General features: G+C 39.3%; 1 protein-coding gene across 1 annotated transcript; it reads right to left on the reverse strand.

Annotated features, from left to right (window-relative positions):
• Positions 1 to 3,784: 3,784 nt before the first annotated feature.
• On the reverse strand, positions 3,785 to 42,234 carry UGCG (UDP-glucose ceramide glucosyltransferase). Its single transcript, XM_004004013.5, has 9 exons — positions 41,739 to 42,234; positions 24,068 to 24,209; positions 16,206 to 16,308; positions 15,385 to 15,486; positions 13,750 to 13,862; positions 10,320 to 10,498; positions 7,848 to 7,934; positions 7,167 to 7,356; positions 3,785 to 6,335 (listed from the first exon to the last, which is right to left on the reverse strand). Exons 1-9 carry the CDS (start codon positions 41,834 to 41,836, stop codon positions 6,165 to 6,167), a joined length of 1,185 nt encoding a protein of 394 aa, XP_004004062.1. The 5' UTR covers positions 41,837 to 42,234; the 3' UTR covers positions 3,785 to 6,164.
• Positions 42,235 to 72,089: the final 29,855 nt, after the last annotated feature.

Consider the following 72,089-nt stretch of genomic DNA (forward strand, 5'->3'; position numbering starts at 1 on the left):
TGACCCTTCACATCAGGTGGCCAATGTATTGGAGCTTCAGCTTCAGCATCAGTCCTTCCAGTGAATATTCAGGGTTGATTTCCTTTAGGATGGACTGGTTTGATCTCCTTGCTGTTCTCACATGCTGACACTGCAGGAAGTATGCCTGCTCCTGAACTCACCAGCCTTCATTCCTTTTTGTCCATGACTCCACTGACTATTTTCTTCTTGAAATCTAAGGCACCTGTGATAGTCCTTGCACTACTTTTCCTCTTTGAAAGGAGAGAGGAACTAGCCATCACTGTATGTGTGTGTACATATATATATATATATATATGGAGAAGGCGATGGCACCCCACTCCAGTACTCTTGCCTGGAAAATCCCATGGGCGGAGGAGCCTGGTGGGCTGCAGTCCATGTGGTCACTAAGAGTCAGACACGACTGAGCAGCTTCACTTTCACTTTTCACTTTCATGCATTGGAGAAGGAAATGGCAACCCACTCCAGTGTTCTTGCCTGGAGAATCCCAGGGACGGGGGAGCCTGGTGGGCTGCCGTCTTTGGATCGCACAGAGTCGGGCACGACTGAAGCAACTTCAGTTCAGTTCAGTTCAGTCGCTCAGTCGTGTCCGACTCTTTGCAACCCCATGAATCACAGCACGCCAGGCCTCCCTGTTCATCACCATCTCCCGGAGTTCACTCAGACTCACGTCCATCGAGTCCGTGATGCCATCCAGCCATCTCATCCTCTGTCGTCCCCTTCTCCTCCTGCCCCCAATCCCTCCCAGCATTAGGGTCTTTTCCAATGAGTCAACTCTTCTCATGAGGTGGCCAAAGTACTGGAGTTTCAGCTTTAGCATCATTCCTTCCAAAGAAATCCCAGGGCTGATCTCCTTCAGAATGGACTGGTTGGATCTCCTCGCAGTCCAAGGGACTCTCAAGAGTCTTTTCCAACACCACAGTTCAAACGCATCAATTCTTCGGCGCTCAGCCTTCTTCACAGTCCAACTCTCACATCCATACATGACCACAGGAAAACCATAGCCTTGACTAGGCGGACCTTAGTCGGCAAAGTAATGTCTCTGCTTTTGAATATACTATCTAGGTTGGTCATAACTTTTCTTCCAAGGAGTAAGCGTCTTTTAATTTCATGGCTGCAGTCACCATCTGCAGTGATTTTGGAATATGTGTGTATATATATATATATATATATATATATATATATAAACTACATTCCCATTCCCACATGGTTAAAAAACATAGGGTCAGAAAGATTAAGTGAGCTGCCTCAAACTCCATAGTTCCCAAAAGGCTGTCTGCCACACTGGCAACCTCTCTTCCTGGGTGCTTTTCTCCCACTGAATGTCTAAATAGGCGACCAGGACCCTGTCCTTAGTTCTTGTCCATTGACACTGTCTTTGGTTATTGCTTTCAGTGGTTCTCAGCTATCATCTCTATGGAAATGATCCCAAGTCTCCACTTCCAAACTCACTCCTTGCCCTGCTTTGCAACCCTCTGGAATGTAGCCTATCAGGCTCCTCTGTCCATGCAAATTTTCCCAGTAAGAATACTGGAGTAGGTTGCCATTTCCTACTCTAGGAGATCTTCCTGACCCAGGGATCGACCCCATGTCGCTTGCATTGGCAGGCGGATTCTTTACTGCTGTGCCACCTGGGAAGCCTCCACGCTCCACAGCAGCCCATCAGTGGTCTGTGGAATTCTCTAACCTCCTGCCCGTGTTCCTTCCACTGGCCTGGTGTTGGTCAGTTGTTGGAAGATGACACAAGTTCCAGGGTTGATGACGCAAGTTCCAGGGTTGATGTCAAGGGTAGGGAAACAGCAAAAACAAGGTGAAAATGGGAGCTGTGGAGGCAGCAGGGGAGGGCATAACAGATACTTTCAGTCCTGGTATAAAGAAATGATATCCTTATATTGTTTAATTGCAAGTCCATGGTGTTAGCACAGATGTCTTCATGACTAATAGACTAAACAACGAAGCACATGAAACCACCCAGAGTCTCTGCCAATCTCTCCCAGGACAGGGCAGGGGTTGTGCAAAGTGTTTAGCACATTCTGGTTCTTAGGCAACTAGCTGCTTAAGAAACAAAGTTATATACGGGTTTCTCAGGGGGCACTAGTGGTAAAGAACCCGCCTGCCAATGCAGTAGACGTAAGAGACATGGGTTCCATCCCTGGGTCAGGAAGATTCCCTGGAGGAGAGCATGGCAACCCATGGGATGCCTGGAGAATCCCATGGACAGAGGAGCCTGGCAGGCTACGGTTCACAGGGTCACAAAAAGTTGGACACGACAAGCAATTTAGTACACAGTTACATATTTTTATTTGCTTTTCTAAAAAATGTGGAGTTAATGATTCTAAGCTATCTCACAGAGGTTCGTATTTTTAAGACAAATTACTCAAATGCATTCCCTGCTGTTCTGCACAGATAATTGCTCACCATTTTGTAAACATGAGAGGGAAATGTATAGACAATTTTCATGTACATGAACATAGTTCTGTGGTATGTAGTAATCTCATCTATCAAATGATACATGTAAAGCATTTAAACTAGCTTTATAATTATATTCTTGTTTGGCAGGTTTGAGTTTCGTTCTCTAGAACAACTTAAGAGTTGGAATATGGATGGTTATTGAAGTTACAGATTTTTTAAAAAAATTTTAAGGTTTATACAATGAGTTTTAAAGCTTTGTAGGCAGAACTTTAAACAACAGGATCTAGTAAAGGGACCTGAAAGACGCAGGTAGGGGCCATTCCCAGTTCTGCCAACAACTGTATATCTAACCCCCTGTGATCACAGCTTTCACAGTGGACGTCTCAGCTTTTTACTCTAAAATAAGGGCAAGGGCTCTTCAAAGTTTGCCTAGCTATAAAAACTCTAAGACCTACACACAAATTTTGTTGATCATTTCTGAAACATTAGAAGTCTACTTTACAGACCAAGAAGAATGAGCTTGCTTACTAGGTCAAGGTGCTAGGTGTGGGGCCTCTGGCAGGTCACAGCCAAACCCCTTCTACAGTCTTTCTCCCTTGGGATTGGCTCTCCAGTTAAAAGCATTCTTCTTTGAGGGCTGGTGGTAAAACAGGCCTGGGGATGCCTCCAAGCTTGGGAGGAGCCTGGTCGTGGCTAGTGTGCGGGGTGGCACGTAGTCTATTTCTCTCTGAGGTCTCCAGCAGTGAGGCCACTCCATTCGTTTGCTTGGATCTACCTTTCCTAGCCATTGGGTGGTAAGATCTCAAAGGCTGAGATCAGGTTGTAAGTGCAGGTGAGAAGAGACTAGAGGACCACTGAGTATTTTCTAAATGTTTTAATGGGCCAGGAATTTTCAAATCTGCCTGCACAGAGCAAAGAGCAGTGCTCAGGCTTCACCCAGAATAATTAAAACCAGACTTCAGAGGCAGGGCCTAGGCATCTGTAGTCTTTAAAAAAGATTCTTCAGGTGATTTTAACATTAGGCCAATACAGAAAAGCCTGACTGCCTGATAGCTCAGTTGGTAAAGAATCCACCTGCAACGCAGGAGACCCCAGTTAAAATCCTGGGTTGGGAAGATCCCCTGGAGAAGGGAAAGGCTACCCACTCCGGTATTCTGGCCTGGACATTTCCATGGACTGTACAGTCCATGGGGTCGCAAAGAGTCGGACACTAGTGAGCAACTTTCACTCATTCCCTCTCATCTCATCTGTAGCACAGGTAAATTTTCTTTGAATAATTCTGCTGTGAATGGTAGAACATGTTATTTATAAAAATATAAAAGACATGAAATAAAAATACATTATTGCTAATGTCTTGATTGTATTCAAATTTTTTATTTTTTGAAAAACTTAAGACAGTGATTTTAAATAATAAACATGGTATATTATAGACACTTTTTTTTAGACAGTTTATTAAATTTGGACTCCTACAGTTCTGCTGTGATGCTTTCTTCAACATGTATATAATTTCTTATCATTTTATCATCACTTCAAACTTGCTAATAAACAAACAATCGCTCTGTCTGCTTAAGTGAAACTTCATTGGAAGGAAATACTCCACTATCACATAAAAAACACATATACAGAACAGTCATTTATTTTAATATTTACAAACACAAGAAGTTTGTCCAGCCATTTTGGTTCTGCTGTTACACTGCCCATACTGAGATCAGCAAAAAACTAAGGAATAAGCAAGATTTCATTTCAGCAGTGCAAAAGATGGCATCAACCAAACTTCATTAAACAAAACCAACAAATCACAAACATGGTCAGCAAAATTCAGCTTGTATGACAATGACAAATAAATAGAGTGGGTCACAACTAGACTGGTTTGCACTGTGCAATTTTCCTCAGGGAACAATACTACCCCCCATTTCACATAGAAAGGAATATGCATCAAAGCCTTTGTTCATGAAGAAAATGCCCTTCAAACAAATTCATCATAAGGCAAAAAAAAAAAAAAAAAAAGAATGAAGCAGTTTGGCCCAGAGAAAGCTTGCATATATACACAGTATATACAGGTTTACCGATACACTGCAATTTAAACCATGTATATACTCACTACACAATTAAATGAAACTGGCTCAGTGAAGTGAAAAAGTATTCATATAAATATGTAGTTATTGCTAATAAGTGACACATTATGCTTTGACATGGAAACTGCAGAAACAAAAAGAAGAGTTTGAAGCTGCCATATTGCCAATGTCAGCCCTGCAGCAGGCATTCATACGGACAACATGCCATCCGTTCCTGAAGCAAAAGCAAAAAAATTCCACTACAATAAAAAAAGAGAGAAAAGCTTATGCACTGTCCCTTACATTTTCGCCTTTTTTTTAAAAAAAGAAAAAACAAAAACAAGTCCAGTTCACCACAAGCTAAGCACAACCTGACAAGCAGGTTTAGCGGCATGATGGGGAGAGAATAGTGAAACAGAGCATGCATTTACAACCGGAACTGTTCTAGTCTATTTTGTCATACAAACTGGAATACAAAAATCCAATTTAAATAAGACTAGACTAACAGGAATTTTAAAAAAAAAAAAACACACACAGTAGACTTAGTTTGATACTGATTAATTTTAAGAGTAAAACTCATTCTGTCCCCTCTTAATACTCTACTGCAATTTATTTCTTGGTGGCTAGAATATTTATTTACTTAAAAAAGATATTAAATACCTGTATCATGAAATTACATTCTTTTTAACAATAAGACAGACTGTGTAAGAAAATAGCTCATGTGTGAAATGTGTCTGAAATGCATTTTTCCTCACAACTATCAAAACATTCACTCACACTAAGACAAACCCCCCTCCCCCCAGCCCCTGACAAAAAGTTAAGGAAACATGGGGTGGGTCAGGTGAGGGGCAGGGAAGGAAAGATTCACCAGCACAGTGATTAACAATGGTTCAAGACAGAACCAACAAGAGTTGGTCAAAAAGATGCCTTCGAGACATGGCTACAATTAAAAACCAAACTCAACCACTTTTGGTTCATTGCGGTGAGACCGAAAAAATATTTCTCACAGATTCATATAAATACTAGACTCCAGCTCTCTTGTTATTATTACTTTTAAAGTTTTTTCCGTTTGTTTTTGCAAGGCCTAGCTATCGCAATTTATATTTGCTCTGCAACGACTACAAGAGGTAGGCATGAAGCATGAAAAAGTTTCTCAGTTAGTACCTCGTTGTGGGCGCTCCACTGCATAATACCTTTCACTTTAGACATGAAAAGGGATTACACCTTTTAGTCTCTTACCACCCCAACAAAGCTGCTGCCATCTCATACATGTTCTAAAAGAGTGTACTCACCAGTAAGAAACTTTCTCTACTGAAGGATACTGTCATCGTGTTTGTTGCAGAACATTCATTTATATATAGATTTATTTATATACTTTTAAAAAATAAATGACAACAACAAAAACCGAACCCAGGTTCCTAGAACCAATTCTCTTGATTCTCTACTTCCACAAAATAAAATATAACCATTTGGCCAAGACTACAGATGTGTTTTTTTTTTTTCTTCCTTTTTTTTTTCTTTTCACAGATGCAAGCGCCATGCAAAAATAAATTAAAGAACAGATACCAAAACATTTTACATGTGATAAAACTACTGAAGGTAGATTTTTTAAAAGTACTTATATAAAGATAATTTATAATACTTCTCTTTTTTCCTTTATGTACAGTCACAAAGCTGTAGTTATACATCTAGGATTTCTTCAGCTGTGCCTCCACAGCGCAGTCTGTAGCGACCAGTTCTCCAGCTTATCGTTGGGTCCCATAATGCAGACAAAAAAATGTATATTGTCATGGATTCACGGATGAACCAGGCTACTGCATAGTCAAGCTTTGAAAAACACAGCGTGCCACCCTAGGAAGTAGGAACATAAATAATTCACTGACTGATTACAGACCCGGTTAAAAAGTGAGGTACTTCTGCCTAACTCTGTAAAGACATCACATAAAATCAAGTTTGGGGCTTCCCTGGTGGCTCAGTGGTAAAGAATCTGCCTGCCAATGCAGGGGACGTGGGTTCGATTCCTGATTCCGGGGAGATCCCACATGCTGTGGAGCGATTAAGCCCGTGCGCCACAACTACTGAGCCTGTGCTCCAGAGCCTGGGAACCGCAACTACTGAAGCCTGTAAACCCGTGTTCCACAACAAGAGATGGTAATGCAATGAGAAACCCATGCACCACCCAGCACAGCCAAATGTAAAATAAATACATAGAAACTATGTCTGTATAACCAGCTGAAAGTTGAAAATTAAATTCCATTTTGTGTCCACATTCCACTAAGGAAACTAATGCTTAATTTGATTTTAATCTTCACTGGGGGGCTAAAAAATGGCTTTAGATAATGTAACAGTCATGTTATATTGGTTAAGAAAAATGTTCATTAGGAATAGAAGCAGTATTAACATAAACTGCTATCCTAACATATTTTAAGTTTGAAGACTTGTCAATTGCTTCAACATCATTTTTTTGGGAGTCTTAATGAAAGTGACTGTATAACTAGCTGAAAGTTGAAAGTCAAGTTCCATTTTGTGTCCATATTCCACTAAGGAAACTAATGCTTAATTTGATTTTAATCTTCACTGGGGGGCTAAAAAATGGCTCAGACATATTTTCAACTTTTTCTAAATCAAAACTATTTTAGTCCCACCAAATGATCTCCAACCTTTGCACACCTATCCACATACCTGGACACCCCTGAGTTGAATGTAGTCAAATATAAACCATGCCAGGCAATGACACATGAAAAATACCATAATATCCCATCTGAATACATGGTGGGCTGCCCATCCAATAATTAAACTGGCAACAAAGCATTCTGAAATTGGCTCGCAAATTATTGTAGCAGGAAGCATGTTAATTCGCAGTTTGGTCCACCTTGAAAAAAAAAAAAAAGGATTTTCTTTAAACAACAGCCTGATTACAAGACTAATCAATTTTTCTCAAAATGATCAACATTACATCCCATTAAAGGCCTTTTACATAAGCTTTAAAGAGTATTTAATGAATCACTTTTCTATATTTATTTAGTGTCTCAAAGAAAAATGTCTATAAATTTATTTGCATGGCCTATACTCTGATGAGTTAAGATCATAAAATTCCAGGGGTAAAAATGTTAGAAAATAGAGGTCAGCATAAAAAAACCGCAAAGTCTCAACATCTGTTTTTTGAAAGCTTACAATGGAAACAAAATATACTGAGACATTAACTTTATTTTAATGAAGAAGTTAACTTCTCTTTTCTGGAACAAAACAAAATCTGACTTTTCTTTTTTTTTTTTTTTAAACCAAGTTAAGACCATGTAAAAATACTCCTCATTCCCTTTTTCTTTTAATAAAGTATAAAAAGAAGAAAGCCAGCTGACTTACCTGATCATTCTGGACTGAAATTGAGAAATTGAATATGAGCCAGAGTTTTGCATTGCAACTTGAGTGGACATGGCAAACCTCCAACCTCTGAAAATTAAGACAGTTATAAAATGAGCTATGATCAGGAACACATACATGCAAGGATGACAGGTTATGTACTTATTCACTACTATAAAGGGTAAGCAGCGTTATTTACAGTAGCCAAGATATGGAAGCAACCTGTCAATCAACAGATGAATGGATAAAGAAGATGTTGTCCATACATACAATGGAATATTGCTTAGCCACGAAAAAGAATGAAATCCTGTCATTTACAACAGTGTGGATGGACACAGAGGGTATTATGTTCAGTGAAATAAGTGAGACATAGAAAGATAAATATTCTGTTATCACTTAGATGTGGAATTTAAAAAATAAATGAATGACTAAACAAAAAAGAGACTCACAGAGTTAGAGAACTACTGGTTACCAGTGGGGAGAGGGAAGGAGGGAGGGACAAGATAGTGGAAAAGGATGAAGATATACAGACTACTATGTATAAAATAAATAGGCAACAAGGGTATATTGAATAGAACAGGGAAATACAGTCATAATTTTGCTATAACTTTAAATGGAGTATAATGTATAAAAATACCGAATCACTATGTTGTACACCTAAAACTTTATAATACTGTAAATCAGCTATTCTTTTTTTTTTTCTTTTAAAGTGAGCAACTGCCAGTGTTTAGGGTGAGCCTCGTCCCAGGATAGCACCCTACATAGGGTGTATCATACTTAAACACATTTCAGTCATTACAGAAGCCCATGACAGTACCACTTAAAAACCGGAAGGAACTACAACCCCTCAGTTCACAGCTCAATAAACTTAAAATACAGACATTCTGAAAGTACTAAATGGAGTGGGGCCTGTATTTAACAGTCTCTGAACACTATTAACCAAAAAAAGGAGTAGTGGGGGATATGTATGTGAATATTCAAGAAGAAATATAAACCAAAAGTGGCATTCCATATCTCACGAGAAACAATATGAAACCACGGACCACTAACACCACCAGAAGATAAGTCTGAAAACATACTTCAACTTTTAAGATCACACCTTCAGTAAATTATCACACAAGGAAACAACCCCCTTTAAAAAAGCAAATGAGTGTCATTTTGTGATAGAAAAGTGTGATTAAGGCAATCATGAATCATTAGGTAGCTTCTTAGCAAAGTATCAAATAATCTACTGAAAAATTTCAAAATTTGAAATCTCATTCTTTAAATTTTCACCTACTGGCTTTATGACTGCACTGATACTTTTAATTCTTGTAAAACACATAAACATTTACATTCATAATAATGAAAATTTACAGTCACAGAGAAGCTTCAATTTAACTACTTCAAATCACATACATTTTTTAAGAGTTTAAATGTATTTATTTTATTTTTTAAATTGAAGTACAGTTAATTTACAATTATAGTTTTCAAGTGCACAGCAAAGTGATTCAGTATTTACTGGGTTGGCCAAAAAGTTCATTTGGGGTTTTCCCATAATATCTTACTATATATGTGTGTGCTAAACAGTAGGCCCTTGTCTACTTGTTTTATAAATGATGGTGGTGGTTTAGGTTGAACCAGGTCTTGTTCGATTCTTGTGGTTCCATGGACTGTAGTCCACCAGCTTTCTCTGTCCATGGGATTTCCCAGGCAAGAATATTGGAAGGGGTTGCCATTTCCTTCTCTAGTGGATCTTTCCTACCAGGGATCATACCTGCATTGCAGGCAGATTCTTTACCACTGAGCCACCAGGGAAGTCCCCTATTTTACATACAGTAGTGTATATATGTTAACCCCAAACTCCTAATTTATCTCCTTCTCCTGACCTCCACTATCCCCTTTGGTAAACATTAAGTTTGTTTTCTACATCTGTGAGTTTGATATTTGTCTTTCTCTGTCTGACTTACTTCACTCAATATGATAACCTTTAGGTCCGTCCATGTTGCTGCAAAAGACAGTATTTCATTTTTTTTTATGACTGAGTAACATTCCATTATACATTCAGATCACATCTTCATCCATTCATCTGTCGATAGGCATGTGAGTTGCTTCCATGTCTTGACTATTGCAAATAGTGCTGCTATGAACACTGGGATAAATGTATCTTCAGATTAAGACTTTTCTTCAGAAATATGCCCAGGAGTGAGACTGCAGGATCATATAATAACTCTACTTTTAGTTTTTTAAGTAAATTCCATATTGTTTTTGAAACCAAATTAATTTGAAGAATGTAGAGAAATTAGAACATTTATTTGCTTCATTAGTGTGTACCTGAATAATTAGTAGGAATTACATTCTAAAAGTATTAAACTATTCTGTACTTACTAGCAAAAAATAAAATAGCGCTTAATCCACAGGTTTAACAAACAGAAAAAGCCAACATAAGTTCGGAAATAAAAAATACAACAACCTAATTTAATTTAGTTTTCTTACCGGTCAGCTATTGCTTTGGCCATAAAGTAATCTTCAGCAATATACTGAGCAAAAGCTATAAGCCCTCCTGCTTGATCTAACACATCCTTTCTCATTAAACAAGACATTCCTGTCACACATTTGAAACCAGTGACATTGGCAGAGATATAGGACCTTGGATGAGAGGTTCCAAAATACACCTGCCAAGACAAAACCGGAAACATACGTGTACAATTAGAAGTTTACGTTAGAAGTATGATGTTTATAAATTCCTTTTCCTAATGAACTTAAGAATGATAGGGTGAACAGTCTATTATTCTTACATACACTACCTGAATAAACAGTGGTACAGAATAATGTTTACATATAGCAAGCAGTCAGTAATTTCTAATTTGATTGACTACTCTTGTTATTATCACTTTTACAAAGAAGTAGTATGTACTTCGTGGAGGGAAAAGTATACTTTATTCTCAAATAAATACTGTCTTTCCTAAAACTCCAAGATTTAAAGATTTATTGAAGTAAAACAATTTGGATTTAAATAACAGAGGTGAAAATATCACTTACTGATATACGATATTCATGTTTAATGTATCCTCTTTTCATACTCTTCACATAAATATACACACATCTACACACACAGGTATATGTACATATGTGTATGTGTACATGTATGCACGTGGCTATACACACACAACACTCACAGGTACATCAACCAAAAGAACAATCCTATTTCTTAATTTCTTTTCCTGTATATTTTTGCAGTTAGCTGTTTCCTGCCCAAGTCACAAAGCTCAAATTCCCCATTTTTCAGTGTGTTTTTCATAAACAGGGTGAACACTAATAGTCTCCCATTTTACTGCCCCTTTCATAACGTGCTTTGGAGTCATCAAAAGTGCAAACTGCTAAACTAATGGGAGAATAAAATGGTCATCCAAACTTACCCAACTTCTCAGATATAAAACCTATTTATTATTTATGTCTTAAATATGTTGCCTTTCTAATTAGTCATCTCTGTATCCTAGGGGGATTGGTTCTAGAAGCCCTGGACCAAAAATCCACCAATATAATTTTTGTGTATTATCTATATCTGTCAGATTACTTACCACACCTAATACAATGTAAATACTATGTAAATAGTTGCTGGCTCAAGGCAAATTCACATTTTGCTTTTGCAACTTTTTTTTCAAATACTTTGAGTCTATAGCTGGTTGAAGCCACAGATGTAGAACTCACAGATATGGAGGGCAATAGCACCTCGAAATGGAGAGAAGTGATCTTTCTTAACGGCAGAAATCACATACATGGCATAGAATAAGCTAATAATCACAGACGATTCAGAATGCGATTCTTCCTACCTAACCTATGCCCAGACTGGAATGAAGCCCTAGTATTTGTGGGATAGAACTGAACCAAACTTCTAAAACTAAAAGCACCTATCTTAATTCCTTAAGCAGTTATTGTGAGGTTTTAGGAATGAGGTGGGACTGGGCACTGTAATGAAGGCTCCCATGATTTCTTTATAGACTGGAATAATTCCTCGGGCCTATCTCCATTCACTTTAAGTAATGATGACTTTCAGGGATTAAACCTAAACTGAGGGAGTGAGTATATCTGGGAGATATCTATTATTGACATACATATCAAGTTGGATATTTCCAAAACAAAAGCATAACATGGAGCATAAGAATAAAAAGCATTTAATTTTAAAGTAACTACCTAGAGTTTCTTTACTAAACAAAAATTGTGGTATCCGGGCTTCCCCAGTGGCTCAGTGGTAAGCTCTGCTTGCAGTGCAGGAGATGCCGGAGACTCGGCTGGATCCCTGGGAGGAGGGCATGGTAACCCATCCCAGTATTCTTGCCAGGAAAATCCCATGGACAGAGGAGCCTGGCAGGCTATAGTCCATGGGGTCACAAAAGAATGGGATAGAATGGAAGCAACTAAGCATGCATACATGTATGATTCACACTGCCAAAGGCTGAATGCAAGTTTCTACGCTGTACCCTTTACCCTCAAATGATTGCAATTCAAAAGAATATAAATACAGATATGCTTCAGGTTGGTATATTTGGAGATTGAAACTGTATACCCTTCTGTTATAACATTAAGACAAGTCTTTTCTCCTAATGTTTAACAGTACAGGAATGGTGAAGTATAGGATACACTTACAGAACAAACTATGATTAAGCCAATAAAAATTACATTTATAAAATAATATTAATGATATGGGGAACAGTTTATGAAGTAACTAAAATAAGATACAAATTACTTTTGGTATAATCGCAACTTTGCTTTTTAGAAAGTAAACAGAGGGGGAAAAGTCTTAATGCTAAAATAAACTAATTTTTTAAAATAGAAACTTCCTCTAACTGGTAGGCTTCTGGGAGTGGTTTGTGTTTTGATTTATTCTGCTCATTATACTTCCTCCTAACTTATAGTTTCCTACACGTAAGTCTGTATATTGTTAAGCTGTGGAGTAAAAATGGAAAACACGAGTTGTTCAGATAATTTTAGAAATCTGTTGTAGAAGGAAATCAAGTGGATTTTACAGTGATTCATATGAGCAATTTTCCTTTTTTTTTGTATATACTGAAATACTTCATGAGACTTAAGATGCATAATTTGCAGACTGGATCTTTGAAAGAACTATATAACACATACTTTTATGTAAATCTGTAATCCGGAACTGAACTCAAGAATTGAAAGTAAGGACCACAAGGAAAAAGAATATACTGTGCTAAGCTGGTAATAAGACCACAAGGCATTTCCTGGGCACATCTGTTCCTTGCCAGAGCACAGGAAGTTCAGTTGGGAGGGATTCCGGGGCCCTAAGCATTTCTTCACTAATGAAAACAGCTGCTCTCAACTTGAGGCTGCCAGTACTCAGCAGGTGTGTGTGTGCTAAGTCACTTCCGTCGTGTCCAACTTTTTGTGACCCTATAGACTGTAACCTGCCAGGCTCCTCTGTTCACGGGATTCTCTAAGTAAGAATACTGGAGCGGGCGGCCATGCCCTTCTCCAGGGGATCTTTCCGACCGAGGAATTGAACCTGCATCCCTTACGTCTCCTGCACTGGCAGGTGGGTTCTTTACCACTAGCGCCACCTGGGACGCTCACTCAGCAGGTTAAAGCAGACTTAATACAGTTAACTTCAGGACTTCCCTGGTGGCTCAGAGGTTAAAGTGTCTGCCGGGAATGCAGGAGACCAGGGTTCAATCCCTGGGTCGGGAAGATCCCCTGGAGAAGGAAATGGCTAACCCACTCCAGTACTCTTGCCTGGAGAATCCCATGGAGGGAGGAGCCTGGTAGGTTACAGTCCATGGGGTCACAAAGAGTTGGACACTGAGTGATTTCACTTTCATTTTCAGGCACCTCAGCATAGCCTCAAGCTTCTGGGAGATTAGGGACCTGATTATACAAGCATATTATCTATAAGCATTGTACTTACCTGTTCTAAAGTAGCAGCAAAGCCCTGTCTGTCTGCTACATATGGCAGCCCGTGAACCAGCCCTACTTTTTCTGTCATTTGGTTAACCATGTCCGTGAGTGTGTCTGGAATCACTATGATGCAAAAGAAAAAGGTACAGAGGGAGAGGGGAAAAAAATTTCCTTTTAGTAAAATGCCCATGAATGTAATATATTCTGAGTTACTAAATTCTTAATAAATGTTTTCTTTGAATATAGGTCTAATAAAATGAATCTCAATCACTTTTCCGAGTAGAATAGAAATTTTCAAAAAGGGTAATATATGGTAGGGAATTTATTCTGGACCTTTGCAGGCTGTTAAATACCTAATATGTACCAGAGGTGGGAGGTATCTTGAAAACGTTAGCAGTCCTTGTTTCTGAACCTCCAGACTGGAGTAATGGACAATGTGTCCTAGTGGAAAAGGTACAGGAGCGGAAGTCCAAGGACCTCAGTATTCATTCTGGCTCCTGCATGGCAATCACAGGAAATGAGCCTCCTCTTTCTGAGAGTAGGAGATGTTCTTTCTCTTAAAACTGCTAATTAGAACTGAATGAGAATATACCTGATGGAGGTTTGTACACTGAAAACATAACAAATATGACGGTAAACAATTTAAGACAGCAAATGTGAAAAACAAACCTAATCTCTGACCAAGAACTGTTAGTCCTGTAATGATCTAATTAAGTCGAAGTGCCACATTTACTACTAATTTTCAAATTTTAAGCTGATAAAATTTAAATCATTGTCCCATTTCTAAAGAGAAAAAAAATCTCATATGATTTTACAGGTCTTCATTTTTATTTCCTTCAAGTGTTTAAGACTCAATCTACTGTATAAAAGTGCATTTGGGCCTTATTTATACAAGTCATCTAGTAAGTGCTTCTCAACTGCTGCCCTGCAAGTGACAGGTGGCGTGTTCAGAGACAGTTCTAATCATCACAACCAACAGAGATGTGCTACTGGTAGGGGCCAGGGATGCTGCTAAACATCTGCAGGACGTCTCTGACTACAAAGAAGTACCCAGACCCAAGGTGCTGAGGTTGAGAAAACTGAGGTATTAGAATATAATGGAATCATATGGAACACTGAAATTATAAGTATAAATGTTTTTAAAATCCAAATATACAAATTATAATTTCAATATATAAAAGGTGTCCTGCAAAAATCTGCTAAGTAAAAAGCCATGAATGTGTTCTAAAAATGCATGTAATTCCAGTAAAATATGTATCAATTAACTTCTGTCCCTTTGTATGAGATAGTATATTGCATATGCCACAGACAGATTAAAGTAAAAGATGAGTATCACTTGAATAAGAGAAAACTTAGACCCATGAAAAAGCTGATTATACCACAGTTGTACCACAACTGTTTTTTTTTTAATGTTTGGAATTTTCTCTTCAAAACGAAAGCATTTTCATATGTGTAACATTCTAGTTTAGCATAAAAAAACTTCAAAATTTTAGTAAGTATAACTTGGCATACTCCCATGAAATAATGATAAAATCACTTACTTTATTAGGTAAACTAATATGATTGATAAATGTATTTTCAGGTTGCTCTTGGCATTTTATTATTGAATGAATAATTTTATAAAATAAGTAAGAAAAAACCTTACCTCTTATTCCACTATCACAAATCCATATAAGATCATACTTCGCAACTTCATATCCTGGCATTAAATTATTAATCTTAGGATTAATGCCAACCTTTTTGCCACCTAAAATTTTAAAAGTATAGCAGTGAACAATTCATGCCATATTGAAAATATTCTCTATTATACATATACTTAGTAGAGAGAAGTGAAAAGTACTTGCATATTTAATAATTAAAACAAATATACTTTAACATCATGCTTCTTATTATTCATAACAACATATTTAGAAAAAAGTTATTCATTCTCAAAAAGAAAGCACATCATTTATCTTTGAAAATTCATTCGTTTCAGTTTTCTAATTCAGAGCTTGCGTTAACGGTAATAAACATCTAATAATAATAATTAATAAACATCTAATAGCAAGTATATCTCTAATGAGCGTTTAGAATAAGTCTGTAGGTTTTGGGGAAAATATTCTTTTTGCAATATTATAAGAATGAATTCTACCACTCAATCTCAATTATAATCAATGAGATATAGAAAAGGCCATAGATTGAAATTATTAAAGAAACAAAAATAACAGATTCTCATGTGTGGCTGATGAGTAAAACATAATCTGGGATAATTTTGTTAATCCTGATATGAAAAACAAAATTTGTATTTATAACTTGTCTTCTCTAAAGGATAGAAACACCTTTCACTATATCTAACAAATATGCATAAAGCAAATATGTTAATAACTTCAATGGTGTCTAGGACCCTAATCTATAGTTTAATGCAAAGAAGATTACTGATACTTAATATATTAAAGCAAAAAGGTTATTGTAAAATTTGTTACTTACCTATAAACAATCTAGCATCAACATTTGGATATTTCCCAAGAAGCTTCTTACACACATCAATGGCTGGATCATCATGGTCTTGGACACAGAGGAGTACTTCATACTAGTCAAAGAACATATTTTATGTAAATTAACCTCTTACAAAGATAATCACTTATTATTAGCATTTACTGGTGGATCAAAAAGCATTAAGAAAAACAAGCAATTGTACACACAAAGTTTAGAAGTTAAGAGAGTATTCATAATGGATGCAAACACTTAAGGGATTATCAAGTGTTGCTTTAACTGAGAGCAACTTCTCCAGAAGTGGCCTGTTTGCCAGCCAAAGAGAGAATGAAGAGATTGGCAGGGCCCACAGCTGAAGCATGGCTGGATTCCCAGCTTCTCCATGCCATCATCACTGAAAATCTACCAAATGCTCACAGGGTGGCCAGCAGTGTAAAAGCAACACAGAAAGCCAGAGAAATGAACACACCCTTTGTTGTCTAGAAGCCTTGTCTCTGAACTTACTATTATTTTATCAAAGTGCTAAAAATTACATATCAAAGACCATTATGATACATTTAAAGGGCTTTCCCAAACTCTCTCAAGACAAAGTGAGATTAGATTTTCTGTTGAATAATTATTTTCTGAAAACAGAATCTGACTTGATTAAAAATGCAGGGATTCCCAGGTAGCTCAGTGGTAAAGAATCTACCTGCCAAAGCAAGAGACACAGGGGACACAGGTTCCATCCCTGATTTGGGAAGATCCTCTGGAGGAGGAAACGGTGACCCACTCCAGTATTCTTGCCTGGGAAATCCCCAAAACAGAGGAGGCTGAGGGGGTTGCAGAGTTGGAAGCGACTGAAAGCACACACACGTGCACACACACACACAGAGGTACGCACGCATCCTCCTACGAGCATGCTTAGCCTTTTAACTATGAAAACACCCAGGATTTAATTTTGCTCAGAGCTATGTTTACTCTGACAGTAAATTACGGAAGTCATTCCTTAGCACTTGGCTGGCTGTGTCAAAACCATCCTGGGACAGTTTTTTTCCAAAAAGAGAATACTAGGCCCCATCCTTAAACTTCTGAATCAGAATCTCTGAGGTGATACTGACACATAACCAGGTTTATAAAATCCTGAGCTCTAAGTTACCATTTTTTTGTAAACTACTAAATTTTTTCTAAAGTGTTTGCTTTCATACATAAAGATGTTCCTGTATTAGTGTGCGGGCTATGTATTCTAAGCGGCAACTTTTTTCAAAAGTGGTGATAAATTCACACTGACTCTAAAGCAAATTTTCTACCAAACTCTCTTTCTAAGATAGACTGAACATTTTTAAGCAGAGGAGGAAAGTTAATTATGTCCACGAAAAAAGATAACAAAGTTATATGATCTAAAAAATACAAAGGTGGCTCAGCGGTAAAGAATCCATTTGCAACGCAAGAGATGCAGGTTCAGCCCCTGTGTGGGTAAGATCCCCTGGAGAAGGAAACGGTGACCCACTCCGGTCTTCTTGCCTGGGAAATCCCATGGACAGGGGAGCCTGGTAGGCTACAGTCCATGGGGTCACAAAGAGTCGGACACAACTAAATAACTAAACAAACAGTAGCATACAAGGCAGAAGGTAATCGGAAGGCTTGTTTGCTTTAGTTCCATTGATAAGCATACACAAGTAAAAAGTGTGGAAAAAATGCATACAGTGCCTTGAGTGCAAAAATTAATTACTGTTTGCCTAATATACATTATCTCAGCAAAAAGTGGCGGCATAGAATTTAATAGATGAGCACTTAAGGACCAGGACTAAGGTAAATGAAAGTTTAGCTAACAAGGTAAGATTTTTTTTTTCAAGTGAAAAAAAAAGTTTTCTTAATATTTTAAGTAGAGGGGCAAGCAATGTACGCTTTCCTCATACTTCCTATCTGTAGTTATTACACATTCCATCCAATATCTACCTTCATGATGACTGACCAAAATTACCACCTGAGAGGTACTGAAATAACTAAGCAATTTTACAGCCACTGGTCTCCAGAAATCACATAAACATCTGAGAACAGGATGAGCATCATTCCTGCCACACCGTAAAATTTCTTCAAAGGTTGACTCTAAGTCCCACAATACGTCAGCCACCTTCCCAACAAAAAATTTTTGCTTGAACCTCCAAGAGGCAGTGACCTTAATGATGAAGATTAGAAAGGTTAAGTGGCTTCCCGGATGGCTCAGAAGGTAAAGAATCCACCTGCAATGCAGGAGACAAGAGGAGATTCGAGTTCGATCCCTGGGTCAGGAAGATCCCTCAGAGGAGAAAATGGCCTGGGAAATCCCACGGACAGAGGAGCCTGGAGGGTTACAGTCCAAAAGGTCACAAAGAATTGAACATGACTGACCACACATGCACACACGCAAGTGACTTTTCAAAGAGTGTAAATAACGATTCGCTTTCCTACTACAGTGAGCCTCTCAGTCACACTTGCTGTAAAGAGTTCATTGTTTTTTCAAACACTGCATAGTTTTATGCTTTTAGAGTTTATGCTGTTATACAGGTGTTTTAAGTGAATATAGTGAAAGAAAATGTTTACAAGTAATACAACTCCATAAGATAGTATTAAAAAAGCTACTTTCAGCTATTTCCCCAGCAAAAGAAAACCCTGTAATATAGCACTAGATATCTGCTTGATGGGAAGATAAGGGCTATAGCAGGTTGCAGCACAACTTTTTCAGAAGTATACAGTGTGAGTATAAGTAAGGGAGGTGCGTGTGTCTATCAGCCATTCAGTCAGGTCCAACTCTTTGCTACCCTATGGACTGCAGCCCACTAGGCTCCTCTGTCCTTGAAATTGTCCAGGCAAGAATACTGGAGCGAGTAGCTATTTCCTTCTCCAGGGAATCTTCCCAAATTCAAATGCAAGATTAAGAATTTTTTAAAAATTGATTATACATCTTAAACTTCACTTCAAATGAAAAATAAATACCTCCTTATTAGCCAAAAAAGGCAAATGAAATTCAATTTACATCATCTGAAAAATGTTCAGACTCTTATTAAATAACTTTTGCTTTGTTGTTTCTGATATCGAAACTTAAACCAAATTGGAGGTAGGATTTCAAGTTTTCTCTGAAGTGTTAGACTTTAACCCGGAACCTTCACTTTCAGCTCCGTGTTTGAGCTCTGGGTTTGACACAGCCCAAACATGTAATTTGCTAGGAATCTCTGTATTTGAATAGTTAAATCATGCCAACTATACTGCAACTGGTAAACACAAGATAGTAAGTTGGTTGAAAGTTTTCTTAGCTGACACAAGAATAATTTTTCAGATATGTTTATACTATCAAAAGAACATAAACGCACGGTCAAAAGTAAAGCATTTATTAAAAATATTATACTTTAAAAATATTTTAAGAAAACATTTATTTTATAAATCTGAAAGAAATACAAGGCATAGTAAATTCCACTATAAATGGGCACAGTAATAAATATATAAAATCTAGAAATAATCCCAGAATATTGTAGATGAGGTTAGCCTCATCTTAGTAAGCTTTCTATACAAATAGCTAAACTAAATTTCCCTTTTGCTTTTCAAACAGTGAAATGACTGAAAGGCTAAGTCCAGGAAAGGTATAGACAATCTGTAAACTGCAATTTGGTCCTTTGATATTTAAGAATGAACTATCTGAAACTGCAATAATCATAAATGTTACTCCCATGAATAAATTTAGATGCATAAATGATGCTCAATTTAGATATATAAATTAGTATTAGAAAAGTCTCCTCACTGATTCAGTCCTATAGATATTAGGACTAAAAACTCTGTACTGTAGTAAACCACATAAAATATTCTCTTAAAGTAGAAAAATATTAACACATATTAATCAATTATATTGCATATCAAGTAGGAATATCTTGAACCATTTATAAATAACTACACATGCTTAAAGAAAAATGTTATGATGATATTTAGATTACAGCAGAATATAGTAAGTTCTGTTACAGGATGGACTTAGACCCCAAATGTCTAGAACAGTCTCTGCCACTGAGTAAATAATGAACTATTTGTTAATACATCTGTCCTAGGGTAACTTTTGAGTGAAAGATAGATGCTTCCTTTGAGTGAAGGGAAGATACCTTGTAAGAAAATTGCTCTGAATTCAAAGTTGTGACAAGTTATTATTACAACTTACTTACTTTCAAGAACTATATAGTTTATATAATTTTTCAAATTTATCTGGTAAATTTCTAGTCTTTCAAACTTAATAGTTTTATTACATGTATTATGCTGATCTTTCAATAATTGAACCTATTCTCAATCTTTAAAAAATTTTTATTGTCATCATTAACAATAAAGAATCCAAGTATGGCACCAGACTTTCAAATCTGTAAACCCATGTCCTATTTACAAAAAAGAAAACAAAATCGCAGTTACCATAACCTCAATCTGTTAATAACTCTGATCATTGCCGGGAGCCAGCACGAGGAATCCCGCCCGTGGCAAAGGTCATGAGGTTAAGGGGCCCAACAGGCAAAGGCGAGTCGGGCCTTAAGGGAGCCTCGCTGGATCTGCTCGTGCATCTGCCCCCAAACCAGAGTCTGCCTGCCTTACCGCGTTATGCTTTCACCTACTCTTCCGACATTAACAGGGGCTATCCCCGACCACCTTTCTCTGGAAAATTAACTTAGAGCTCCAGATAATAGTCTCCTGCATATAAAAGGAGTGTCTCAGGTCAAACCTCTCTGCTGGCAGACTAGCCTGTGTGACAGGATTATCCACACTCTTGCTACTAGGTACATGATTGTTTACAACCTCTCAACCATAAACAGCACAGAGAGTTTGGAGTATTTTGAAAGTCTTAGTTAGTATAGGGTTTTTCTAAAGATAAAAATTATGTTGGTGAAGGGTTTCATTGCTGAGTTAATGACTGCCGCCAGGCCTCCATATCTTTAGGCACCTGGGAGTATATTAATCGATGTAATTGGAATGTAGAAAAAGAAATATAGTAGTTTTGATGTTAGCAATACTAGACTTTTGAGTTAATGAATTTTCTCTTTTGTTATAGATCACTGTACTGCTCTTTCTTTGTTATAAATCATTGTGTCCTTCCTGTGTAAGAATGTAACTTTATCACTATTTTAAGACTAAATAGACCTTAAGGGGAAACAAGTTTTCTGATTGATTAACCTTTATCAATAGAAAGAAAGGTGGGGCCATAAAATGTTAATCGGTCTCCAGACCAGAAGACACTGTGAACAAACGTAAGACCCTTGTAAAAACAAAGATATGCTGAGAACACATTTATCTCTATGTACAACTAAAAGTATAAAAATGGACCTGGACAATAAAGAAACAGACCAGTTCCTGGAAAGACTGGTTTCCCCCGTGTGGTCTTTTCTCATTCTCTTCTTTTCTGGCTGAATTCCCATCTGGAGCATGGAGGCTCGCCAAGCCTACTAATTTTGCCTGGGCTTCTAAGATCTGAATGGGGGGGCACTTTGTGTTCCCACTCCTTCAGGAGACCGGGAAGACACCTGTGGCCTACGTAGGTGGTGCAAACTTCTTGTCTCGCACTTTTATTGGTTTTCTGCGTAAACCAAGTTATTCAGCCTCTTTTCTCCACTAATTTTCCTACTACACTATTCTTTCCTAATCTCTCTTTATATTTCTAATTAAATAGTTCTTTCTTAGGACGCTGACTCCGTCCCTGCTTTGAATTCCCTGGATCCACTGGGGCTGGACCCCGGCAGATCATTAATTTTAAAATTCTTCATATGGCCGGAATTTACTAAAGTAAAGCCATCAGGCCACTTGAGATGCAGATTACTGCATCTTCCTGATATGGCTGAACTTCCCTCTAAATGCTTTCTTTTATACTGATGCCAAATAAATAATCGATTTTGTGAAAAATGAGTTTTATTTTTTATTATTATATTTTTCTAAGAAAAATTTTCCCAAGGAATAAATATCAATATAAGGTAGCTTTATAAGATATTTAACGCACAAATATCTTATAGGGCACTTAGTATAATAACAGTCTCACCAAACTTTAAACCTAGAAATTCAGAACAAGTATCAGTAATAAACCTTTTTGCATATGTCTAAAACTAAACAAAATTTTAGAATTTCATGTTTTATATATATTGTGTGTGTGTGTGTGTGCTCAGTGGCTTCAGTCATGTCCGACTCTTTGTGACTCCATGGACAGTAGCCCGCCAGGCTCTTCTGTCCATGGGATTCTCCAGGCAAGAATACTAGACTGGGTGGCCATGCCCTCCTCCAGGGGATCTTCCCCACCCAGGAATCGAACCTGCATTTCTTGCTCTCCTGCATTGTCAGGTGGGTTTTTTTTAATCACTAGCACCACCTGGGAAGCCACATATATATTTCCAAATGGCCTATGAGGTTCCACATCAAATTAAGAGAGAAAAAGAGTTACATCTAGAACAAAAATATTTCTGTACTTTTGGAAAACAATGTTTACATTTGACAAATAGAGAATATTAAAGTCTGCTGGGCTTGGCAGTTATACAAATGTTCATTTCATGACTACATGCCTCCTTGATGACACAAACAACTCATGCTTCACACTCAGATTTGTGCAATTTCAGTGGTTTAATTTGTCACTGGTAGAATATTTGCCACTGTGCTCGGTCTTTTAAAAGCAAATAAAATGCTGTGAGATCAACATTTTCCTTTAGAGTGCAGGTACTCTGCACTTTTGCTCTGTTTTCTAAATGTTCTATTTACACAACTAACAATTCTTTTATAATTAGAAAATAAAATTGTGAACTAAAAAAGAATAAAAACAATCTCTTGCATATAATATTGTGCATTTTTGTAATGTGTCCAAACAAGTTCCTCCTTAACCACATAAATGCCTTAATGACATAATTAAGTGGAAAAGAACTAAGTGACAAAAATCTCAGTGAAAAACTCGAGCTCTGGAGAGCAATACAACTCAATACAATACAATACAACTCCAAATTGTATTTAAAAAAAAATCCTCATTCAGAAGAATAAATTGATTATTGATTCATCCCACATGTTCATAATTAATGGATACATATGTTCCTGGGGTTATTTTAAGAAACTCTTTAAACCCACAGCTAACTTCAGAAACTATTTAAATATCGTATTATCTTGATATTATCAAATATCTTGTATTATCCTACAAGAATGGTGACATAAAAATTTCTTAACTAAGTTTCAAGAGTGGTTGAATACAGAAAGGGGAAAGGGTTGGATGACAGTTAAAAAATTGAAATGTGAGATTAAGTTCCACAAGGATAAATGCATATCCTTTTTCATTTTCACTGCAACTCTCATGAAGTAAGATTTTTACACTCAAACTAACAATGTCTGAGTTCCAGGAGCTTTACTCGGGGATTTCAAATTCATTCAGATCAGGGGGATTCCCTGTGGCTCAGACAGAAAAGAATCTGCCTGCAATGCAGAAGACCCAGGTTTGATCCTTGGGTTGGGAAGGTCTCCTGGAGAAGGGAATAGCAACCCACCCCAGCATTCTTGCCTGGAGAATTCCATGGATAGAGGAGCCTGGTAGGCTACAGCCCATGAGGTCGCAAAGGGTCCGACAAGATTGAGCAACTAACACTTTCACTTTCAATTCAGATCGACATACGGGTAGTTAGAAAAGGAATTAATACCCCTTCCTCAATCCCATTTCTGCCCTGTGACAACTACTACTATTATTACTATTACCACTACTATTAATACTGCTAAAGCATAAATTTGATGAAGCCAACACCATTATAAATTTTTAATAACTTCACCTGATGCCGTGTCAAAATTCCTCTGTGTTTACTATAAGTTAAAAAGAAAAAAAGCTATGGTTCAGTGCATTCCCATGAGTACAACAGTGCACTTACCTTGGGATAATCCAATTCAAAGAATGTTTCCAAGTTGTTGATTAGGTTAGGGTCTACTCCTTTCAGCGGTTTCAGAAGAGACACCCCTGGCAGCTTGCTATATGGCTGTTTGTCTGTTGCCTTCTTGTTGAGGTGTAATCGGCTAAAAAGCAAATGATACATATATTAACATACATTTCTAGAGAATGTCTTAGTGCCAAATCTATATAAAGTATGTATCAAGCTACCAATAAATTACTGAATTCTAAATTTAAAAAAAAATTAATTGGCAGCTTTTTAAAGGGGTCTCTGGAAAGGAAAGAAAGTATCAATAGCACAAGGTTAAGGTTCCAGTGAGGAAAACCTGAAGGAAGCAGAGTGAATGTCCCAATGAAGGCTGGCACTTAAGACTGTTGCTTTTTGCTGTATTCTCAGATGCCAGAACTATGCCAGCCCTGGAGCAAGCATTCAATAAATACTTGGTGAAGGAAAGAATGACAGTGTTATTAGCCCACACATTAACTGCCTTTCCTCCCAAATCACCATCAAGGTGGCCAAAGAACTATAAAAAGAGCAGAAGGAAAATCCCTGTCTTCACCAGAAAAATATGGAAGTGTAACCAGAAAAAGTCGAGAAATTTCTGTAACAGTCCACACAACAACTAATTGAAAGAACTACCAAGCCAGCCTGCATGGCAAACAAGGAAATAGGATACCTAGCAGAACTCCCAATGTTCACAAGCTCAGAATGGCAGTGATGGAATGGAGGGAAGCTGAAGGTAAGGGAAAAATAAAAAACCTTAATGATGAGAGAAATCTCTATTAAGACACTGAAAGATAAACCAGTGCCACAGATACCCAGATAAGCTGGCCAAGGTTCTCAGACCTGCTCCAGCCCAAAGGGTGGTGTAGCACAGCGCTCCTAAGAGGGAAGCTTTACCGATTAGGGAAGAGAGAATGTGTCCCAGTTCAGGTCAGGTGTGTGACAATAAAGAGTGTTTCAGCAGAGTGCTGAAGTTTCTAAAGGAAGCTACTAAAGGTGTCTTCCCTCCTTCTCCTATGCAAGTCTCCAAGCACTCAACAGTAATTAGACACTGGAACAATCACAGGGCCATCTGCAGGGTATTTTAAGACACATTCTTCCACATTTTAACATCTCTGAAATCAACGGCATCTTAAACAATCGCTGGCAGCCAGATGGCAGCCCAGACTTAGCAGCACGGAAACCATCCCTTCTGGAAGATCAAGAAGATGCCCGTATCAATGCATCTTAGGTTAGATGAAATATACTATTCATCTATGGGTGATTTCTGGAAGTTCACTAGTACCAATTGTCTATAGCAGTTAGTCACAGGCTCACTCCCCCAATTAAGGCAGAAGTGTGTTGCAGCAAATATCTCGGGTTTCAGATAAGATCATAATGTATCTCTGTGGAAAGAAAAGCAGGCTACTACCTACAATGGAAAAAAATAAAGCAACACAAAAAATTTTAAAGAGCAGCGTGGTCTTGGTCTCTGATCCACAACCCTGAACGCCAGAAAGTAACGAGAACCATCTACAGCACGCTGCTCTGTGTGGCAGCAGTCCACAAGTTGCTTTATACTGGCTGGTGATGAAATGGAGAGAAAGTATTTAGAAACTTTTCAAGCAGTTTGGCATTGCCATGCCATCCAAGCGTATGATCAGTCATTTATTTTTACTGTAGTTTACCAAAGTGTCAGTCCATGACAGATGGGAAAACTTGAAAAGAACTGATCCTTTGCCACAGACCAGTTTGGCAAATATTGATCTATAGGGTTCAGCCAGAGGGCTGGATGATCTAAAATTTATATAACCACAAATATGATCACTATTCCGTTGCTAACAAAATAGTAGACTAGATGTCTGGAGAAACCCACCCTGTAGAGAATATCTAGATGGCCAGGGGGGGCAAGTTTATATTTAATTGGTTGAAACAGTAATATATCCACATGGTTCAAACCACTAAAAATATTAAGACATTCATATAAAGAAGTCTCCTTGCCATCTCTGTTCCCCATCAGTCTTGTTCCCATCACTACCTCCCCAGCATTATTAGTTTCTTACTTATCTTTTCAGAGATTTTTCAAAAATGCATACTAAGCCAAAACATACACAGATGGAATTCTTATATAATATTTATAATTTTCTCTACCCTTAAAACAAGCACCCTGAAAGCATGTTTTAGGGGCTTCCCAGGTGGTGCTAGTGGTAAAGAAGCCCCTTGCCAATGCAGGAGATGTAAGAGATGCCAGTTAGATCCCTGGGTCAGGAAGATGCCCTGGAGGAGGGCATGGCAACCCACTCCAGTATTCTTGACTGGAAAACCCCATGTCAGGCTACGTATGGTCTCTAGCGTCGCAGAGTCAGGCACAGCTGAAGCAACTTAGCATGACTTAGCACACATGCAGAAGCATGTTTTTAGATATGTGACTAAATGTTATGATAAAAAGGAAAACGTCCCAGGTCAGAAATGAAGAGAAACCTCTGAGTAAATGAGTGCTGGATATAATATTTACACTGGGACCATCTGCTGGTCTCTAGTTACCTAGAGATGATAACAAGCCTGAAACAGGAATGACTGAAATCTGTTCCAAGAATCTTGTAGAAATATGGAATCTTTGAAACACAAAGTAGAAAACTCCTGGGCCACAGAGGAAAGATGGGGATGCTGCCTAAACTGGATTCAGTCCAAAATAAAATGGAATAAAAGCAAAAAGTCTTCCTGGAAAAACCTAACTCTGTGGGTTTTGGGACCCAGAACTCAGAATACAAACTGCAGGTGTTGCCTGAATAAAACCCAAGAGATGGAATAAGAGACCATCATATGTGACCATGAATACATGAAAAGAACCACATAACATCTAGAAATGAAAATGGTGGTCACTGACATCAAAAACTCAATAGATAGGTCATAGGTCGTATACACAGTTTAAAAAACAACCGGAGAACTGGAACCAGATTTGAAGAAATTATCCAGATTACCGCATAGAGAGAGTAAGAGGCCAAGACACTGAAATCATGAAAGGGTTTGAGACATGGATGATAGAGTGAGAAGTCTAAAATCCCAGTAGCTGTTATCTATTAATTCTACTGTATGATCATTGAAAGTGAAAGTGAAGTCACTCAGTCGTGCTGACTCTTTGCGACCCCATGGACTGTAGCCCACCACACTCCTCTGTCCATGGGATTTTCCAGGCAAGAGTACTGGAGTGGATTGCCATTTCCTTCTTCAGAGGATCTTCCCAACCCAGGGACTGAACCTGGGTCTCCTGCATTGTAGGTAGACACTTTACCGTCCGAGCCACCAGGAAAGTATGATCATTAAGTACAATTAAACTAACAAAACATCCATATAGGGTGATGGCCAATTACAGAGAAACCTAGCCCACTAACACACTGCATTTGGGGAGGCTTTACATTAAAAACAACAATAATTTAAACTGCTACACAGTCTAGTATTGACTCTATTTTTCCCTTTTTCCTCTTTGTCTTCATTAAGACATCTTACTAATGCTAATATATTTACATAATGCTAATATAGATATATGTCCTATCCTTTCATATCAAGAATGCGGCATTTTATCAAAGATAGACTGACCTGCCAGATAACCATGAAGCTTTCTCTAGGTTTATGGTGAAGTGAATTGTTCATAAGTACCATGTCTGAAATTTCTACTCAAGATTATTATAAGTCCAACTATATTACAGGGCCTTTAAAAAATTCTAATTTGTGCCTCCTCCCAATATCTATGTGTGTATCTAGCCCTCTCCCTCCCTCCGCCCCTCCTCACAATTTTCTTTCCACACCCCAATGGATCATCTTGCAGTATGCCAGCTAGGATACCAAAGTACTACTCTGGAGAGCATTGTTTTGACTTAGGTAATAAACACACACATGCAATCATATAGGACTCTGCTCTGCACACAGTGGTGCTCTGCGATTACTAAGCGTTCCCTTACTGAATAATCTCTTTCGACTCCAAATGTGTATCAGGCATTATCCTATGCACTGGTAATATAACATGATGAGAAAAGAAGTGTTCGTCACCAAGTTGTGTCTGACTCTTCGAGACCCCATGGACTGTAGCCCACCAGGCTCCTCTGTCCATGGAGTTCTCCAGGCAAGAACACTGGAGTGGGTAGCTATTCCCTTCTCCAGGGGATCTTCCTGACCCAGGGATCAAACCCAGGTATCCTGCACTGCAGGCGGATTCTTAACCCTCTGATCCACCAGGGAAGCCCAAGGCACACTCCATACTGCCAAGGAACTGGGGTTTAATGGGGGCGGTGCCCACATACAGAAGCCGCTTCTACTCACAGAAAAGATGCCATGGCCGGTGTGTTGGAAGTCAGTCTGTGCTTTTCAAACGATAAACAACATCCCATTTACCCGGAGTCTCCAAAGTGGCCTGAATGGTGGAATCCCCAAAGGGGGCCAGTTTCACGAGTGGCTTTGACAGAGCCCTGCAAGGTTTCCTGGTTTCAAAGCAGTTTTTAAGGATCTCAGGTCAGGGTTTCTGTGTTACACAGCATGAACGTGAGCTTACAGCCCCCACACCCTGCACAAGACTTCCTGTGGGGCTGGTTTCCACCCTTAGCCTGATCACGTGATTTGCTTCCTTCCAGGATCCTGGGATCCCTTTTCAGCTTCAGCCGCCATCCTGGGAATCCACTTCTACCTTCCCCTCATGCATTTGGCTTGCAACCTTGATGTTTTTGTAGGGGAAGCAGGGAGTACTTTTCTTTTGGCTACATAACACATAAAGTTACATGAAAGTACACAGCTCACTGAATTTTCTCAAAGAGAAACAGCCATGGAAACAGTAGCCAGATCAAGAAACAGAGTCTTACCAGAACCCCAGAAGCCTGTGTGTGTCCCCTTCTACTAACTACCCTCTCCTCAAGGTAACCACTATTCTGACTTCAAGTACCACAGACTAATTTTGCTGGCTTCAAAATCTATCTAAATGGAGTCCCGTAGGATGCATTCTTCTGAATCTGGCACCTGAAGACACACTATAGTAGGCTGTTAAGTCTCCAGGGTCCAACAAAACAATGATACATAGTGTGTTCTCAAAATTTTCAATTTTATTTTTTAATTGAAGTATAGTTGATTTACAATGTTGTACCAATCTCTGCTTTATAGCAAAGTGACTCAGTTATAGACAAATTGACATTCTATGCTTTTTAAGTTAAATAAATGAAGAGTAAAAAGTGGTTGGCTAAATACAGTTGGAAGAAATGGTTAGTCTAGAGAGAGAAACATACGAGCCATCCACAGTTTAGTACATACATATTCTCTCCTAGGTGGGGCATGTCATTGGCAGTTGGTTACAAGTCAATATAATTAATATTTACATAACTGGTAATGCATGAAGAAGATCAAGAGTGGAAAGAGCCACGAAGACAGTGAAGCCACAGAGGGGTTTGTTAGGCTGGGCTGTTTTCTTTTTGAATGGGTTCAAGAAAGAATAACATTGGATGCTGCCGAGAGGACAAGGTAAGAACTGAAATGCCCACTAGAACGTGTGAACACTGGTGACCTCAGAGTCCTCTGGGCAAGGGGCAGATCAATAAAAACGGTTGAGAAGCAAGTGAATGACAGGTGAGTGGTGATAACGGTGAATAAACACTAGTTTCTCCTGAAATCTGACAGTGAAGAAAGGCCAAAGTTAGTAACCAGGTGGAGGAGAGTTTTTCAGTTTAATTTTTACTTCTTTTTCATTTTTAAAACTTGAGTATAAACAGTTAGCGGAAAGAGCTAGTCAAAAGGTAAACAGAGAAGAAATAAAAAATAAGGAGTGGCCTGAGAAGATCCACAGTGTGAAGCAGGAGTCAAGGTAATGTGGCCAGGATGAGGGGTAAGATGGTGAAGATTTAGAAGAGGTGCTGCCAGTCAGGGGTGTCAGAGCTAAAAATGGAAACAAAGTATTGCCAGAGGCCAGCAGCGGCTCAGGGGTGAGATCTGAGCCCATGAGTGTGTAGCAGTTCAGTCCACGTGACTGCATGATAATCTCCATTTTCAGGATTCTGAACACAGAGAAGCTATAAATTATGAGATAGATTCAGGATAACTGGGCAGACTGATCCAGGGGAAGGCAAGGGCAAGATGAGGAAGTGAATTGTAGTGGAGAATTCAGTGAAGCCAAGTAGCACAAGGGTAAACAGCCTAGGGCAACTGTTCTCAGCCAAGAAAACCACCTGGGGGTGTGTGTGTGTCTCTGTGTGCGTGTCTCTGTGTGTATGTGTCTCTGTCTGTGCGTGTCTCTGTCTGTGTGTGTGTCTCTGTCTGTGTGTGTGTGTCTGTGTGTGTCTCTGTCTGTGTGTGTGTGTGTATCTCTGTCTGTGTGTGTGTGTATCTGTGTCTATGTGTAAATTCCTTACTGAATCTCTTGAGTTGAGGCCCAGGCAGCAGCATGCTTTTTTTGTTTGTTTGTTTGTTTTTAAATCTTCCTCAGTGACTCCAATATGCAAAGTTGAGACCCAAGGGGCTAGGAAGTCTGATTACTGTAAGAACAGAAGATGGCAGAGATGGAAACTCTCAGAAAGATCAGCTGTTACAGGACGCATGGAAAACAAGAAGGCTCCAAGGAGCCGTACAAGTTGGGGAAGGGTTGGAGAAGACAGAAAGAATGGGGCTGTCTCCATAATGATCGAAATGTTGCCAGTTATCAAAAACTTAAGATTCAGAGCAACTGGAGACATTTCCGTACAGACATTCTATCCCTATGGATTACTTCCGGGGTTACCTTTTAGGTTACCACCCGCAGTATATACAGCATATTGGTTTAAGTAGTGAGTGAGTGTGTGCTTAATCGAGTCTGCCTCTGCGACCCCATGGACTGTAGCCCACCAGGCTTCTCCCTCCATGGAATTTTCCAGGCAAGAATACTGGAATGGTGGCCATTCCCTTCTCCAGGGGATCTTCCCCTGACCCACAGATCAAACCTGAATCTCCTGCATTGGCAGGCAGATTCTTTACGACTGAGTCCACTAGGAAGGTCACAGTGAAGTTTAAGAGCCATGGCTGGAGGGAGACTGTCCAGATTTCTGTACCAGGTTCACAGTTAACTAACTGTGTATCCTGGGCAAGGCATTTCTTTATCTCAATTTGCTCTTGTTTTTTAAAGTGTGAGTAAGAGTACTCACTTACTTCATAAAGCAATTGTGAGAAATACATGAGATTAAGCCACAGAGTAAACATTCAGTGGTAGCTATTACTAGCAATTTTTCAAAAAGAACATTTTTCCACTAAATGTAACTCCTCTGAAATATCATAGTACTGATTAGAGATTTTGAGAGATCAAACACTAATGCAATGTATATAACCAAAAAGGAAGGACTGGAAATTCATATACTTAAAAGTTATTTCATATATGTTTAAAGAGTAATCCATTATGTTGGTTTTTCTTTTTAAAGATAAAGTCAACTCTTACGTATTAAGGAAAATTAAAAGGTGGGGGCGCGGGGGCTTCCCTGGCGGCTCAATGGTAAAAAATCCACCTGCCAATGTAGGAGACATGGGTTTGATCCTTGATCTGGGAAGATCCCATATGCTACGGAGCAGCTAACTCCATGCATGCACCACAACTATTGAGCCTACACTCTAGAGCCTGGGACTGCGGCTACTGAAGCCCGCGCACTCTAGAGCCCACGCTCTGCAACAAGAGACACCACCACCACGAGAAGCCCAGACTCCACAGCTGGAGGGCAGCCCGCACTCGTGACAACTAGAGAAAACCCTGTGTAGGAATGAAGACCTAGCACAGCTAAAAATAAATGAATGATTTTTTTTTAAGTGTAAAAATATTTTTTAAAGTGAGAGAAAAAAAAGGCTAAACAGGGAAAGTGAAGTCACTCAGTCGTGTCTGACTCTTTGCAACCTCATGAACTGTAGCCTACCAGGCTCCTCAGTCCATGGAATTTTCCAATCAAGAGTACTGGAATGGGTTGCCATTTCCTTCTCCAGGGGATCTTCCCAACCCAGGGATCGAACCAGGGTCTCCCACACTGCAGGCAGAAGCTTTACCATCAGAGCCACCAGGGAATCACTAAAAGGGGGAAAGGGAATCACTAAAAGTCTCAAATCATGGTTAAAACAGAATAAATCAAAACGGGTTAAAACATTTAGTGCAAAGTATTAATATATACTGTATTTACATTAAAATTATATTCAAGGTTAAAATTACACTCAAAATTTAGGAACTAATTTAAAGTTCTATAGGTATAATCCAGAAGTGTAGAAACAATCCAAGTGTGAGATTGAGAGACTTTAAATCACACAAATTATTATTGCCTAAAAAGGACCTGTTACTGTTTTCTTAGGTGAGCTCCCCTTTAAGACTATTAAAAGGGTTCTCAGCTGGGCAGAGGTGCTGGCTTTTCGAAATTTCTCCACGCTCAGAGCCTGGCTCAGAATTTGGATTCTGCAGTCACAAGAATCCCCCTTCCTTCGGCTCTGCTGGAGGAAGAGACTGTCACCCTCAGAACTGAGAGGCAGAGGCATGATAATTTTTCCACAATGCAGCAGGTACAAGGCACAAAGTGACTACTGGTTACTATGTAATCCAATCAATACCGCCTTCTATCATGGAGATATTTTGAGGCATTCCAAAGGAGTCTATTCTGTTTGGCTGGCCATTCAATCACTACACCTAACACAGTCCCCAAAACAAAGACGACAATGCAGCCTTCCTCCTGGGGAGAAAACGCCCCTCCCCACTGCTTCTAATACCTGGAAAGTTCTCATCAGTGGCAGCAGATCCTAGGCACCAGATCCAGAGTCTGGGATTTTAATACTAGTCTTAAGTTCTCTTGAAACAGAGACAGTTTCAAGAGAAACTCTCTCCTAACACCCCTCCTAACTCTCCTCCTAACACCTGTTCACTTCATTGTTAGACATCTGATTTTATTACATTTTCAGGAACACGTTAAGTAAGAAAGAGAAAGGGATAGACCATGTATATGCTAGTCAATGGTTTGATTGGTTTCGTTTTTGAAGAACAAAATAATCTTGAAACTAAGGGAGCAACTGGGAAAAACAGGAAAGTATGGTAAATTTTCAATATGTGTCATTTTCCCAAGGCATTATTTCTAAGTGACATTTTAAATTGAGAGCTGGAGTCACTCCTCCATCAAAAAGGAAAAAAAAAAATCGAATTCATGTAATGAAGGCCTGTCACTGTCAAGGACAGGGAGTGGGGTACTCACAGCAAGCTGCTGCAGGGCAGCAGCTGCAAGGCCAGGGAACAGAAGGGCAGGTACCATCTGGGGTGCCTCTCACAGTACCAGTTACTTCAGTCTAAAAGGTCAGGGGAGATGAATCACAGGCAGAGAGAGGCCCACAGGGTCTTGCTTTCTATTGTGAGCTAAAAGGACATCTCTTCAGAGAACACTTCAAAGAACTCCAACGGATGGTAAGGAGTATTCGGGAACGTTCTTCTGGACTTCATGGATGCTTTGGCTTGATGAATCTTAATTGGCTCTCTGCACAAGGGTTTTTTGACTTGTCAACTGACGGGATGGCGGTGCTTTTTCTCGCTGATTTTCATTCCCTAACATCTCAGTCTCTAAAATTGTTACTGTCCTTTCCATCATTTTAGCTTACTGCCTTTGAATCTTTTAGTCCCCTTTCGGCCCCTCCTCAACAGTTTGTTTAATGGTTGGTATCATTTAAAAATAATTTATTTTATGGTTTTGTATTCAAGTTGAGTTTTGAGCAGGAGAGGGGAATGAAGGGAGGGCCTGGAATGAAGGGAGGTTTCTGGGAGAGAGGGTGGGCTGTGCTCCTCCCCTTTATCAGCCCCTGGCTGCTGCTTCCCATGGGATTTCCCAGGCAAGAATACTGGAGTGGGTTGCCATTTCCTTCTCCAGGGGATCTTCCCCACCAAGGGACAGAACCTGCTTCTCCTGTGCAGCAACCTCAAGACAGCGCTACATCTACCAGAAGTGAGGCACAAGAATTTCCCTCAAAGCTTCTAAGGGGAAGATAGATTCCTTGAGGGCAAAGTTCACCTTGCTTAACAGCCCCAGACTGTGCTGTTTTTATAGCTCTGCTGTGCAAATCAGTTGAAGCGATTTATTTGACACTGGGAATTTTCTCCTTTGTTCCATGCCATCAAGCTTGTTAATATTTCATGTAAAATTAAGCTGATTGCTTGATCAGCAGATCCCATACTTCATATAGTCCACCCCAGCAATTCCAAATGATAAAAGACTTCTTTTGTTGCTGTTTTTAGCTATGAATGTGCTCCAGAAGGTTGTTACCGTGTCTATGATCGGTAAGTGTCATGATTCATGTTACCTCCATATAGCATTTATCTTCAAAAATGGTACTGCTGCAAAATGGGCTTCATTAGCAAAGCACACCACATCACAAAACAGGCCTTCTGGTGCAACATTAATTCTGTAGATAGAAGTTCCCCCAGAGAACACAGAACAACCCATCAGTGAGTTACCTTTATAGGAAAACACAAACTATTTCCATTGGACAACAGACTTGTACACTACAGAACACAAAAGATTCCGTCACCTTTGTTAATTCTGTTCCCTCGCCCTCCCCCCCAAAACAACCCACTAACCCTTTGGTAACAAAAGAGCTAGCCAGAGTGTGTGGGAAATAGAGCAATGTATTTTGCTAACAGCAACAAGTAGCTTTGCATTTCCCGAAGGGTAGATCCAAGTATACAGATTATTGAAGGCATGACAGGTATTCCCTTTGGAAAACCCTGGGGGGATATTCAGATCTAACAAGTAATTTGTAGGTAAACATGTGATTGGGCTTCCCTGGTGACTCAGAGGGTAAAGAATCAGCCTCCAATGCAAGAGACCTGGGTTTGATCCCTGGGTTGAGAGGATCTCCTGGAGAAGGGAATGGCAATCCACTCTGGTCTTCTTGCCTGGGGAATCCCATGGACAGAGGGAACTGGTGCCCTACCGTCCATGGGGTCCCAAAGATTTGGACACCACTGAGCACAGTCAGGATCATGTGACTGATACGGCATTGTTTCTATTTTAACCCACAATCAGAAATAGTGAGACAAAGATTTCATTTGGTCCAACTCATTTCATGAAAAGCCATGGCCACTGAATCCATCCCAAGTTCTGTCCATCTACCTGAAATCACAATAGCCAAATAACACTAAGTTAATGAGTGATCAAAAATCCCACCATTAGTACTGGGAAAAAAAATCAAAGATTATTCATTTGACATGCAATGATCAGCTGCCGAGTAGCACTGAAGATACAATAGTAAATAAGACACCTCCCCACTCCCCAAAGTTTATAATCTTAAGTGGGGAAAGAGACAAGAGAACACATAGTTTTTTAGATGGGTAAATTCAAGATACAATGGAAGGACGTAAGAGGGGGTGCCTAACCCAGTAAGGAGCTAAAGCTGAACGAGGAGGAGTTAGTAAAACAAAAAGGAAGGGAGGGAAGGAAGAAGGGAGAGAAATGGAAAAAAGGAAAGAAAGAGAATTCTAAAAAATTACACTGCACATTCAGAGGAATGCCAGTAATTGAATGTGGCTGGAGAAACAGGCACAGGAGATGGCTTACCTCCTCAAGAATTATGTCTTATTAAGGAGTTTGAATTTCAACCTGAAGGCAGTGGGGAATCTTGGTAAGATTTTAAGCACATGATCCAAGATTGCTGCTCCAGAAAGATTAGGCCACAATAAGAAAAACAAACTAGATAAAGAGCAGCAGCAGCTGCTGCTGCTGCTGCTAAGTCACTTCGGTCGTGTCCGACTCTGTGCGACCCCATAGACGGCAGCCCACCAGGCTCCCCCGTCCCTGGGATTCTCCAGGCAAGAACACTGGAGTGGATTGCCATTTCCTTCTCCAATGCGTGAAAGTGAAACGTGAAAGTGAAGTCGCTCAGTTGTGTCTGACTCTTCGAGACCCCATGGACTGCAGCCCACCAGGCTCCTCCATCCATGGGATTTTCCAGGCAAGAGTACTGGAGTGGGGCGCCATTGCCTTCTCCGATAAAGAGCACAGCTGTAGGTAAAAATACCAGCAAGTAGAGATAGTTCAATAATCTAGGGTAGAGATAATATATACTGAACTAACGATGTAGGTAGGAAAAGGGAGGAATGATGAATTAAGAGAACCACCACTAAACAGTAAATTTCCATTTTGCTTTTTTTTTTAAATGTCCATTTTGCTTTTTAAAGCTATCACAATATTATCCAATTCCATATCTCCCCAAGGCTCAGGTTCAAGGGGCTGAACTACCTGATTCATGCACCCCAAAGTGGTTTGGGCAACAACGGCCCTGACTGAGCAAAATCTGTTCAAAGTCCAACTGCATCCTCAGGACTAAACCCAGAAAATAAGCTCTCCTCGATTTACACTCTACTCAGAGGTTAAAGCGTCTGCCGGCAATGCAGGAGACCTGGGTTCAATCCCTGGGTCGGGAAGATCCCCTGGAGAAGGGAATGGCAACGCACTCCAGTATTCTTGCCTGGAGAATCCCATGGACGGAGGAGTCTGGTGGGCTACAGTCCATGAGGTTGCAAAGAGTCGGACACGACTGAGCAACTTCACTTTCACTTTCAAAGGCTGAGAACACCATACATTTAAGACCAAATTTAAAAAAAAAAATCATATTATCTAAAAATAATATCTGAAATGCTAAAATTTTCATTAAAAACATAATTACTTTCTGACAGGCAGTTTAGCACAGTTATTCTGATACAGTGAGTACTTAAACTCTACTCAAAAATTGTGCAGCAGGTTTAAAAGTTGTTATACCAGAAAAATTAGGAAAGGCAGAATTAACTTGAGAAAAAAAAAATCTTCAAGAAAAGAACGTTTAGTAGAGGGCAGTTAATATTGGATGGATATAGGAGTATTGCCACTGTAGTACCGTGGCACCTCCAGTCAATTAATGGAAAACAAAAAGGCTATCACTAAACATTAGGATACCACACATAAAGGGGAAAAAATGATCAAGTCCAAGGAGCAAGAAGGATGGGGAGCTGAGAGGAGAAAAAAGCAAGGTATCTTGCTTAGAAATTCTTATCTAGCAGAATGGTTCCTAAATAGCTAAAGAGGGAAGAAAAAAAAATTGGTTCCAGACTTTTGTGTGAATTAGCCACAGTCCCCCAGCTATCAAACCACACAAGCTCTCAACAAAAGAGAAAAAGTTCCATAAGAAAATCACTTAACTAACTATGCCTACAGAGGATATAATCATTAGTTTCTTTTTTTTTTTTTAAGGAAACAATCTTCAAAATAAGAATTTTGAAATCTTGAATTTCAAATGCTCTAATCTAAAAGTTATATTTAACCTTATAAGGGGAATTCCCTGGTGGTCCAGGGCCTTTACTGTCATGGGCCTGGGGTTCAATCCCTAGTCAGGAAACTAAGATCCCACAAGCTATGTGTGTGTTGGGGTGGGAGGGTGGTGGGCAGGCGGAGTGGGAGTGCGTGCAGAGACATTTTAGGCAAAATTCCACAAATGTCTGCCATCTAATATATGTTATGAAATGATGAGGCATCAGTCAATATTAATTCTGGAAAAGAGCAAAGCAGGAGGTACAGATACCAGTGAGCAGAGAAAGTTTCAAAATATTGAAAATAATGGTTCTCTAGTTATAAACCACTTCAATTTTTAAAACTATAAGCTTATACAACTTATAAGATATTTATGAAATCAGAGCAAAAAAAGTCACTGAACAATTGTTCACTGTATTAATTACATTCTGCTCCATTTTAAAAATACAGGCCAATACTTAGCTTTTTAATCTCATTTTAAGAAGCTACAATACAATAGAACATTGGATCCAAATTAACTAGATACCATTACACACTGTATTTAATTGTAAAAAAATAACCATGGTGTTTTTTTTTTAATGTTCATTGTTTTGTTTTTTAGCAATTTCACTGCAATGCTTGTATTACTTAAATATTTTTAAACATTAGTAGCTCACAGATTACGCTCCTTAATCTGACAACCAGATATGGAACCACATAGGCTCCATTTCCACCAGTTTCAGGCACAAGGTTTTAGGAGGGGCATTGATTAAATCTGGCTATTTTAATTTATTTATACTTTATCATATTAAAAAAGGATTTGAGAGGATACAGACACATGTTCAGGAAACATATTCTTCAATAAAATATAGAATGCTTAGCATAAAATTTTAACCAAAATATCACTATCAATATTCTTTAGCCTTCCTTGTCAAAATGTTAAGAATATCAAAATGCTGAGATTATCAAACCTGCAAATTTACTAAATACAGTAGAAAGAGAGGACAAACCCTTAGTGCTTTGCTTGAAAACAACTCAAACTGGGAAGCATCTTCACTTCAGTAAGAAAGGAATCAAATCAAACAGGAAATAATTTTGAAGGTGGGATGAGATGAAAGGAACCTAAGTTTTTAAAAGGCAGCATATAATTTATACATAAATTAAGCTGTTGGTTATTTACTTCATGTTCTTTTACCTAGTTCAGAAAACTATTCTGAAGATTCCTACTAAACTATTATAAACTAATTGCATTTTCTTTGTTCTATTTTCATTTAACTTCTCTGGATCCTGTTACTGTCAATATAAAAGGTAACTTCGTGGAGCATTAAAAAAGAAATAGAAAGACTCTACCGTATCTTAATTAAAGTTTGTGCTACTCTCAAAAACTGAAAGTATTTTAAACAAAAAGGTATTAAAAAATTTTTTTTTTCAGTTTATTATTAAATACAAAATAATTTAAAACAATTCTGGAGTTGTCACAGTCTAAGAGTATAAACACTCTCAGATGGTTACTTGAAGTATTCAGCTACTTTACTAGTGTTAAATAAGCGTGACTTTTAGGTGGTGCAGTGGTAAAGAATCCGCCTGTCAATGCAGGAGATGCAAGAGACAGGGGTTCGATCCCTGGGTCAGGAAGTTCCCCTCGAGTAGGAACTGGCAACCCACTCCAGTATTCTCATCTGGAAAATCCCATGGACAGAGGAGCCTGGTGGGCTACAGTCTGCAACTGTCACAAACAGCTGGACAGGACTGAGCATGCACAAACACACATACACATCACAGAGGGAGGGTGTTCCATCACAGTCCTATGTTGAAAGATGGCAACTTTCTTCAAATTGGGCTGTGAATTTAACAATTCCAATTTGAATACAAGATTACTTAGAGGTTCTAAAGTTCAAGTAAAAATGTATAAAAAGTCATAAAAATTTACAAAAGAATAAGGAAGGGCCTGCCTCTAAGTAACACTGTAATAAAGGTAATAATACTTCACTAAAACAGTGGATACTGGTACACTTTATAAGGGGTCAACTGTTAAAAAGGAAAAAAAAGAAAACTCAAAATACTAAAAGAGATATTATATAACAGTTAGGAGAAATGGAAAAGATAAAAAATTTTACCAGTTGGGGTGGGGGTGGGGAGGGCAGCGGGAAAGACAAGGCTATCTAAAACACAAAGGCACACACACACTTTTATACATCTGAAATATATGTACAAAGTTGAAGGACAAAAAACAAGTTGGGAAAAAACTGCAGCATATCACAGAACAATCTTCCTATGAAAAGGCAATAGATTGTACAAGCAAAAGACTTATGAATACGAAATTTACAACTAGCTGTAACTGGCATTAAATAGATGAAAAACATTTGATGAAACCAATAATTACAGGAATGAAAATAAAAAACAGAACAGTAAAAACCCTAATACTTAGTAAGGGGAAATGGGGACCATCATACAATGTTACCAGGACTATGAATAGATACAACATTTCTGTAGGATAATATGTATCCAAGTTTAAAATGTGTACCACTTCTAGTCCAATAATTCCTCTTTCAAAATGTAAACTTAGGAGATCATCTCTTAAAGATGGAAACCATTCATCACAATGTTGTTCGTAATAGTGACAAACTGAAAATAGCCTAAACGCCTACCAATAATAATAATGAACACATATTAGTGCCTCATAAACAAAAATGTCATGCATCTATTAAAAATGATGGAGAGATCATACATTTACTGACATGAAAAAATTACTCATGACATTTTACATGGAAGCTCCATGAGAGCAGGGGCCTTGGATTTATTGTTCTTCAATCTTATTTCCAGCACTTAGAACAGTGCAAAAGAGCTTCCTAGAAAGTATTTATTAAATACATGAATTTTAAAGCTGGTTACAGAAAAATCATGGTATGGTCCCTTCCTCGTTCCTTCCTGACCTCCCTCTCTTCCTTTCCCTCCCCCTATAGAAATATAATTGGAAGGATAGTACAAAAGGTTGACAGGCAATGGAGTTTTGGTGTGTGTGTTTAACTTTCCTCTTTCTTCTTCTCTGTAGTCTAATTCCCTATACAATAAGCCTGTTTTATTTCTATGATCAGATAAAGTAACAAAATTGCTTTTTAATAACTTATATATTTAAAATGAACTCCAGAATGTTCACTGCCTACAGCTCACAAACTCCAAAACCTAAAAACAGTATCCAAGAAGCATTTTTCCTTCATCTTCAAAGAAATACCATCATGCATTTACCATGTATCAGTAGCATCTTTCTCCACTACCAGGAAATGCTACACTACACTAATAAAATGCAGCATTTCTAAAAGGAAGAAGTACTTTTTCTGCAGTGAAAGGGAAAGAAAAACTGTTAAGTAATTTCTTAAAGTCTTCTCTCTACTAACATATACCCTATTCTAAATGGTGGTAAAGATAACTATGCACAATCTTTTTTTTTTTTTTTTTTCCAGCTAAAAGTCTAGTGAATCCAAGAGTAATGGGCTGTGTCAATTCTTTCATCTCCTTACAAAGACTTTTTCCATTTTAAAGACAGTCAAACAATTAAAATATCAAAAATAGTTACACACCCTATGTCATACTCATCCCATTACCCGATTTTATTTTATTTCATAGTCTTTATCACTATCTGAAATAACCTTATTCGGATTTTAATTATGTCTCTCCCTTCTGGAATGTAAGCTCTATGAGGACAGGAATTCTGTCGTGCTTGATACTGTGTCTTCAATGAATGGTATCTAATGAAAAGGTATGTGCCTGGGGGGCGGGGCGGACCCAATCTAAAGACAAAATATAAGGAATTGGGGGGTGGGGGGTAGCCACACTGAAATGTACAAGCTGACGTGACTTAAGGTTACACCACCAGTTCAGAGGTTTGGTGGACGTTTTTCAAGATGGACAGGTGCTTCACATCTATCTAAGGACAGAAAGCTTATCCAGGAAGAAGAAAATCCACAGGGAGGTCTCCAGGTGGCTGCGTGCAGCTCCCAGAAGAGTGGAAATGATCACCATCATAATAGAAACGTGGCCCAGGTCGAGAGAGGGAAAAAAACCTCACAATACACCATACATCTTGGCCCAGATGAAAAACCACACGAATCCATAGCACAATCAAACCAAGCAAGCAACCCTCCGCCCTACACATAAAAAGAGTACAGTCTCTTTCCGCTGGCTGTGAAGTCGCCTGCCGCCCAGCCACCCCCTCACTGGTCACTTCTCTCTTCCAATGAACCCCCCGGCCCAGCTGATCCAAGGCTAGAGAGACTGGGAGGGAGAGTCTGAAAATTGGCTGTCTCCACCCCCATCCGAGCCCAATCTCCTCCAAAGCGAAATTCCTCCTACCCTCGCCTGTCCCCGAGGCCTGGACCCCGCCGCGGGTCCTCCAGCTGCCCCTCACTCACGTGTAGATGATGGCCATGAAATGCATCAGCCACAGCACCAAGAAGAGGACGAACCCGAAGACGGCCATTCCCTCCAGGGCCAGGTCCAGCAGCGCCATCCCCCGGCCCGGCCCGATCCGGCCGCCGCAGCGGACAGCGCTCCCGCAGGAGGAGGACTGGGTGGGCGCCCGGCGCGGGGGCGCAGAAGAGGAGAGAAAGGTGGGGAGAGGAAGGGGCGGAGGGGGTGGGGGCGGAAGGGGCGGGCAGGGCCTGCGCGCCCCCGCCCGCGCGCTCTCCCTCGCGCGCTGGCCCGGGCGCGCTCGCGGGTGCCGGCGCTGCGGTGGCCGGGCTCAGTGGTCAGGTCGGCCGTGGCCCCGCGCTCCCGCTCGCCTCTCCACCTCTTCGCGGCCGCCTGCCGGACCCCGCGCGCCTGCGCCGCCGCCTTCCCGCAGCCTTGGCGCCGGGCTCCGGGCAGCGCAGCTCCGCGCCTTGCTCTGCCGTCGCAGCTCCGAGCACTAATCGAAACCGCCCGCTGGCGCCCCGACTCCCCGGCGCACCCCGCCCCGCCCCGGCCCTCCGAAACCGCGGTCCCGCCCTCCGAGGGGCGGTGCGCGCCGCTCCTCTCCGCCCACCCTGCCGCCCTCGCGCTGGTGGCGTCACTGTCGTGAGCGCGCCCCTGGGAGGGCTAGTCTGGGTGTTCCTCTCCAGCCGCCGGCCGCCGCCCACCTCTCGGCGACCGGCGAATGCGACCCGGGCAGCCGCCTCTGTCGGCGGAGCGCGACCCTGTGTCCAGCTCCGAGGACACTTTCCCTTTGTCCGGCTCTGGTGTGCCAGGGCGTCCTAGGAAAAGGCCCGGGGTTCCAGGCAGCCCCGAGTTGTCGCGCAGTGCAACTTCCAAAGCTGTGTCCGCAGTCTCTGCGCCGGGCATTGCCCGGAGCGGCCCAGACCTTCCAAGGCACGTTCCTGGGCGTCCGGATCTGTCCCATTGCCTTTCTCCCTTGCTACTTTCAATGCTGTCGAGCCTTGGATCACAACGTACCGAGAGTGAAGTCTTCTGCTTCACAGATCTCTAAGCACCTTAGAAGCAGCATGTATGTAACATACAAGAAATTCTCAAACTCTGGATGTAAAGGATTAGCTGATTCTGAAGTCCTCTAAGACTCCTGCCCAATATGATAGCCATAGGGGCTATTGCGCGCTTGAAATGTGGATAGCAGGAACTAAATGAGTTGTGTTACGAATGTAAGTCATACACCTAATATGAAGTGATACACTTGATGTCATTAATTTTATATTGATTTCAAATTTTAAGAATATTTTTGATACGAGTTAATTTATTAAAATTGTTTCGCTGCCTTTGCTGCTGTTTTTTAAATTCTGCTAGCTACTAGAAGATTTTAAGTTACCCAGGAGGATAGCACTCTAAAATGGAAAGATGTGGCATTTTGGATAGTAAGGTAACCTACTGTTTATCTTAATTTAAATCAGTCCAGGGAGATGTTTTAATCTAGTACTAAACGTTTCTCTTTCTTTAGCCTAGATGAGTTTATGTAGATTCTTCACTGTTTTATGTTTAGACAAGTGTTTATTATTTCAAATGATTTCCTTTTACATAATCCATGACTCCCTAGAGAGATTTCAGAATAGATTTCAATTTTGGAAAGAAGTTGTTTATCATTGTTATTTATATAGTTGATATTGATCGAATGAACTACCTCAATCTACAATTAAATGAGAAACTACAATCAGAAAGGGGCTTCCCAGGTGGCTCAGTTAGAAAGAATCCACTTGCATGCAGAACACAGGGGTTACCCTGTGTCAGAAAGATCTCCTGGAAAAGGAAATGGCAACCTACTCCAGTATTCTTACCTGGAAAACCTCATGGACAGAGGATTTTGGCAGGCTACAATCCATGGGATAGAAAAGATGTATACGACTTAGCGACTGAGTGTACGCACACCTTTAGAAGAGTTTGAATTAACGTCTATGTTGAGAACCAATCCTGGATTTGCTGTATCCTTTGTTTTACCTGGGTAAAGTCAGTAAGAAAGAACAAGACTTAGAAACCAGACTTCATTGTTGAGAGTTACTGGTTGATAAAGTTATAGCTCGATAGTGTACTAGCATGGAAATAACACTACAAGTGAAAATTTTTAAATGTCACTATTTTAGTTAATTCTGACTTAAAAAGAAACATTTGAATACATTTTAACATTTCTGAAATGGATCTCACAGTCAATGGCATTTTACAATTAATTGGTGTTTTTTCCTTAGTTGTACGTAAAATAATGCTGCATCTTACCATTAATGTACTGTTAAGATATGATGAACTACATCAGTTGGTCAGTTTAAGCATTTTGTGTTATTCTGCATTTATCCAAATTGTTTGGAACCTTACAATGAAGGATTTTAAAATCAATGACATGGAAAATGAAGCCAAAGAAAAGTGAAAGAATCAAATATTCTTAAGAGTTAACAGAACTCCTCTAATTGGATATAACTAGTAGATAGAAGATTTGCTGTGTTGTACTTTAGCCTATTTAAATTTAGTCTGTCCAAGCCTGGTTGATAATTTTAAAGGAGTAGCGTCAGAATGTGTAATCCTAAGGTTATATAGGTTTCCCAGGTGGTGCTAGTGGTAAGAACCCACCTGCCAACGCAGGAGACATGAGACCTGTGTTCAGTCCCTAAGTGGGGAAGACCCTCTGGAGAAGGGCATGGCAACCCACTCCAGTATTCTTGCCTTGAGAATTCCAGGGACAGAGGAACCTGGCTGGCTACAGTCAATGGGGTCACAAAGAGTTGGACAAAAATGAGTGACTAACACTTTTATTTCACTTTCAACATTCTTTATATATGATAAAAGTATAAATTTCTTCCATGTAGCATAGCAGCATAGAAGTTTAGTAAAAACCCTGTCCGCTGATCTTACTTTTGGCAGTTTACATTGTTTTGGTTGCTTGTCTAAAGGGCTCTCCTGTCTCTTTGAACACCAATTCTACCAAGTTCAGGGCCTCTGACTTTTTTCAGTGGCAATTTAGTAGCATTAGTGATTTAAATATGTACATTTTTAAGGAGCAGTGTTTTTAGAGATAAACAAAACCCACATTTGACTGTCATTTAATGGCCATGGATAGTTTAGTTTTAAAACCTTAACAAGAAAAGGATTTAAAATGTCTAGTTCAACCACGTAGTTGGAACACATTTTTGGTTTGAACCAAATCCAGACCAAAATAACTGTAGCTGATTCCAACTGAAATGAAATTATATTGGTTCTAGTTCTATGTCCCAGAAAAGACAAGAACAGAGGCTGGGAGAACATAGGTACTTAAGTTAACTTAGAGCAATGAAACAAACTTTGGCAAGTTGATCGTTACACTGTGCCCCAAATGCCTATATTTAAAAGTGCATTTACATTTTTAAAAGTTGTAACATTTTCAATAATCAGGATTCTTAATTTGGATTGTGTCTAAGAAAAAATTCATATTTACTGAGATTTCTAAAAAAAATCATATTTAAAATATGACACAAAAGCTCTGCCTACAGAAAAAAAGGCTAAAAGTGCATCAGACAATCAGTTGTAACTACTTGTCTTTGAGAAATGAAATGTATTCACTTTTTTAAATCTACCTTTTTATATTGTTGACTTTCTATATTGAGCATTATTATTTCCACAGAGAAAAATTACCATTTTGTGTCTTATAAATGAGTTAACCAATGATGAAAAAATCACAAGAAATTTGAAAATTTTTAAAATAAAAATTATGACTGATACAATCACATTGGAAGATAGTTTGACATTTACTTACAAAAGTAAACATACTCTTAACCATACAATCCAGCAATCACACTCCTTGTTTAATCAAATGAACTGAAAACATATTCATACAAAAACCTGCATGCAGATGTTCATAGCAGCTTTATTCCTAATTGCCAAAACTTCTCAGGTAAAGAACCCACCTGCCAATGCAGGAGACATAAGAGATGTGGGTTTGATCTCTGGGTTGGGAAAATCCCCTGGAGAAGAGCATGGCAACCCACTCGAGTATTCTTGCCTGGAGAATCCCGTTGACAGAGGAGCCTGGTGGGCTACAGTCCATAGGGTTGCAAAGAACTGGACATGACTGAGGTGACTTAGCACAAATGCATGCACGCCAAAAGTTGGAAGCAACCAAGATGTCCATCTGTAGATGACTATTGTCTGGTCCATCCATATGGTGGAATATTTTTACATGCTAAGAAGAAATTAATTATCAAGTCATGAAAATACATGGAGAAATTTAAATGCATGTTATTAAGTATAATAAAATAAGCCAGTCTGAAAAGGCTACATACTGTAGAATTGCAACTATATAACATTCTGGAAAAAGCAAAATTATGGAGACAGTAAAAATGTCAGTGATTGCCAGAAGGGAGTGAGCCGGGTGGTGGGGGGGTTCCCCCTTCCTGCAACAGAGGCAGGTCACAGAGGATTTTTATGGCAGTGAAACTATTTTGTATAATGGTAGATACATGTATTACACATTTGTCAAAAAACCATAGAATGTACAACACCAAGAGTGAACCCTAATGTAAACCATGGACTTTGGGTGACTGTGATGTGTCAATATAGGTTCATCAGCTACAACAAATATACCAATCTGGGCAAGGTGTTGACAGTGGGGAACTGTGCATGTGTTGGGCAGGAAGTATAAGGGAACTCTGTATTTTCTATTCAGTTTTACTGTGTACCTAAAACTGCTTTTAAAAATAAAGTCTATTTTAAGAAAAATTAGTGAGTGCTACACAAACACACACACACACACAAAAGTATTGGAAACATTCCAGGTGTCTGAATTCATGAAATAAACTAGTTTGTCATCACATCCCAAGGCTTCCCATCTTCTAGGGAGTCAAATATTTGTTGAACAAGTAAATTAGTTTATTTAAATGGATCTGCATTGAGAGAAACCACTAGAAATGTTGCTCAACTTTCTCCTTTGATTGCAAATGCTTTAAACATTTTTTTTTTTCCTTTGTGGAAAAGAAATACATATTAACTACCCATGCTTTTTCTTCAGATTGCAAAGTTAGAACACAGAATTAGAGTGAGAGTAACTACATATTAGTTCACCTAATCGCAATCTGAAGACCTGCCCCAAAGCCCATGCTCTACTTGGCAGAGTCAACAGCATCATTTTTATGTCAATATTGGACATTCAATATTGAACAACAGGGGTCCACTTAGACACAGATTTCTTTTTTCAGTAAATACTACTATAGTGCTACATGATCTGATGTTGTTTGAATGTGGTTAATGTGTTATTTTTAAAAGATAGGTTTACTGTAAATCTTCAGCCCTATTTAAAAAAAAAAAAAACTTCTTTAAAAAGTAAAAAGTGATCCTCCAAAAACTGGGTACATTTGAAGTTTCAAAAACAAAGTTAGAATCAATTGATTCTGCAAATTTGTGGTGCTAATGCCCAAAGAAACAATTTAATTCTTGGCCTTCCCCCTATCCCCTAAGCCTGTTTGAAATTAGTAGAAAAAATGCCTTATCTACTTATCAGCTCAGGTGCTTAACCTACAGTCATTTTGTTACCCATTAAATGGTAACTTTGTAAAGGCCTTCACATCCTAAGATACTGTATCACTATGAATAGGCTTCAAATGTACAAAGGTCTTAGGCAGATTGTCAGTTTAGGGCCTCATCTTGATAAACCACTGGTATAGTGTGTTTGTATGTTACAGGTGTGGTCCAGGGTAGAGCCAAGAGTTTACTAGAGTTCATTTCATTCTCAGCTGTTTTGCTAACTGGTACCCAAGTGACTAATTAAAATGTTAATTATACTCATTTCCTTTCAAATACCATACTTGATTTTGTTTTAATCCATAGTATGCTAGGTTGAAGCAGCAATGTTCTTTCCTGCTGCTGCTGCTAAGTCACTTCAGTCGTGTCTGACTCTGTGTGACCCCTTTGACAAGGAAGCTAAATTCTAAAGATTTCCAAATGTATCCCATGTAAATATCAATTATTTTTTCAAAATGGTTTTAAATTTGCTTTTGTTTGAGATCGAGATTCATGACTGCATTCAATTATTTATTTAAATGTACAATGTCAAAGACCTTCACCTAGGCTTCATGTGGGTGCATCTGTGTGTATATGTAAATCAGCTTGGTAGATTTATTGGAGAATGAGAGAGAGACGGAGACTGAGGCTGAAATCGACTCCTCCCTTGGTATCAGTGGGTGATTATTTCTAGGACCGCCCCCAGACACCAAAATCCACAAATGCTCAAGTCCCTTATATAAAATGACATAATGTTTGCATATAACCAAAGCACTACAGGTATGTATTATATAAGCATATACTCTTGTATCGGAGAAGGCAATGGCACCCGACTCCAGTACTCTTGCCTGGAAAATCCCATGGACGGAGGAGCCTGGTAGGCTGCAGTCCATGAGGTTGCTAAGAGTAGGGCACGACTGAGCGACTTCACTTTCAGTTTTCACTTTCATGCATTGGAGAAGGAAATGGCAACCCACTCCAGTGTTCTTGCCTGGAGAATCCCAGGGACGGGGGAGCCTGGTGGGCTGCCGTCTATGGCGTCACACAGAGTCGGACACAACTGAAGTGACTTAGCAGCAGCAGTGGCATACTCTTGTATGGGCTTCCCAGGTGGCTCAGTTGGTAAAGAATCTGACTGCAATGAAAGAGATTCATTGACCAGAGGTTCAATCCTCTGGTCAGAAAGATCCCCTGGAGGAGGACATGCAACCCGCTCCTGTATTCTTGCCTGGAGAATCCCATGGACAGAGGAGCCTGGCAGGTTACACTCCATAGGGTTGCAAAGAGTCAGACATGACTGAAGGGGCTGAGTAGCAGCAGCATACTCTGTCTACTTTAAATCATCTGTTACTTATACTACCTAATGCAGTGTAAGTTTGGTTCAGTTCAGTTCAGTTGCTCAGTCGTGTTCGACTCTTTGTGACCCCATGAATCGCAGCACACCAGGCCTCCCTGTCCATCACCAACTCTCGGAGTTCACTCAGAGTTGTGTCCATCGAGTCAGTAAAATGCTCTGTAAATAGTGGCTAGGACATACAGCAAATTCATTTTGCTTTTTGAAACTTACTGGAATTTTTTCCCAAATATCTTCTATTCTAGGTTTGAATTCCAGGTGGTTGAATCCATGAATTCAGAACCTATGGGTATGGAAGGCAACTGTATTTATTGAACACAAAAACATAAGTTATGTGCCAGGCAAATTTGAAAATATTAACTTGATTTTCACAAATGTCATGAAATTGGGAGCCAAAAAGATAAAGGTAACTACTGAGTGACATTTGCTAAGTAAGGGAGCTGGAGTTCGGACCCAGGTCTGTCAGACTTCAAAGCCAATGCTCTTTATATATATTTTTTTAAAAAAGCACAATATTAATTTAAACAAAGCATAGTAAATGATCAGTCCTCAAGTTTAGATAGCAAAGTATTGATAGTTTTTGGTTTAGCATTATTTAGTTTGCTAACCAATATTCTGTCACTTTCAATATCTGAGACCTGGGAAAGTGTATTAAGAATAGATCATATATTTCATGCTAAACTGCACTGGCACTTTAAACATCTTACTCTTTTACTACATCTTTTTCTTTGGTTAAGAGGAATTTCATAAGTACATTGTCATTTCAGAACAATTCATCTAAGAGAGTAAACAACAAGTAGATGAATTTAAAAGATCAGGAAAAGGCCAATAAAACATGTTTCTTGTTTTATTATTTCATAGTATTAATGGCAATATAACTTAAGTGTGAGTTTAACTTTTACTAAGAAATAAAGGCTGTCAAGATAACCTACATCTGTTGAGTTCAGAATCTCTACAAAACACTTTGTTTGAGGATACAGTGAAGACTATTGGTTAACCACATACATATGTACGTTGTGAATGTCAAATTGGCTGGGTTTAAATTCCAGTTCTACCATTTACCAGCTACATGACCTGAGTTGTGAGGGCTGAAATTAACATATACAAAATATTCAGAATGGTTGCAGGTGCATGTACATTTCATGGAAGTTTTATGATTATTCCTTAATAGAAAGCATTCATTCATTCTAACTTCATCTAGATCACTAATTTTTTATTTTCTCAATTTCTTCCTTTATGATTTTTACCCATGAAAAATAAAATTAACAACACTTAAAAGGATTTTCTTTTTAAAGCAAATTGGTCTCTCTGTAAGCAGAAGTATTCAACAACCCCCAATTTTTGCTTATTACACAAACCAGGATGTTCTAGAGATCTTATATTTTTCCTAACATAACTGACTTGGTCAATCAGAAACAAATGCAAATAGATAATTATATAGAACAGGAATAATATTACATAGCAGAGAGCAAACAAAGGTACTTTTATTCCATGAGAAAAATAACTTTCAGGCCTTGAAATATTCTTACAAGCAAAGAACAAGATTTAAAAGGTATTTAGATACACATGGGGTCTTCTAACATGTATGAAATGATATTGAATAAGTGTTAATATTATTTTCACTAATAAATACCTTTAAAATAGTTAGAATAAAATGCATCAGGATATCAGGATTAACAGAAGGCAGTTTTCAGAGTCTAGTTTACATGACAATTTTTTTAAGCTCTAAATTTTGTTTTTAAGTAACATTCTGTATGAATGAGACCAAATTAACATGAATTTGTGAAGAAGATGAGCCTTCCACTCATTTTGGTAATTTAATTGTTCAGAAATCATATCAGATTATTTTTAAGGTTTTATTTCATTGTGGATATATTTGAAGTATTATCTCAAATACGAGAAGCATGAAACAGTTCATTGTGCAATTCAAAGAAACAGAAACAACTTCTGGGGCTCCTATTATATTAAGCTCATCCCTAAATTCAATTACCCAGTTTAATTATTTTGAGATCATTTGGGCTTGGGAGACATTGTTAATGGTTATTTGCTATACAATGGAAAATATTAAGCAAAATTATTTGAACAATGTCAAACAAATGAATGGCTTTCCTTCCATTTATTCAGCTGCTGCTGCTGCTGCTAAGTCACTTCAGTCGTGTCCGACTCTGTGCGACCCCATAGACGGCAGCCCACCAGGCTCCCCCATCCCTCGGATTCTCCAGGCAAGAACACTGGAGTGGGTTGCCATTTCCTTCTCCAATGCGTGAAAGTGAAAAGTGAAAGTGAAGTCGCTCAGTTGTGTCCGACTCTTTGAGACCCCATGGACTGCAGCCTACCAGGCTCCTCGGTCCATAGGATTTTCCAGGCAAGAGTACTGGAGTGGGGTGCCATTGCCTTCTCCGCCCATTTATTCAGCAGCAAACATCAAAAGAAACTATGTTCCACTGAGTACCTTGTTCTCATGCTTTGGATACAAAGTTTAAAATGATACAATCCTTTTTTAAGGGGACTTTCACAGTTGGTTATGGAAGATAAACACAAGAACAGATCATGGTAATGCAATGTTACAAGTGTGGATAAGAGGGACAAGGAGAATTGTGTGGGAGTTGGGAATAATTGCTTTTATTTAGAAAAGCCTAGCAAGACTGCATTGAGAGGTCCTGGGTCCTGAAGAAAGAGTAAGAAGAAAGCAGAATATTTCATGTGGTTACTTTTAAAAATCTAGACAACTGAACAGCCTCTGGATGCTGGGAGGCAGTCAGAAAACAGTCCAAACGAACACAACTTGAAAAGCAGTCCACCTTGGTTAACTGCTATGTTAATTGATATGTGATTGAAAATCCATTTATATTGAGGGTGACCATAGAAATGACTGTCCAAACTGGGACACTTTTGAGGAAGAAAACTATCAAGCTGGAAAAACTGGTGTAAACTGAGGCTGTCACAGGCACATTGGCCCCCTGGTCACACAGAAGGTCCAGCAAGGCTCAGCCGGGGCTCTGACTCCATTGTTGTTACTATTATTATTTTTTTCTCTTTTGAGCTAGTCTTGGCTCTCCTCCTCTATGTGTCGCTTCGGTCTTCAAGCTGACTTCTCTCATGGTTGGAAGATGGCTGCTAACCTGTACCTCGTGGTTTTCCCTTCACAGGCAGGAAAAGGGAAATGTGTTAGTTATTCACAACCTACCTAACAAAAATCTGGCTCCCCCGCCCCCTGGCCCCAACCTCCCCACAACTGGAATACCCTTGATGCCACTTGTGTACTGGCTTATATCATGGCAAGGAAGACCAGAATGGTTAAATTAGGACCCACTGAAGCTGGCAGTAATGATAGTTACACTCAGACTGCATGGCAGCTATATAATGGGCGGGGAAAAGTAGAACTAGAGAAGTAATCCTCATCCCCATTACCCTGAGTTTTCACAAAATAATGAGAAATTTCTAGGACGTTTTAAATATGAAAGATCCTAGTTAAACTCTTTCAGTTTTTTGTTTTTAATAACAGCTTTTTAAATTTTTATTTATTTGGCTGCATTGAGTCTTAGTTTTGGCGTGCAAACTCTTATATGTGGCATGTGAACTCTGAGTTGCAGCATTTGGGATCTAGTTCCTGGATCAAACCCAGGCTCCCTGCATTGGGAGTGCAGAGTCTTGGCCACCGGACCACCAGAGAAAAAGTCCCTTAATAACAGTTTTATTGAGATATAGGCATACCATAAAATTCACTCTCAAAGTATTCGATTCAGTGACCTGATGTATATTCACAAAGTTGTACAACCATCACCACCTAACTTCAGAACATTTTCATTGCTGCAGGAAGAAACCTCATACCCATTAGCAGTCATTCCCCGGCTCCCCTCCCCACTAGCTCATTGCAACCATTCATGGAATTTCTGTCTATAGATTTGCCTACACTGACATTTGATAAAAATGGAATTATGCAATATGTAGCCTTTGGTTACGACCTTCTTTCACAGTGTAATGTTTTCAAAGTTAATTCCTGTCATAGCATGTATCGGTACCTCATCACCTTTTTATAGCTGAATGATGTTCCATTGTATGAATATACTACATTTCGTTTACCTATTCTTCAGCTGAGTTGGACATAGTTTGTTTTTATTGTTTGATTAGTATTAATTATGCTGTCATGAATAGCCAGGTACAGGTTTTTGTGTTTATTGTTGTTTAGTTGCTAAGTCATGTTCAGCTCTTTGCAACCGCATGAACTATATACCCCACCAGGCTCCTCTGTCCATGGGATTTCCCAGGCAAGAATACTAGAGTGGGTTGCTATTTCCTTCTCCAAGGGATCTTCCCGACCCAGAGATCAAACCCCTTATATTTTTATGTTTATATTTTATATTTTTATTTCTCCTTATATTTTTATTTCCCTTGGCTCTAAGTCTACAAGTACTGAGTTGAATGGGAACTTTAATCTTCTGAGGAACTAGCAGAGTGTTTTCTGAAGTGGCTGCATCATTGTACAATCCCACCAGCACTCAGTGTGGGTTCCCATTTCACCACTCCCTCACCGTAGCTAGGATATTCCAGCATCTTAGCCTGTGTGAAGGGTATCTCATTATGATTTTGATAATATTTTTTTTAATGGCTAATAATGTTGCCATGGTATGAATATAACTCGCCAAACTTCATATGTTGAAATCCTAGCTCCTAAAAGTGGGTGATATTTTAAGAAGTGGGGCTTTTGAGAGGTGAGTAGGTTGTGAGGTGGAGCTCTCATAAATGCAGTTAGTGCTCTTATAAAATAGACCCTATAGGGATTTCTCTGGCTGTCCAATGGGTAAGATTCTGTGCTTCCAATGCAGGGGGTGTGGGTTCAATCCCAGGTTGAGGAACTAAGATCCCACAAGCTGTGTGGCCTGTCCACAAAAAAAAGAAAAGAAAAAGAAAGAGAGCCCACAGCGCTCTCTAGCCTCGGCTGGCAGATGTGAATGCACTCAGAAGGCGCTAGTTATGAAACTTGAAGAGGGTTCTCATCAGAACACAACCATGCTGGCACCTTGATTGTGTGGCCTCCTCAGCCACCAGAACTGTGAGAAAGAAATTTCTGTTATTTATGAGCCCCCTAGCTTATGGTATTTTGTTTTCACAATCCAAACAGACTAAGACAGATGTTGAACACGTTTTCAGGTGCTTATTGCCCATTTGTATATATCCTCTGCTGATTTAAAAATTAAGTTTGTATCATTTTTTTAATTTTTAAGATTTTTATAATAAGCTTTTTAATTTTTACAATTTTCCTTATGCTTACATTGGGTTTAACTCCCCCCTCCCCTTTTTTTTACACTTTTTATTTTGGTCATGCTACACAGCCTGTGGGATCTCCATTCCCTGACCAGAGATTGAACCTGGGCCCTGGCACTTCTAAGCAGTTTTAAGTTCTAAGCACTGAGTCCCAACCACTGGACCACCAGGGAATTTCTTAGTTTCCTCTGTTTTTTTTATTTTTCAATTTCTTAAGATGGAAGCTTAAATGATTGATGTGTGATTTCTTTTTTAATGCAGGTATTTACAGCTATAAATTTCTCTCTGCATTGCTCTAGCTGTATTCCATAAGTTTTGGTGTGTTGTAGTGTTTTTCCACTCACTCAAGGTAAGCAAATGAAGTACATATGAAAATGTCAAAAACCTGAGTGTTTTTTACCTAGATTTTGCCATTTTTCTTAAATAAAGTCTCCTCAGATAGTTGCAGATCTTGGGGTAATTTTTAGAGGTCGTTAAATTTGGCCATTTTTGCTAGTGTTCACATTGCTTTTAGGGTTTCAAAAATATAAAATTTAATATTTTTACATTAACTTGGAAAATTTTACTAACCACTTAGAATATGTGGTACAATAGGGCTCAGGCTATGTCCTTACTTAATGTTGACTAGGAAAGGGAAATTTTCACAAGGACTAATAACCTCCTATGTTACAGCACCATTCTCATACCCTTCTTATATCTATGCCATCCCTCACCTTGACCAACTCATCTGGTCCATGGGCCTTGATTGACTCCATGATTTAGATCACTAATTAACCTTGACTAGGGTACATACATTTATCAGTGGAACTGGAATACTGTCAGAGCATTATAAAATGTATACACGAGAAAGAGACAGTAAAGAACCTAATATTCTAAAGAAGGAAGAAAAGGAAAGTAATTGCATTAATGTTTGGCAATACATAACTCTTCCAAGAGGTACTATTATTATTAGGTCCTTTGGAAAAATAGATGAGAAGCAGATTCAAAAATGTTATGCCTTTCTTTGATTTGCAAAGGAATCTCCTCATTATTACCATTAGGGTTGATGTTGGATGCTGCTACTGCTGCTGCTAAGTTGCTTCAGTCGTGTCTGACTCTGTGTGACCCCATAGATGGCAGCCCACCAGGCTCCCCCGTCCCTGGGATTCTCCAAGCAAGAACACTGGAGTGGGTTGCCATTGCCTTCTCCAATGCATGAAAGTGAAAAGTGAAAGTGAAGTCGTTCAATCGTGTCCGACTCTTAGCAACCCCATGGACTGTAGCCCACCAGGCTCCTCTGTCCATGGGATTTTCCAGGCAAGAGTACTGGAGTGGGGTGCCATTTGAGCAAAATTACCCCCAAGATTTTAGTGAAAATCTGGCTTCTGTTGGATCACCCAACTGGCAGACTAATCACATTTACTTATTATTTCACTCAACAAATGTTTATTGAGCACCTGTTAACATTATAGGCACTGTTTTGAGTGATGAGGAAATAGCAGTGAGCATCACTAAGTTCCCGTTCTCTGGGTCTATACTCTCTCTTTTTTTTTTTTTTTTAAATTATTTATTTATTTGGCTGCACTGGGTCTTAAGTCACAGCATGCCAGATTTTTGATCTTTATTGTGTCATGGGCGATCTAATTCTCTGATGAAGGATCGAACCCAGCCATCTGCAGTGGGGGCATGGGGTCTTACTACTGGACCACCAGGAAAATCCCTTGGGAGCCTATATTCTCACAAAGCTGGCAGACAATAAAAATAAACACATAGTGTAGTGTGAGAGAGTGAATATGCGTGCTGCCGTAGGAGAGGGCTTCTCTGAAGAAATGACAGTTGAGCAAAACCCAAACACAGTGAAGGAACAAGCCACGCAAATGTGTGAAGAAGGAGGGTTCCGTTTAATGGAAGTTCACGTGGAAAGGCCCTGCAGAGGAGCAGGAAGAGTAGCTGAACCAGTGGTGCTAAGGAGAGTGACTGAAGGGAAGAAAGGGAGGAAACTGGTCAGAGTCATGGCCAGAGGCCAGGCAATCTAAGGTTCCAAAGGTCATAGTGAGGACTTTGGATTTTACGTTGAGTCGTGAAGTCACTGGAACATTATGAGCATGTGGATGACAGGACTGACTCATGCTTTAAAAAGATCTCTCTGGCTATTGTATAAGGAAGAAACCATGTGGATATGAGTTAATCCTCTACTTGGGAGACTATTAACATAATTCAGGGGGAAAATGGTATCGATGGTGAGGGTATATTTATTTTTATTGCTTGCCTGTTTCATTAGAATATAGGATCCATGAAAACAAGAATAATGGAGGTGGAAAGAGTAAGCAGTCAGATTCAGGGTATATTTGAAGATGGTGCCAGCAGGATTGGTGAATATACTAAAACCAGATATAGAATATGAAGAAAAGGAGGACAGTTGTGTCTGCTCTAAGATACGGAGCCTGAGTAACTGGGTGCATAGCGGTCCAGTTTTCTGGGCTGGGGATCACCAGAAGGAGATTTGGAGAGGAAATTAAGAGTTTTGCTTGGATGTGTTACACGTAAGATATTTATTAGACATCTGTGGTAGATTAAAGATGACCATGGATTCTTTGCTTCTCTTCCCTTCAAGAGGTACATCCGAATTCCCCTCTTCTTGAGTCTGGACTGCTTTAGAGACTTGTTTGACCCATAAAAGGTAGAGAAAGTGGCATCTTGGAAAACCTTGGGTTAGGCCATGAGAAGTCTTGCAATTTCTACCCATGCCTGTTACACACTCTGCTGCTCCTGCTGCTGCTAAGTCGCTTCAGTCATGTCCGACTCTGTGCAACCCCATAGACAGCAGCCCACCAGGCTCCCCTGTCCTGGGATTCTCCAGGCAAGAACACTGGAGTGGGTTGCCATTGCCTTCTCTGTTACACACTCTAGGGTGCCCCAGTTCTCAGTGTGAGAAATCTTACTGCTTTCAGATGAGACATGCTGGAGAGGCCACAGTAGGTTTTTCAGTTAATGGGCCCAGATAGATAAGCTCAGCTTTCTCAGCCATCACTACCAGGGTGAAGCTATCTTTGACTCTCTGGACCTGGCCGTCTGCCAGTCGAACACCAGTGAATGATCTCTGTCAATATCAAAGTCCTTCCATACAAAATGATGAGTTATAATAGAATGGTTGTTGTTTTATGTCACAATATTTTTTGACAGTTTGTTACAAAGCACTAAATAACTGGAATAAAATTTAAGTGTTGAAAATATAAATTTGAGAGTCATCTGAATGTAAATAGACATTAAAGTCATGAATGAAATAGAGCAGGGTGTTCTTAACCTTTTCTATGCCATAGAACTCCTTGGTTATCTAGATTTCTATGAATCCTTTCTTTGAAAAAAATGTTTTTAGATGCAAAATATAAATTGTAACAAAGGAAGTCATTATTTTGAAATACCATTCTATCCACAGACCCAAAAAATGAAAAAGTCATCGACATTGAAAGGATTGATAAAACGGGTTGATAAAGTCATGAGTATTGATTTTATTTATTTATTTTTTGTCCTTTATTTTATAGTATGGTATATAATATTAATTGATTTTTGTATGTTGAACTGGCTTGCATTCCTGGGCAAATACCACTTGGTCATGTTGTATAATCTTTTTATGTGCATTCAGTTTGCTACTGTTTTGATGCGGAATTTTTTTTTTTTTTTCATAAGAGATACTGGTTTGTAGTTTTCTTATGATATTGATTTGATTTATCTATCAGAACCATACTGACCTCATAGAATAGGTTAAGAAGTGTGCCCTCTCTTCTATGTTGGAAGTGTGTGAAGGATCGGTGTTAATTTTTGAAACATTTGGTAAGTAAGGAAGCAAGTAAGTGTTAGTCGCTCAGTTGTGCCCGACTCTTTGCGACCCCATGGATTGAAGCTCATCAAGCTCCTCTGTCCATGAGATTTTCCAGGCAAGTATACTGGAGTGGGTTGCCATTTCCTTCTCCAGTTGAGTATGGATTTTAAAAAGAGGCCTGAGGACTGAACTCTGAGATACTCAGACTCAGACATTTAAAATTAGCAAAATAAATTAACCCAACAAGGAAAATTGAGACAGAATAACTAGTTAGGTAGGAGGAAAATCAGAAGACTTTAGTGTTATAGAAGTCAGATAAAGAAAAGCATAAGGGATTTCCCAGGTGGTCCAGTGTTAAGAATCTGCCTTCCATTGGAGGGAATGTGGATTTGATCCCTGGCTGAGTAACTGTGGTTTCACATGCGATAGGGTGTAGCCAAAAAAAAAAAAAAAAAAAGAGTTAAAGGAAGGGGTAAAAGGAGAGAACATGATTAATTATGATATATGAATATGAGTAATTGTGATTGGGCTTCCTGGTGGCGCAGATGGTAAAGAATCCACCCTCAGTGCAGGAGACCCAGGTTTGATTCCCAAAAAATCAAAAAAATCCCAAAGTCTTCCTTGACTACATGTCCCCTTTATGTAGTTCCCTGTTTTTCTACTCTGCTTTATAGCACTCAAAGTATCACCTATGCCCTCCCCAGAAAAGGTGGCACCACTCAGTCAAGGTCACTAATGATCTAATGAGACTAATAGTCTAATTAGTCACAAATCTAATGGTCATTTCTCAGAACTTATTCTATTGAACCTCTGCAAATGTTAGTATAATTAATCAGAATTGAAAGTGAAAGTATTAGTTGCTCAGTCGATCCAGCTCTTTGTGACCCCAAGGACTGTAGCCTACCAGGTTCTTCTTGGGATTTCCCAGGCAAGAATACTCTAGTGGGTTGCCATTCCCTTCTCTAGGAGACCTTACTGAACCAAAGATCAAACCTGCGTCTCCTGCATTGGCAGGCAGATTCTTTACCGCTAAGCTACAAAGGAAGCCCTAATAAGAGCTTGCTGCTGCTGCTGCTGCTGCTAAGTTGTTTCAGTCGTGTCTGACTCTGTGCAACCCCATAGACGGCAGCCCACTGGGCTCCCTCATCCCTGGGATTCTCCAGGCAAGAACACTGGAGTGGGTTGCCATTTTCTTCTCCAATGCAGGAAGTGAAAAGTGAAAGTGAAGTCACTCAGTCGTGTCCGACTCTTAGCAACCCCATGGACTGCAGCCTACCAGGCTCCTCCATCCATGGGATTTTCCAGGCAAGAGTACTGGAGTGGGGTACCAAAATGGAGCATCAGAAAACAAAAACAATTAATTAAAAAATTTTTTATGTTAATATTTTTTTAACTCAAGATTGTCATCGTAAGGAAAACCTAGAATTTGACTTCCTGAAATAATATAATTCATGATTCATTATTTCTCACTTTGAAAAGTTATTTCTCACTTAAGCAAATCTTTCTGCTCTCCAAATGTGGAATCAGGTATATCATCCACCAAGAATTCTTAGAACACGTGTGATATAGAAGGCCCGGTTTGACCAAGTGTGATAACAGGAATGTGACAAGAAGTGGACATTAGGAAGCTGAAGGGAAATGAGCACAATTCAGTTTCGCGTCTGTCCTTTGAAACTGGAAATAGAGTTTTACTGGCACTCCTTTGGGAGAAGCTTCGTCCTGTTTAACTTTATAGCTCTATGCCTTGATTGCCTCATATAAAAGAAACAACAAATGGTAACATTTGTCATCTTGTCTCCTAGTTTGAAAAATGCTTTCAGCAAATATTAAGAAAAGGATAAGCTTGTAGAGGCCTAATGAATTGAGTGCAAAGATGGAAATTTGGAAAAATTTACCATAATTTTATGCTTGAGAATGTGGATAAAGAAGGCTCAAGATGTTTATTTATATTTTGAAATAATTGATTTGGATCTTTTCCTTTTGTGGATGCACATGTGAAATTTTACCAGGCAAAGCTCTTCTCTCAACCAGATCTCAATTCCTTCTAAGCAGAAGCTAAAAGAGTCATCTTGAGAGTGTCTGAAGGTCATTCTGAAGCATATAAACCTTTTCACTGGCTACCAGATAATAGTTATGCTAAGGTTCAGTTCAGTTCAGTTCAGTTCAGTTCAGTGCTCAGTCGCCTCCGACTTTTTGCAACCCCATGAATCGCAGCACACCAGGCCTCCCTGTCCATCACCATCTCCCAGAGTTCACTCAAACTCACATCCATAGAGTCGGTGATGCCATCCAGCCATCTCATCCTCTGTCGTCCCCTTCTCCTGCCCCCAATCCCTCACAGAATCAGAGTCTTTTCCAATGAGTCAACTCTTCACATGAGGTGGCCAAAGTACTGGAGCTTCAGCTTTAGCATCATTCCTTCCAAAGAAATCCCAGGGCTGATCTCCTTCAGAATGGACTGGTTGGATCTCCTTGCAGTCCAAGGGACTCTCAAGAGTCTTCTCCAACACCACAGTTCAAAAGCATCAATTCTTCGGCACTCAGCCTTCTTCACAGTCCAACTCTCACATCCATACATGACCACAGGAAAAACCATAGCCTTGACTAGACGGACCTTAGTTGGCAAAGTAATGTCTCTGCTTTTGAATATGCTATCTAGGTTGGTCATAACTTTTCTTCCAAGGAGTAAGTGTCTTTTAATTTCATGGCTGCAATCACCATCTGCAGTGATTTTGGAGCCCAAAAAATAAAGTCTGACACTGTTTCCACTGTTTCCCCATCTATTTCCCATGAAGTGATGGGACCAGAGGCCATAATCTTCATTTTCTGAATGTTGAGCTTTAAGCCAACTTTTTTACTCTCCTCTTTCACTTTCATCAGGAGGCTTTTTAGTTCCTTTTCACTTTCTGCCATAAGGGTGGTGTCATCTGCATATCTTAGGTTATTGATATTTCTCCCAGCAATCTTGATTCCAGTATTAATGTCATTAATATTAATCCTCCATAGACAGTGAAAACTAACAGTAATTTTTACAAGGAGCTCCAAGTCGATTGTACTAAAGAATCTTTAACCTGATTCAATATCAATTTTGTCATCATTTTAGAGCTCTGAAATGGAAAAGTCTAAAACAATTTGCTGCTCCAACTGGAACTTATTACCAAGTCTCCAGAGTTCCTGATATTTTTAATCATTCAAGCAGTTTTCACTGTCATAAAAAAAAATTACAACCAAACAGTGTATTTTGAAGGAGTGCAGAAAAAGTTAATCAGTATCTATCTCTAGGATATCACTGATTCTGTTTCTACTCCTATATTTCTGAAGTCCCCAGCAAACTTTCATTTCATTCTGACAGTGCACAAGTAACAAAGGCTGTTCCACAGTTTTAAGTGATGATTTGAGAATAAGTTGGTTCTCACTGGAGCGAGTCTATCTAGTATCTAACTGGGGGCAGGCTATGCTCTGGAAAGGAGAAATGAAAGAGAGAACATCCTGAAGGGTAAAAGAATGTGCACTTCTGAAGGGGGAACAGAGTGACAGTGAGCACCAGGCTACACATACTGAATCTGGTTATGTATATGCTTATGCCACCTGGTTTCACGTACAATAAAAAAGAAAGACATATAGGGTATATTGCCTTCTTAGACAGTCAAGAAATTAACAAAACCCAAAACCTACTATACCCCCAACCAAAGAAGGAAACTTTGTATGCACATGAGGGGTTTACTTTCAATATGAAGAGAGAACAGTATCATGCGACAGAATGCATGACCCTAAACCAGTGAAATTATTTTTCTAATTATAGCAGCAGCCTGACTCAAAGGTCCATGTTTCTCTTTTTTGCTTCTTTTTCTTGTTTAGGTCTCAGCTTACATATTACTTCTTCAGAGAGGCCTGCTTTAGACCATCAAGTCTAAAGTCACTTGGTTTTCATTTTCTACCAAGTACTTATTACATCTGATTTTTTAAATGTATCAATTTACCTTTTTACTTCTGGTCTACCCTACTTTAGAATGAAAACACTATTTCCTGAATGTAGGAACCTTGTCTGTCTACTGTTATAACCTCAAAACCTAAAACTGAGCTCAATGCACCATAAATATTTATTGACTGGATGTATTAAGAATGAGCATTGAAACATGAGTAAACTTCCCATTTTATTTTGTAAACCCAACATAATCCTCACACGAAAACTAGAGTTAGCACATACAGAAAGAATACTGGCCAGAACAGATTAATTAGTGAAGACAGATGTGAAAAATCTAAATAAAACACTAGAATAACAAATACAACTGCAAATTAATCAAAATACCACCATGATCAAATAGGGTTTCTCTCAAGGTTTTGGTACTTTACTTAAAAAAAAATTATCAAAATAAACAAAGATGTGATCTAATTTTTCATATTAGGATAGAAACATAGAAAATAACAAGTAAACATCTTTTACAGATTCTTACTGCCAAATCTTGTCCCACTTTCTGTATTTGCTCCATTACCCCTACCCCTCAACTTCCCTACTTTGGCCAGATACAATGACATTGCCAAGGCTGGTTAACACTTTATCCTCCTCATTTATCAAATAAGACTTCTATGTTCTGTGGCAAAAGGAAAGATTGATTCACCACAAAATCAAAGTTCTAGACAGTGGTCAGATCACTTAAGGTGTAAATAGCTTTTAATCTAAATTTTAATACAGATCTGAAAGTTCTAGTCAATGTTGCAACATGCAAAATAGGAACAAAGGTATGATTCTAGAAAAGGATCAGAAAACGTTTAAATTATTTGTTTAAAATACATATGAGGGTACAAATCACATATTTAATAGTTCAAACATTTATTTTTATCTAAATTTTCTAATCTTTATTTTCTGTCTACTTAATGTTATCAACTGGTAGTGTTGAGTGAAAATTCCTATTATACTTTTTGCTTCTTTCCATTTTATTTTGTATTTATAATAGTTTTTTATTTATGCATTTTATACAGTTATATAGAACATGAAGTTCTAATGATAACATTTGAATTTAAAAATGAATGTCTTGCATTTATTATTTATCAGTGGAGATATCTTTATCTCATTCACTTCAATTTTTAGACCGCTATATAGTTTTTAGTATATCAGTGACCCATAATTTATTTCAACCAGTCACCCATAATCAAGGGTATGTATCAGACCTTTGTTCTTGCTGTTCTCTTTGCCTGAAATGTTCTACACTCAGATACCTGTGTGGTTGACTCACTTCCTTCAGACTTCTGGTCAAATGCCATTTGGTTAGAGATGCATTTTCTGACTGCTGCTCACGAAGACGGTGTCCATAGGTACACTTCTGTGAACACACACATACTCACACTGTTACTCTTCAGTTCCTTTTTCAAACATACATATATGCACAGTAGAAACCCTTTTATCCAATGAAGTCACGACTATCAGTGGATGTTTAATCAAAAAAAGTCATACATGAAAATATATATTTTTTGAACATATTTTATCAATTGAATTTTAACTTAAAATATTTTCTTTGGGTATTAACTTATTAATTAGCATTTCATGTTGTCTTTCTAGAATAAACTACATCCAAAGTACATTATTTATGCTTTTCATTTAAAGCAAGCCTGTAATTTTCAAACATTATTTATATCTAAGTAAATGAAGTAAAGTTCAAACTTAACTTAGCAGCAATCTCATCACAAAATCCTTATTGATTTTTCAGTTCCCCCAATGATTTTTAGTTGTTTCTCCCATAGCTATTTTTTAAAAAAACAAGTAACTTTTAGCAAGTTTTTATGAAGAATTTACATAAAATGATGGCTTCTTTTGCACTCAGTTTTTAATTAGCTTATATAATATTTAATTGAATTAGTTAAGTATAATAATAGTCACAACTGGTATCAGTTCAGTTCATTCACTCAGTTGTGTCTGACTCTTTGTGACCCCATGGACTGCAGGAAGGTCAGGAAGGGCGGCGGTGAGGAGATACCCTTCATCCAAGGTAAGGAGCAGTGGCTGCGCTTTGCTGGAGCAGCCATGAAGAGATACCCCACGCCCAAGGTAAGAGAAACCCAACTAAGATGGTAGGTGTTGCAAGAGAGCATCAGAGGGCAAACAAACTGAAACCATATTCACAGAAAACTAGTCAATCTAATCACACTAGGACCACAGCCTTGTCTAACTCAATGAAACTAAGCCATGCCCGCGGGGCAACCCAAGATGGGCGGGTCATGGTGGAGAGGTCTGACAGAATGTGGTCCACATGGAGAAGGGAATGGCAAACCACTTCAGTATTCTTGCCTTGAGAACCCCGTGAACAGAATGAAAAGGCAAAATGATAGGATACTGAAAGAGGAACTCCCCAGGTCAGTAGGTGCCCAACACACTACTGGAGATCAGTGTAGAAATAACCCCAGAAAGAATGCAGGGATGGAGCCAAAGCAAAAACAATACCCAGCTGTGGATGTGACTGGTGATAGAAGCAAGATCTGATGCTGTAAAGAGCAATATTGCATAGGAACCTGGAATATCAGGTCCATGAATCAAGGCAAATTGAAAGTGGTCAAACAAGAAATGGCAAGAGTGAACATCGACATTGTAGGAATCAGAGAACTAAAATGGCCTGGAATGGGTGAATTTAATTCAGATGACCATTATATCTACTACTGCGGGCAAGAATCCCTCAGAAGAAATGGAGTAGCCATCATGGTCAACAAAAGAGTCCAAAATGCAGTACTTGGATGCAATCTCGAAAATGACAGAATGATCTCTGTTCGTCTCCAAGGCAAACCATTCAATTTCACAGTAATCCAAGTTTATGCCCCAACCAGTAACGCTGAAGAAGCTGAAGTTGAACGGTTCTGTGAAGACCTACAAGACCTTTTAGAACTAACACCCAAAAAAGATGTCCTGTTCATTATAGAAGACTGGAATGCAAAAGTAGGAAGTCAAGAAACACCTGGAGTAACAGGCAAATTTGGCCTTGGAATGCAGAATGAAGCAGGGTAAAGGCTAATAGAGTTTTGCCAAGAAAATGTACTGGTCATAGCAAACACTCTCTTCCAACAACACAAGAGAAGACCCTACACATGGACATCACCAGATGGTCAACATCGAAATCAGATTGATTATATTCTATGCAGCCAAAGATGGAGAAGCTCTATACAGTCAACAAAAACAAGACCAGGAGCTGACTGTGGTTCAGATCATGAACTCCTTATTGCCAAATTCAGACTTAAATTGAAGAAAGTAGGGAAAACCCCTAGATCTTTCAAGTATGACCTCAATCAAATCCCTTATGATTATACAGTGGAAGTGAGAAATAGATTTAAGGGGCTAGATCTGATACATAGAATGCCTGATGAACTATGGAATGAGGTTCGTGACATTGTACAGGAGACAGGGATCAAGACCCTCCCCATGGAAAAGAAATGCAAAAAAGCAAAATGGCTGTCTGAGGAGGCCTTACAAATTGCTGTGAAAAGAAGAGAGGCAAAAAACAAAGGAGAAAAGGAAAGATATAAGCATCTGAATGCAGAGTTCCAAAGAATAGCAAGAAGAGATAAGAAAGCCTTCTTCAGCCATCAATGCAAAGAAATAGAGGACAAGAACAGAATGGGAAAGACTAGAGATGTCTTCAAGAAAATTAGAGATACCAAGGGAATATTTCATGCAAAGATGGGCTCGATAAAGGACAGAAATGGTATGGACCTAACAGAAGCAGAAGATATTAAGAAGAGGAGGCAAGAATACACAGAAGAACTGTACAAAAAAGATCTTCAGGACCCAGATAATCACGATGGTATGAATACTCATCTAGAGCCAGACATCCTGGAATGTAAAGTCAAGTGGCCCTTAGAAACCATCACTATGAGCAAAGCTAGTGGCGGTGATGGCATTCTAGTTGAGCTATTTCAAATCCTGAAAGATGATGCTGTGATAGTGCTGCCCTCAATATGCCAGCAAATTTGGAAAGCTCAGCAGTGGTCACAGGACTGGAAAAGGTCAGTTTTCATTCCAATACATAAGAAAGGCAATGCCAAAGAATGCTCAAACTATCACACAATTACACTCATCTCACATGCTGGTAAAGTAATGCTCAAAATTCTCCAAGCCAGGCTTTAGCAATATGTGAACCATGAACTTCCTGATGTTCAAGTGGTTTTAGAAGAGGCAGAGGAACCAGAGATCAAATTGCCAACATCTGCTGGATCATGGAAAAAGCAAGAGAGTTCCAGAAAAACATCTATTTCTGCTTTATTGACTATGCCACAGCCTTTGACTGTGTGGGTCACAATGAACTGTGGACAATTCTGAAAGAGATGGGAATACCAGACCACCTGACCTGCCTCTTGAGAAACCTATATGCACGTCAGGAAGCAACAGTTAGAACTGGACATGGAACAACAGACTGGTTTCAAATAGGGAAAGGAGTATGTCAAGGCTGTACATTGTCACCCTGCTTATTTAACTTATATGCAGAGTACCTCATGAGAAACTCTGGACTGGAAGAAACACAAGCTGGAATCAAGATTGCTGGGAGAAATATCAATAACCTCAGATATGCAGATGACACCACCCTTATGGCAGAAAGTGAAGAGGAACTAAAAAGCCTCTTGATGAAAGTGAGAGAGGAGAGTGAAAAAGTTGGCTTAAAGCTCAACATTCAGAAAACGAAGATCATGGCATCTGGTCCCATCACTTCATGGCAAATAGATGGGAAAACAGTGGAAACAGTGTCAGACTTTATTTTTTGGGCTCCAAAATCACTGCAGATGGTGATTGCAGCCATGAGGTTAAAAGACGCTTACTCCTTGGAAGAAAAGTTATGACCAACCTAAATAGCACATTCAAAAGCAGAGACATTACTTTGCCGACTAAGGTCCGTCTAGTCAAGGCTATGGTTTTTCCTGTGGTCATGTATGGATGTGAGAGTTGGACTGTGAAGAAGGCTGAGCGCTGAAGAATTGATGCATTTGAACTGTGGTGTTGGAGAAGACTCTTGAGAGTCCCTTGGACTGTAAGGAGATCCAACCAATCCATTCTGAAGGAGATCAGCTCTGAGATTTCTTTGGAAGGAATGATGCTAAAGCTGAAACTCCAATACTTTGGCCACCTCATGCAAAGAGTTGACTCATTGGAAAAGATTGTGATGCTGGGAGGGACTGGGGGCAGGAGGAGAAGGGGACGACAGAGGATGAGATGGCTGGATGGCATCACCGACTCTATGGATGTGAGTTTGAGTGAACTCTGGGAGATGGTGATGGACAGGGAGGCCTGGCATGCTGTGACTCATGGGGTCGCAAAGAGTTGGACACAACTGAGCGACTGAACTGAACTGAATTGAAGTATGATAATAGTCAAAACTGGTATCAGTTCTGTTCAGTCGCTCAGTCGTGTCCGACTCTTTGTGACCCCATGGACTGCAGCACACCAGGGTCTCCTGTCCTTCACTGTCTCTGGGAGTTGCTTAAACTCATGTCCATTGAGTCGGTGATACCATCCAACCATCTCGTCCTCTGTCGCCTCTTTCTCCTCTTGCCTTCACTCTTTTCCAGCATCAAGATCTTTTCCAGTGAGTCGGCTCTTCAAATCAAGTGGCCAAAGTATTTGAGCTTCTATAAAAAGGCTTAAAATAAATACAACTGACTTTTGGTAGCATGTAACTTACCTGGTAGAAGCTGTCATGTGGATGCTGTAGGTACTCATTGTGTGTTTCACAGGAAGAGTGAAGAGTGCTGGTTAATCTTATGAGTCAGTTAAGTGGAGGTTTGTTTAAGAAAGCATCTATTTTGAGTGGAGGTATGTGTTTATGTGTGTATAAGTTACTGTACAGAGAGAAATTTTGTGATTGGAAACTCAAGAAATTGCTAACAATAGTTGCCTGTGGAAGATGACTGGAGTAAGATTTGGGAGAGAATAACATCTCACTGTAAAGTTTGAATTTTTTGCCATGTGCATGTATTACTTTCTTCATTAAAAATAGTTTTACAAATTATCTGTGCTTATCAGACTTCAGACTACTGTTTTTGTCTGTTAGGCGAGAGCCTGACTCCCTTGCCAGGGAGTCAAATTAGAGAACAATGAGGCAAATTAGAGAACCATGCCCTGTGATCAGTGACTGGTAAAAGGAAGAGCATGTGACCAAGGCCAAGGCAAGAAACATTTGGTTCTTCCTAACGTTTTTTTCCCTAACAGAAGCATCTTCCTGGTGAAGAAACTATAAGAAGAGAGTTCTGCTTCTACTTAAGAGGTTCAGTTCAGTTCAGTCCCTCAGTCGTGTCCGACTCTTTGCGACCCCATGAATCACAGCATGCCAGGCCTCCCTGTCCATCACCAACTCCCAGAGTTCACTCAGACTCACGTCCATGGAGTCAGTGATGCCATCCAGCCATCTCATCCTCTGTCGTCCCCTTTTCCTCCTGCCCCCAATCCTTCCTAGCATCAGAGTCTTTTCCAATGAGTCAGCTCTTTGCAGGAGGTAGCCAAAGTACTGGAGCTTCAGCTTTAGCATCATTCCTTTCAAAGAAAGCCAAGGGCTGATCTCCTTCAGAATGGACTGGTTGGATCTCCTTGCAGTCCAAGGGACTCTCAAGAGTCTTCTCCAACACCACAGTTCAAACACATCAATTCTTCAGCGCTCAGCCTTATTCACAGTCCAACTCTCACATCCATACATGACCACAGGAAAAACCATAGCCTTGATTAGACAGACCTTAGTTGGCAAAGTAATGTCTCTGCTTTTGAATGTGCTATCTAGGTTGGTCATAACTTTTCTTCCAAGGAGTAAGTGTCTTTTAATTTCATGGCTACAATCAAGGTAGAAAGGCTCAAAAAATTAATTTTTGTTTTGGTGTTTCAAAACACCATTAGTCCCTTTCTAACTATACAAAAATGCCAGATAATTGACAAAAACTTAACATTTTTGAGCCCATCACAAAGCTTAAGTCATGAGGCAGTGAAGTAGGAACTTCCCTGGTGGTCCAGTGGCTAAGATGCTACATTGTCAATGCAGGAGGCCCAGGTTCAATCCCTGGTCAGGCAACCAGATCCCACAAACCACAACTAAAGATCCTGTATGCTATAGAAAAAAAAAAAAGGTCCAATGTGCTTCAACTAAGACCTGGCACAGCCAAATAAATAAATAAACAAATATTTTTTTAAAAATAGAATGAAATGAATTGAATTCCAAAGAGTGACAAGCTACTCCAAAGAGAGACAGAACACATAGCACTCTCACTTGTGGCAGATCATGGGAGGAAAAGGTTACCAAAATAAAAACCGGTAAGAAGAAACTGGCTAAAACATTTAAAGGCCAAGTATGATCTAATGTCATTTTGAAATCGCTGCAATCCATTCCAGACAGAAGAAACTTTTGCACTTACTAGCAAACTCTATTCCTTGGCCTCCAATGGCCACTCAGAATAGACTAGGAGCAGAACAGAATACTTGTGAATACCTCCCCTAGGAGTGCAGGTATGAAGAAGGTGATCAGCTGCTACTGGGGATCAGGCACAAAATCCCAGTCAATTTCCCAGACCCTTCTCTTAAGGAAATAAAAGCCTTAAGCCACTGGGCAGAAGCAACGAATCTTTTCACTCCTGGAGCCAAGTAAAACTGTATGGCTGGTGGGATAGGAGTACAAGCTAAACAGTCTAGCACCAAACAACACAAGTAATATCTGTCTACTAATTGGTGGCAAGAACATGGACTGACCCCATCTGTGGTACACGTATACAGGAATTGCTGAAAGCCGAGAGTGAAGTAAGAAAACACATGTTCTAGGACCTTAGGCCCTACTATAAGCATAAGGTAATAGAAACCAACTGCTTGGGGAATATGAAGATGGTGGAGCAGTGAATGTAATAAAACAACAAAACCCAAACAGCTCATTTAGTGACTAGGCTGACTAACCTCCCACAATATTAGTCTGACAGAGGAAGAGGTGTACTTATTTCTGGGCATAAATACTACTAACTCATTCTCGTTCTGCTTTGCTATACATACTATCTCTTGTTGTTGTTGTTGTTCAGTTGCTAAGTCGTGTCCAGTTCTCTGCTACCCCATGGACTATAGCCCACCAGGCTTCTCTGTTCACAGGGTTTTCCAGGCAAGAATACTGGAGTGGGTTGCCATTTCCTTCTCCAGGGGATCTTCTCGACCCAGGGATCAAACTCAAGTCTACTGCACTGGCAGGCACTTTCTTTACCAATGAACCACCAGGGAAGCCCACACTCTAATTTTTTAAAATGATGAATCATAAAAGAATCAAGGAATAACCTATTACTTAGTGTGTCTATGTGTTCAGTCACTCAGTCGTGTCTGACTCTTTGCAACCCCTTAGACTGTAGCCCACCAGACTCCTCTGTCCATGCAATTCCCAAGGCAAGAATACTGGAGTGGGTTGCCATTTCCTACTCCAGGGGATCTTCCCCACCCAGGGATCAAACCTGCATTTCTTGCATCTCCCACATTGGCAGGCAGATTCTTTACCACTGGGCCACGTGGGATGCCCCTACTGCCCAGAGGTAAAAAGTTGATTAATAGAAACAGGCAGAGATGGCTCAGATGTTGAAATATCAGATAGGGACTTTAAAAACAACTGTGCTTAATATGTTAAAGGATCTAGTTTTTGTTTGTTTGTTTTTTTTAAAAGGAGAACAATAAAAATAGATGGTAAAGTTTTTGGACTGTTGCCTGAGGGACTGTCACCTACCAGGCTCCTCAGGCGAAAGTCCATGGAGTTTTTCAGGCAAGAGTACTGGAGTGGGTTGCTATTTCCTTCTCCAGGGGATCTTCCCGATCCAGAGATCGAACCTGGGTCTCCCGTATTGCAGGCAGATGCTTTACCATCTCAGCCACAGGGAAGCCCTCATTAAGAGATAGAAACTACAAAAAACAATCAACTGGATGTGCTAAGGAAAAAACATGAAAGAAATGAAGAATTCCGTCAATCTTGGCAGCAGACTGGATACAGCTAAGGAAAAAATTAGTGAGTCAGGTCAGTAGAAACTGTCCAAACTGAAGCATTTTGAGAAAAAAAAAATACAGAAAAGAGCATCAAGAGTTGTGGTATCAGTCTGATAAATGTATAATTGGAGTGAGAGAAGAGAATAGAGAACAAAGCAGAAGATACAGATCTATAAAGCCCAGAAAAACCACAAGCAGGATCCAGACACCTCATAGTCAAACTTCTGAGAATAAAAAGTGAAAGAGAACAGGAAGAAATAGAAACTCTCTACAGACCCATCATAAGCACGGAAACCAAAACTGTAATCAGAAATCTTTCAGCAAACAAAAGCCCAGGACCAGATGGCTTCACAGCTGAATTCTACCAAAAATTTAGAGAAGAGCTAACACCTATCCTACTCAAACTCTTCCAGAAAATTGCAGAGGCAGGTAAACTTCCAAACTCACTCTATGAGGCCACCATCACCCTAATACCAAAACAAGACAAAGATGCCACAAAAAAAGAAAACTACAGGCCAATATCACTGCTGAACATAGATGCAAAAATCCTTAACAAAATTCTAGCAAACAGAATCCAACAACATATTAAAAAGATCATACATCATGACCACGTGGGCTTTATCCCAGGGATGCAATGATTCTTTAATATCCACAAATCAATCAATGTGATACACCATATTAACAAATTGAAAGATAAAAACCATATGATTATCTCAATAGATGCAGAGAAAGCCTTTGACAAAATTCAACATCGATTTATGATTTAAAAAAAAACCCTCCAGAAAGCAGGCATAGAAGAAACATACCTCAATGTAATAAAAGCCATATATGATAAACCCACAGCAAACATTATCCTCAATGGTGAAAAACTGAAAGCATTTCCCCTAAAGGCAGGAACAAGACAAGGATGCCCACTCTCACCACTACTATTCAACATAATTTTGGAAGTTTTAGCACAGCAATCAGGGAAGAGAAAGAAATAAAAGGAATCCAGATTAGAAAAGAAGAAGTAAAACTCTCACTGTTTGCAGATGACATGTTCCTCTATATAGAAAACCCTAAAGACTCCACCAGAAAATTACTAGAGCTAATCAATGAATATAGTAAAGTTGCAGGATATAAAATTAACACATGGAAATCCCTTGCATTCCTATATACTAACAATGAGAAAACAGAAAGAGAAATTAAGGAAACAATTCCATTCACCATTGCAATGAAAAGAATAAAATACTTAGGATACTGTGAATTTAATTGAAATTGTATATCTTTGCTAGGAATTTGATATTTGGAGAGAAGAAAATACAGTTGACCCTTCATATCTGCATATCCATGGATTCAATCGAAGGATGGAAAATATTTGGGAAAAAAAATTTCATGAAATTCCAAAAAACACAACTTGAATTTGCCAGTCATCTTCAACTATTTACATTGCACTTACATTATATTTGGGCTTT

The sequence above is a fragment of the Ovis aries genome, chromosome 2, assembly GCF_016772045.2.
Source record: "Ovis aries strain OAR_USU_Benz2616 breed Rambouillet chromosome 2, ARS-UI_Ramb_v3.0, whole genome shotgun sequence".
In the NCBI taxonomy this organism is placed as follows: domain Eukaryota; kingdom Metazoa; phylum Chordata; class Mammalia; order Artiodactyla; family Bovidae; genus Ovis; species Ovis aries.

What these genes read in the sequence shown, in the direction of transcription:
- UGCG (XM_004004013.5), bottom strand. Translation starts at nt 41,836, where the DNA reads ATGGCGCTGCTGGACCTGGCCCTGGAGGGAATGGCCGTCTTCGGGTTC. An exon ending in TTCATGGCCATCATCTACAC is followed by an intron (nt 24,210 to 41,738) that starts GTGAGTGAGGGG and finishes TTTGCTTTTTAG; the next exon opens with CCGATTACACCTCAACAAGA. An exon ending in GCCAAAGCAATAGCTGACCG is followed by an intron (nt 7,935 to 10,319) that starts GTAAGAAAACTA and finishes CTTAATTTTCAG; the next exon opens with AGGTTGGAGGTTTGCCATGT.